The 72,089-nt window shown below is 38.3% G+C and overlaps 2 protein-coding genes across 2 annotated transcripts; one reads left to right on the forward strand and one right to left on the reverse strand.

The window, feature by feature from the left end:
* Window positions 1–46,706: 46,706 nt before the first annotated feature.
* Window positions 46,707–56,408, reverse strand: LOC128735017 (ras-related protein Rab-3). The gene is made up of 5 exons (XM_053829474.1): window positions 56,313–56,408; window positions 56,033–56,251; window positions 55,842–55,960; window positions 47,726–47,897; window positions 46,707–47,666 (listed from the first exon to the last, which is right to left on the reverse strand). Exons 2-5 carry the CDS (start codon window positions 56,249–56,251, stop codon window positions 47,520–47,522), a joined length of 657 nt encoding a protein of 218 aa, XP_053685449.1. The 5' UTR covers window positions 56,313–56,408; the 3' UTR covers window positions 46,707–47,519.
* A 4,234-nt stretch (window positions 56,409–60,642) lies between these two features.
* Window positions 60,643–68,854, forward strand: LOC128734416 (juvenile hormone acid O-methyltransferase). Its single transcript, XM_053828614.1, has 3 exons — window positions 60,643–61,016; window positions 68,323–68,603; window positions 68,673–68,854. Exons 1-3 carry the CDS (start codon window positions 60,643–60,645, stop codon window positions 68,852–68,854), a joined length of 837 nt encoding a protein of 278 aa, XP_053684589.1.
* Window positions 68,855–72,089: the final 3,235 nt, after the last annotated feature.

Here is a 72,089-nt window from a genome sequence, read left to right on the forward strand (position 1 = left end):
GGAGTGCCTATCAAACGACAACAACGTGTCGGCTCCCGACCTGGAATTCGTCAGTTGAAGAGTAATATAACCGTCGGAAAGGATCGACTCCCGGCATACCTTTACAAAAATGGCCAAGAACCGCTAGCAACGGCACTTTGTTGGATAATTTCTAGGATTCGGAAGGAAGAGAAACTATCGGGGGAGTGGATGGAAGGTGTAGTCCGTCCCATCTACAAACAGCGCGATCGGCTAGATTGCTATAATTATCGCGACATTACGCGCGCTGGTCAACGCCTACAAGGTGCTCTCCCAGATTTTGTTGCGTCGTCTATCTCCAATAGCAAGAAAATTCATAGGGCAGTATCAGGCGGATTTTATGGGGGACCGTGCTACTACGGATTAAATTTTTACTCTCTGGCATGTCCACCAGAAATATCGGGAGTACAACGTACCCACGGATCATCACCCATTTTCGTGGATTTCAGAGCAGCTTCCCGAGCAGGAGCCAATACCTGATCCATACCTAATTAATATCGAATTCAGCTATTATATCTAAATTTGATATTCATTAGTTATCGCATTTTTACAAAGAATAACTTATGAATATCTCGATGAGATATGATACCTCAATATGCTATTAATAAGTTATTTTACATTTGTACTATACCAAATGAATTACTCAATCAGTTATCAAGCAACAAAGAATGACTTGTAAATGCCTCATTGAGGTAAATACCTCAATTGACGTACCGTGTAGCAAAAACATTTGATATTATACAGATGTTGCAATAACAACACCAGTTATTATTTAAGTATTTGTAGAACATTTTTAGCTATTATTTTAGCTATTTTACCTCTTATGTCAAGCTCGTCAATACCAAATTCAGACATGCATTTATTCACCTAAAAATATCTGGACCAGGTATGCTTCAGTAATTTTCTCCTGCTCGGGATACGATGTAGTTGAATGCGAACTGCTATGGCAGATAATGCACTAGTACGGTTTTCCGGACAAATTGACGCGACTGCTCAAAGCTACTATGGAGTGAGTGATGTGCTTTGTTTGCATTTCGGGGGCACTCTCGAGTCCTTTCGAATCGCGCAGAGGGTTGCGGCAAAGGAATGGACTTTCCTGTTTATTCAATATTGTTATTGAAGGTGTACTCCGGCGAGCGAACGATCTTTAGCTAGAGTAGCCAACTCCTGGCTTTCGCATACGACCCCGACATCATTACAGGAGGCAATCTACGCCATACTAAAAACGGAGGATAGGAGGGTAGGGTAACAAATCAACGCGTCGTAAACCAAATATATGATAGGAGAAGGCTCCAGAGAAAGACACGTTTGCCACCTACGGATAGTGACTATTGCGATGAACTGGAAGTGGTTGATGAATTTGTATATTTGGGAACTCAGGTCACCGCCGACAATAATACGAATAAGGAGATACAACGACGAATTTAAATTGGAAATCGAGCCTACTTTCCCTCCGCAAGACGCTCCGATCGAGGTGTGTGTGTGTGTGTGTGTGTGTGTGTGTGTGTGTGTGTGTGTGTGTGTGTGTGTGTGTGTGTGTGTGTGTGTGTGTGTGTGTGTGTGTGTGTGTGTGTGTGTGTGTGTGTGTGTGTGTGTGTGTGTGTGTGTGTGTGTGTGTGTGTGTGTGTGTGTGTGTGTGTGTGTGTGTGTGTGTGTGTGTGTGTGTGTGTGTGTGTGTGTGTGTGTGTGTGTGTGTGTGTGTGTGTGTGCGTGTGTGTGTGTGTGTGTGTGTGTGTGTGTGTGTGTGTGTGTGTGTGTGTGTGTGTGTGTGTGTGCAACTCATTTTTATCGCCTGTTACTCGAAGGTGGCTGAACCGATTTGACCGCTTTTACTTTTGTTTCAAAGATTTTCGTCTCTATTCTACATACCGATCGGAGCCGGCTCCGATCAGAAATTGCGTTTCGATCGGAATTTAACGTATGCTATAACACACGTCGATCGGAACATTTCTGATCGGAACGGGCCCGATCGGAATGTAGAAGTGAGGCGATTATTGCCTAGTATATCACTATTGAATTGCTTTGCGGTCCGACGTTTCATTTAAGTTATAAGCAAAAATGTGAAAACTACGTACCAATTTTAACGGTCTTAGTACCAAACGAAAGCTCTTGCTATTGCTAAACTTTTTAACAAGTTTTATTAAAAACGGACAAGCTGTTTAAAAGTTAGCCCTAAAAACCTGTTTTGACTAGGTACAAATGATCGCCTGTTTCTCAGAGGTGGCTAAACCGATTTATGCGCTGTTAGTCTCATTTGAAAGGTAATATAGATATAGATAGCCTAATATATAACTATTGATTTGTTTTTGATTGGACGTATAATTCAAAAGTTGTGAGCAATCGTATGCAACATATTAAAATTTACAATAATCTTCAACGATTTCATCTTAGATAATTTATCTAGTTTAAATTAGTTTGGTATCAAATTAGAGGTTTTAATGCTGCAAATATATCTGCAAAATTCCAGAAGAATTGGTTTTGCCGGTCAAAAGCTATTAACCCTTGAACACTCGCGCCAACCTTTGTAACACGGTTACTCGCGCGCACAATAGCCCAAAACCCAAAAAAAAAACGTGCGCACTGGAGTTTTGACTGGGAAAACTTGGTTTTAAGTTTATCGAATCTTTTGAAGAGTTTCTTGAAATTGAAAACTCTATCGTCTGGTAGAATTTAAATTTTGATTAATCTCCCTGAAAGTGAAATAAAATAATTATTTTTCTTCAGTTTTAATATAATTCATTGATGTGTTCTGCAAAGTTTAAGAGCATATTATTACAAGAAATTTTGCTGAAGACAATAACCTTCTATCTCTTCAGTGAAGATAAATCTTATTTATTTAATAAGAACTTGTAAAATCAGTCTTTATATTGTGTGTGTGTAGTGTTATTGTTGTATGACTTTTTCATGTTGTACAAATAGCAAAAATACACAACTTTGCTGAATATAGTATACCTCTATGTTTGCTTGTTTAGGAACTGTAGAACTTTGATTATAAAAAAACTTTAATTTTGACCCCGAATTACTCGACTATCGACAGACGGATACATTTAAAACATTTTACATTTGCTGATAGTTTTCCTGCATACAGACAACATACAGAGACAACAGCGTGAGTAACCCAGGGTTAATAAAAATTGATGAATTTGAGTCAAGAAAACTTTATTGAATCAAATAGAATGGCATTACAGGAAATCATGCATAGTTCAAAAACTTATAAACTAGACCTTTACTACGCAAAGTATATGTTAAAGAATAATATTTCCTCTTATAATTTACTTTTACTTGCACTTACTCACATTAGTAACAACTTACTTATACTTACTCAGCAATTTCATGAAAAAGGGTCTATCAAAATTTATAAGTGTTCTATTTTGTTCAAATTTTGTAAACTTATTCAATTTCCAAAAAAACTTAAGTAAGCAAACGCACTACGCAACGTTTACGACCGTATAACAAAGGTTCCTTTCATCACTCGGTGGATTAAATCAGGCTTTATTCTCCGTGATGGAATAGACCAACTGTAGGTGGTTTCTATAGTAAACGAAGGAAGAGGCACAATTTGTGTCTGAAAAGAAATCAACCTGCCAAGTGTTGGTAGAGTTCGTAATACGTCGCACGCTTAATAAGGGGGTTGTGAAGTCTTTTGTCCAGCACCTCTGTGGTTTAAAGGATCATTACCACCGGCGAGCCACATGTCCTGGTGGGAGGAGTGGGTTCGTATCCGGTTGTAATGCTCCGATTGCAGTTTGGTTCGATCCATGGAATCCCTCAGTTTGGATAAAAGATTGTGGTACACAACTTCTTAAGCATTGCTTCATATGACCTTCCCTTACCCCCTCATCTTCCGCTCTTTCCTCTTCACGCCTGGTCTCAATCTGTTAGATTCCCCGCTAGCGGGGTAAAAGTGCGAATCGGCACTTGATCAGAAGAAAAAAGAATTTATTTTGCATAACACTATTTTTCCAGATGATTTATAGTTGAATATGAAGACATTGAGTTACTGTATGACTATGAAATATATTTTGTTGTTGTCGTTCTTTACATCTCACGAAAATTGATGACAACTTCAAACATCGCACTTATGCTCCGCGGAATTTTACATCATACCCAATAGCCAACAATAATGTATGTTTTATAGCCACAATAAGCAGAACGACGTCTAAACTATTCTTCATTACTCAAAAATATGGTTTAAATCGATTTCAAATAGGTGTCTCAGTATGCAATACTCATTGTCTCATTCTTTCCACCTATTGACTAACAATGAGACAAAACTACATCTTCACATTTGTGGTTGTAACTAATTTAGCTTATAACCAAAACGATTGAAACTTTTCTCGATAGGTCGCGCATCGATAGTTTGCAATCAATAGTTTTCGTTTTTTGGGTTGACGCGTTAAAATATTTCCTATTGATTAAAAACCGATCGGGAAACCGCTAAGTTATTTGCACTCGAAACCTGAGAGAGATTCGCGCCAGCTGTTTTCGTTGGTCAGAATTCACAATACACATAAGTATTTGCTAGTGTTTTGTTTGAAAAACACACATTTAAATGTGTGAATTAATTTTGTTTTTTACAATTGTAAATTAACTAATTTCATTTTTTTGCAAACGCTGAAATACCCGTGAACCGACTAGTACCAAAATGTAAATGTAAATGTGTTACAAAATGTACACTTTACACGTTCAATGAGGAATTCACGCACAAGTTTGATTTATAGCCCGAAAATGAAAGCAACCGCAATAGGCAGAAGAAGAACAGCCAAAGCATACGAAAAAGAGGCCGTCTTCGTGACTCTCACTTAGCTCAAAATCTATCATTTTTAGTGAGGCTCGAAAAGAAATCTGAAAAAATATAAGGTTCCAACCAAACATGATTTTTATTGAGAAAGTGACTATGCGTCCCCATTACTTTGTATGTTATGGGGTTATCTTATTACTTACTGTTGTAATGAAGTTGCGACAGTATGGAGAGTCTCCATTTGAGACAATAACTAGGTGCCCTTTATTCTTTGAATTCAATACACTGAAGCACGTGTATTGAATTCAAAGAATAAAGGGCACCTAGTCATTAGGCCGTATGAATAGAAGAGTTAGAGCAAATGCTTCCATACGATTTAAACGGGAAAAGCAAAGTAAACTGTTTTATTCATACGGCCTATTGTCTCCAATGGAGACTCTTAAACACAATTGCAGTGACAAGGATAACTTTACATAGCTAAGTGGCCATAGTTAGTAATATTTAAAACATTGATTGAAACATCTGTAGGTTCAACCCGTGTATTTTTCGAAGTGAGCGGCTGAGAAGGAAAGGTACGGAGGACTATAGGTTGAGAAACTTCGATTATTTTTTGATGAAAGTGTATAGCGCCTTAAATCTTACTCTAAACAATAATCCTAAGCCTTCGCTTATATTTAGGTCGATTTCTAAAAATCTAGATGCCTATCATAGACCCGAGTGTTTCATTAAAAATGGTAAAAAAATGTTGAAAACATTTTCGATTTTTTGTATTTGTTCAGCATTCAGAGATGCTCGAAGCTGATCTATAATTGTCAGCTCAGATAATGCATCCGCAAAGTTGCTCTGTATTACTCCTACTTTAGTCTGTACAGTAATCCTCAACTAGTTCCAGGAGCAGACAGACACTACTTTCCGGCGGCAACTGGATTCCGTGTTCTATATCACAACACTTCATATTATATTCGAGCTGATCAACGAATTCTAGGACTCTCTTGTGCTGGTGTTCGTCGATTTTGAAAAAGCGTTTGACTGACTCAACTACGAAAACATCTGGGGCACGCTTAGGCTTAGAGGAGATTCAGATAAACTAATCCACCTCATCGAAGCTCAGTACGAGTCGTTTTCGTACAAGGTGTTGCACAATGACGTCTTGTCCGACCTTATCTAGGTTGCCGCTGGTGTGAGACGCAGCCCAAGTAACAATTTCAATTTAAAGGTACACTTGAAGTGGTTTTCAGCATTTGCGCCTTAAAACCGATAATAAAACTTTTAATTCTACAAAACTCCGATAAAACGGCCATTAAACTCCATATCTAAGGTCCATAAGGTCCTCTCCAGCCATAAGGTCCTCTTAAAACTTATAATTTTTATCGATGTATATTTATAGTGACTACCAAGATTCGTTTGAGACTGAAGTAAATGCACCACAAGTGTTGACGATTTTATGGTTTTCTTCTTAAAGAACATTTGCAAGACATCATACATTTTTCGCAGATTTAGCTTTATTGAAATTGAAAATAAAAAAATTAAAGCTGCGGCTTTGTTGCACACAAACGAGAAATTTTTCATGCCACGCTCAGTTTGTTTGAATAATTTGATTAATAAAAACAATCAGATAATTTCACGAAGAAGCTGGGCTGGAAGCTGTCAAATTTTTAACAAACCGTGGTAAAAAGCCGTTTCTATGTTCAAACATTTATTTAAAAAGTTAGATCACTTATGATATTGGAGTACACCATATTCATAAACGCCTATCTGCAATTGATTTCCATTTCAAAAGTAGTCAAAACAGCCTTTTTCGCAATTTTTTCAATGGTTTTGTCTGAACTCAGCAGAAAGTGCGTATTAAACTAATATTTCTTGCACAAGACAAAGAACATTTTTCCAAGAGGACGATAAGTTCATCTATACTTATTGTATTCTTGAAGAAGACAAGTTGTGCTTGTATAAGAATTGTTTGAATTACTTAAAGTAACCAAGTGTTTTATCATTCTAGTATAAACAAACAAAACGTCAACGATGTAACAAATTGTTTGTGCTGTAGATTCAAATATTTCGAAAAAATGCAAAAAACTCTAGAAGTAACCTGCGCCGCCGGAAAGCACAATCGAACCAAATTTATTTAATTACATACAAAGCTACCATTGATGCATCATCACCTGCACCGAATAATGCACGAGCCACCGGCACCGTCCTTCCTCAGCATAGTTGGTCCTGTATATTTTTATTGTTTTGTAATTTCTTTGATTGTACACATGAAAGAGTTTTCAAAATATTGGCCAGATTTATGCTAAACTTTCGTTCAAAAGATACATATTTTTTCAATTTTCTCCAGGTTCAGACTAGGTCTGTGCGAGATTTCGAATAATTTCGTGCAGTTCCGAGATTTCGCGAAATTCTAGTTTCGCGAAATCTTAAAAATATTTCGTTGAATTTCGTCAAATTTCATCCGAAATTTCGTGAAATCGAATTTGAAATTTCGTCATTTGCGAGATTTCGCGAAATTTCGAACCGAATTCTAGATAATGGAATTATAACAGTTTGCAAGATTTCTCAAGCAACTTACCAAAAGGTCCAATATAATCACGAGAGATCCTTTTCGCCTCTGCTCTCTTTAGCTTATTACGGAGAAACAAATGCACTTGAATGCATCTGCATTACATCAATCGGTTGCTGGCATCATTAGCTAACTAATCCTTAAGAAATCTTGCGTTGAAATGCGTTTATGTCGTGATAATCAGAAAAGAGAGACGTTGAAGAGAATCTCTCAATCTCTCAGACTGCACCTTTGATAAGTTGCGCGAGATTTGTTTTAAGGGGGCATAGTACTTTTTACACCATATTTTTTGCCTAATTTCAAATATTTTATTATATGGTACCGACTTTCAAAACCTGGTTTCGAGAAAAACGACGTTGAACTTTTTATTCGCCGTGTAATCGCTCCAGACATGCGCGGTACAAATAGCAGTAACTTTGTCAATTTTTGGAATTCATTGAAATGACTTGAAACACATATGATCAAAATGTTAATCTTTGGAAATAATCAATAAAAAAATTTCGATTTTTTTAAGTTGAAAAAGTACTATGCCCCCTTAATTGTGTGCATCGTATTTATGTTTGTATTCTCTTCACAGTCACCAAAGCTCTGTAACCTGAATTACACATGAAATATAAACACAAAAATAGGGCCCTGCTATGTAAGTCATGCCGAGCAACTCGACTCGACTCAGTTACTATCGAGTGTCGAGCATGAGGAGAACGGGTAGCATAGTGGCTCAATGTAATCGCTGGTCATTTGCTGATGGTTGAGTCACTTTGTAGCGGTTGACTGAGCTGAGTTGCGTAACAAAATTGTATCGAATGTGACTTACATAATACCAAAAGTAGACCAGTCGAGACAAAATCGGAGACGAAAGGTGGTTCTATGGGAATTGGATACAAAAGAAATCGTCAACCCTGACTCTCTGACTTGAACTAACATTCGAATTTCAAAAAGGAAATAGGGTGATTCATTTATTTTGAACAGGCATCAATAGGCGTTATGGACATTTTCATTTTAAAGTCAAACTTTTGTATAAAAAAATACTTCAGCTACAAAAAGCAAGTTTAGTTAACATATACATCCGCCTATAATGGCGAATGGGGGTTTGACAGAAAAGTTGGGTTCGAATCCGATTATAATTGGCTCCCATTATAGCTTGGTTCAATCCGTGGATCTCCCAGTTTGGTAAAATGAACGAGTTTCGAACCTATAAGTGTTGCTTTAATGCTAGGGTGACCACACGTCCTGATTTACCAGGACATGTCCTGTTTTCACGAGCGGTGTCCTGGTGTCCTGGTTTACAGCGGAAAATCCTGATTTTTAAATTGAAATCCTGCTTTATTAAAGACATTGAAGTACAAATGTTTTTAAAGTCATGCTTTGTCAGTTTCTCTAGAAACATAGGTTATTTTATCTTCGATGCCTGATTTTACATTCTCAGTTTCGTTTTGGGATCACCTGACCAACGGGTATTGAGCCTAATCTGTCTAATTCTCATCGATGGTCGATTTTTTTCAAATATCATCAATATGGGTTCCCTACGGGATGCAGATACACCCTGAATCATTACCTAGTACCAGTAACTGTGCGCTCAAACCTACGATGGAATACAAAGTGCTCCCAGATTTTGTTGCGGCGTCTTTCTACAATAGCAAGAAATTTCGGAGGGCAGTTTCACGCGAGCTTTACGAGAGGCCGTGCTGCTACGGGTCAAATTTTCTCACTCAGACAATTCCTCCCGAGTTGTCGGGAGAATAACATACTCACGGGTTATACTGACGTGGATTCCAAGGCAGCATACGATACAGTTAAACTTGAAGAGCTATGGCAGTTAGTGCATAAGAACGGTTATCCAGACCAACAACTTTTCACTCTACAAGACTTGTGTACTACACACTACTACTACAATGTGTAGCCTTGCTTGTGGAAGACAGACGTGTATTTGTACGAAAGGTGTTGCGGACTATTTTTGGCGGAGTACAAGCAGAAAGCAGAGAATGGCGCAGGCATATGAGCCATGTCGCAAAAATGCACCAGCGGCACTAGAAAAAGAGGGGCCTTAATTTAATTTAATTTGTTTATTGAATACATGACGTAAGACAAGTCTTTTTTTGTGTCATTAACGGATAAAACTATTTTCTAATTCTATGCATTTTAATATTTCTAGCAACTAGACACTTCTTACGTATCTACAAACTTTCAAAATAACTTTTTGCAGCTTTTTTATACATTGCTTCCGAGACTATTCGTTTTAATTCAGTAGGTTGCGCATTCCAAAAAACCACACCTCTCACGAAGAAAGTGTCTCCATATAATGTAGTTTGATGTGTGGGAACCATAAAATTCCGCGCTCGAGGTCCTTGTAGAGCTGTAAGTTTGTCGTAGAGGTATGATGGACCCTGTCGTTGGACTATCCTATGTAGATAGAGGCACGCCCTCAGCTCTTAAAATCTGCGAAAGGTGCATCCGAGTAGGTTCTTCTGAAGATGACGAACTGACGTGTAACGATTCAGGTTATGTACATAGCTTGATACCTAAATTTTTCGCATGATCGGTGAATTCGATTTCTGGTGCTTCGAGCAAAACTGACATTTCCGTTGAGTCTGCTGACGTTGATATGCTGACGTGTTCCAAACAGCATGGCTTTTGTCTTCATATGGTTTATATTGAGCGAGTTTCTAGTTGCCCACCCAGAGACGCGTTGTAGATCATCATTTAGTTGAGCAACAGCTGTGGAGGAATCGGGATGGATGCAGTACAGTTGGACATCATCAGCAAACATTTGAGTACGACAATGTCTAAGCACTCCCGGAAGATCGTCAATGTACAGGGAAAAAAGTAAAGGACCAAGAACGGATCCTTGAGGGACGCCAGAAGTAACCACTACAGATCCAGACATAGCTCCATTACAGTACACAGCTTGCTTCCTACCAGTTGAATACGATTGAAGTAGGCAAACAGCTGACGGTTCAAAGAAAAATCGAGCTCGAAGCTTATCGCACAGAGGATGATGAGAGATTGTGTCAAACGCCTTACTAAAATCTATCAGTAGAAGAACAGCCTTATCTTTCTTGTCCACCGCAACAGCAATATCGTCATATACCCTTAGCAATGCAGTTTGAACTCCTTGGCCTTGTCGGAATCCAGCTTGATACTCGGAAATAAGTTGCGCAGCAGATAGAAAGGAGTTAATTTGCATTTTTAACAGCTTTTCAAAAACTTTCGACAAAACACATAGTAGACTAATCGGACGAAGATTATCGATAGCATTAAGGTGTTTCTTCTTGCGTAGCGGGATGATCTTTGCGCATTTCCAAGCGTCAGGAAAAGCAGATGTTTCGATTATTTTGTTGTATAGATAGACGATTTGGTTGATTACGAGTGGAAAGATGATTTTCAAAAATTTCTTCGAGAAGTGATCCATACCAGCAGCATTTGACTTAACGTCGTAAAAAGCATTTACCACTTCATGTGTACTTATGGGGTGGAACCGGAATCCTTCTTCGAACCAAACATGCGAATGTACATGACTATTTTCTTCGTCACTAGTAAAATGGCTTGCGAAATTAGCATTTACTAAATCAGGATCGAATGGGCACTCTTCACCATATACCGACTTCCCAACTCCAAGATGCTTCAGTTTCCTCCAAAGATTGGATGGCGACACATCGGAAGCAAGATTCGTACTAAGATGCTCAATTTTTGCTCTACGAATAAGCGCGTTTGCTCTATTCCTTAATTGCTTGTAAACGTCCTTTTTCCGATTTTTCCATTCCACGGGTGCTGCTTTCCAGTCTGTATATGCCATATCCCTTTCCACTGTAGCTTTCTGGATTTCATCATTAAACCAAGAATTATAAACCTTGCGATGACGTAATGCAGGAATCATGGACAGATATTAATCTTTCGTTAAAGAAATCCATTAGTTGATTGATGTCGATCAACGAGTAGAAGGTGGACCAAGGAATATCGTGCATACTTCGACAGAGCTCAGTTGCATTGAAGTTAACATAGTCACGGTATGTATTCCCACTGAGCCGATCATTCGAAAAAACATCGACATCAAGTGAGCAAAATATTAAGTCATGTTTTGACAGGCCTGGAACTTCAACTTGATGGAAGGCAGTACAAATCTCCGGGCGATTCATGATCAGCAAATCCAGATGTGAACAACCGTTATCGTAGAAATAAGTTGGTTCAGTCCCTACGATGTCCAGCGAATATGATGTTGTGAATTCTTTCAATCGATCTCTCCTCGTACTCCTGCACAACCAATCAGTGTTGAAATCTCCAACAAATATGCACTGTTCGTGGGATGAAAGAAACGCAGTTAGCTCACTCGCCAAGAAACCAGACACGTCATTTTCAGGTGGATTGAATAGCGTTGCCAGGAACACTACTGTATTATTTATATTGAGCTCCACAGCTAGACATTCCGTTTTGAAGAGTGAACTATCATTAATCGCCGATGTATAAACCATTTCATGAGGAATATTTTCACGGATGTAGATTATGATACCACCACATCTTTTGTACACACGGTCGTTACGTACAATGCGATAGCCTAGTATTGAGATTGCTCGATCAGGAATCGAATCACCAAGCCATGTTTCAGTAAAACAGGCTACAGAAATCTTGGAGTTAACGAGTAGAAGCTTAATTTCTTCGAATTTACAGAACCGCCGCGCGCACAGACTCTGAACATTAGCATGACATAGGTTCAACTTGTCTTCATTGAGAATAGTATTCATCACGATTCTAGGGATGGTGTGTTGTGAGAGTGTGGAATTCGTTTATGTTGACATCATGTTTTATATGGGAAGCAATGTATATAAATAAGCTGCTTAATACTAAAATTAATTCTAAATTGACATACTTTGATACAATTTTCTAATTCACAAAAACAAATCATTATACTGAACAATAACAACAACAAAAAACATACATTACACCGATGATAGTTGTTCAATAGATGTTACTGGAATTGCAGGCCCACCAGCGGAAATTTTCACTTGCACCCTACCCAGTTTCGTCGAAACCGCAGCTAGCTTATTTCTTCTACGTAGTTCCAACGCGGCACGCTTAATTTCCCTCGCTTTCACGGTGAGATTTTCGTTAATATATATGCGACGATCCGAAGATATTCCAATGTGATTTAACATCAGATCGCGCTTCGCCAGATACAGTGCATAAAACTCGTCTCTCAAACATGCCGTAGTAAACTGCATCAGAGTAAAGCATTTGTCACCATCCGAAAGTCTACCAGAACGTAAACGTTTGCAGTGAACATGAGAAAGCTTCTCCTTGTCGAAACCAATCGCTTTGGCTATACCACGCAGATAAGTCTGCAAATTTTCATTGGTAAGATATGGGATTCCAACGGCAATTAACTCCGATCTTTTTTCGAAACGGCGAACATCTTCGGCAACACTATCGATTCGATTTTTAGCAGAATTTACAGACTGTGCAAAAATTTCATGCTCACTATCACAGGTTGTTTTCATCGTATTAATGTCCTGCTTGATGATATCGATCTGCTGCTGAAATTCCTCTTGAATAACATCCAGTTTCGCATTCAGCTCAGCCTTGAACGAATCAATTTTCAAATTGGTTTCATCAAACCGCCTAAGCAGCATCTCAACAGCACTGTCGAGGGTGTAAACAGAAGCAGCCACTGGGCTCGTATCAGCTCTCTGGCGCTTAGTTTTGCGATCGTCACACATTGTACGTTTGCCGACCATATAGACACCACCACAGCAGATCACAGCAGAACAATAGCCTCACGCCGTCAAAGGCAAATCTTCAGCAGTCGAACTTTTAGTACGATAGAAAATCAACTATTTCAGGTGCGCAATCTGGGATAACACGGCACGGTATCTCGAAGGGCATTAACTGTAAATTGCCTGAGATTTGAAGTCGGCGGAATAAATTTTGTATGCTTTTTTGGTTGTTATACGAGCAGCTTATTCTTCGCCAATGTTTACCTTCGGCATAGTTGCCAGAACTTACGTGCTGCGTAGCTCGACCAGATTGCAGATGACTTGCGAATGTCGAGATGCTCAACGAATTGGCGACAAATAGGCCAGGACGAGTACAATGGAGAAAAGCTCTTGATATAGCATGAGCAACCCCGGGTCCGTATGGTATGGCTTATTCGTTTCTGGTCTCCTATATGATGTTTTCTGGGGCTTGCCAGGATATTTGGGGGCTTTTCCTCTGTTTTTCGGTACCATTTCGACGGTAGTTAGGTTTAGCTTGCTCACTGAAACTCACTATAGCATTTATACAAGAAAGCATTTGACTCCACAATAGAGTGTAATTTGGATATCTGTATGGTTGGAGTGGTACATCATCACGATCATATTTGCCTAGCATTATAAGAATTGTACCTCTAAACACAAGGAGCGGAAGGTTACGTGGGTCGATTTATCGAATCTAAATCTTCATAGGCCGACGGCGATGAGTTGGGGTAGTCGACTAATTTGTCCACCTTGGCTCACTGGTAACGGCAGACAATGATACTAGTCGTGAGATTCGGAGACGTATTTGTAGAGAATACGAATGGCATGGTAGGATGTAAATAAATTTATGTATTCGAGGTAGTACAGTACTCATGAGATACATAATTTATAAGCCGCTTAGTCATGGACGTGAACATAATATAATGACGTCTCTTTTAAAATATTGATACTCTCTAAATGCTAACTGATGAGTTAGACATTGTGTTTGGCAACCAGGTCTAATTGTTTTGCGTATGCGCAACATTTCCCGTAAGGTCGGAAAAATGTGACAGGTCATTCGGCATTCTATCTCTATGTGCTAATTTCGAGTACGAAAGTCGTGTTTAGATTTCGGATACGACAGTATTAACAGCGGAAGTCGTGCTTGCTATGGGCTTCATAAGCAATTACGGTCGAGCAGACCGCCCTTGTACAAAGTGTACCCTGTGCAAGACGCTTACTAGACCGGTTGTTCTCTACAAGCATGAAACATGGACAATGCTCGAGGAGGACCTGCGAGTTCTCTGTAACCGTCGGCGTGGTATCTGCCCAAGATTTAGGTGACTGTCGCGGGTGCAAAATATTTTATGAATGTCCGGCAATAAATTGCCAAGGGAGTGGTTGGAACACCCTATCCAGCTTTTTACGAGCCATAATGGCGGACGTGTTCGTAATATTTGAACAGCATTTTTGGCAGTTCCCTAGTACATCGCACGTTTTCTTTCCGCGCGTTCACGGTAAAACTAAAGGAATGCACGGAAAGAGCACGTGCGATGTATTAGGGAAATGTCAAAAATGCTGTTCAAATATTACGAACACGTCCGCCATTATGGCTCGTAAAAAGCTGGATTGCGAACAGCTTTCCCCGATGACGTGTACGCAGCCACACGTCAACGGCTTCCACCCACCCACCACCAGGGGGCAGAAAATGGAGCAAAGCTAACATGGATTGCGGGTGGCGATAAAGAGTCAAGAAAACGATAAGCGAGAGACAGTGGAGGTTTTAGCGTGAAAAGGTCATAGGTCGTTGGACAAAAGATAGCTTGAGCCTTTGCCCTGTCCGAAGTCAAACAGTACGCTACTGAAAAACGAAATATAGTCGCACAACTGAGACAGTGAAGACAAAACTAAAATAAAAGTTTGAGCTGAGTGTATGAAGCTACGTATCAGAAATTCTTAGTGAAAGACCACTACAAATATACAAAGTTTTAAAGGTAGACAAAAAAGACGTGCGAAAAGAAGCCCAGGTATGGCTATCAGAGAATTCTCACGGCATATTCCCGACCATGACCGCTCCAAAACTCGACGCTAAACAAATCATCTCGCTCTTAGGGCCCCTAGTTTTCTGCGTTTACCTGACGGTTACCAACGTGACCAGAAACTGTACGTGAGTTGTACCGAATTTAGTCCTCACATCCGCCGTTACCACCACATCCGTCAATTCTGAAGCTGTAGGAGCGTCCCTGCCAACGACGCCATCTCAGTTACGCCGCGTCATCGCCAACGCGCTTATTCAGAGCCCCAAGTGCGCCCGAAGCCGGAACGCCGGGAGTAAGCCATCAAGCTTCGTGCCAAAAGTCATCGACCAGACCGCAAACGGATCCCGGTCAGCATCTCCGCCGGAAGTGAAACTCCTAGATATCAAACGGTAGGAGTTACCGAGGGAAACCCGTTAATTAAGGGAACAGTTTAAGCAGAAGGTTTTCAGGGGTTTTCTTGACAGCAAGTCGCGAACGTTTGCAGTCTCTGAGGTTTGTTTTAGGGGGTGTCGTAAGTGCTGGGTAGTTACGACCCCGTCAGTTACAACTCGGAGTTTTCGGTATACGAAAACTAAGAACGATCTTCGGCGGCGTACAGGAAAATGGAATATGGAGATGGAGGATCAACCATTGATGAATGATGAACCATCAATCAAACGATGAACATGCACAGCTCTATGGCGAACCCAGTATTTCAAAAGGTGGCTAAAGCTGGACGGATACGATGGGCAGGACATGTTGCAAGAATGCCGGACAACTACCCTGCAAAGATGGTGTTTGCCTCAAATCCAGTAGGAAGAAGACGACCAGGAGTGCAGCGAGCAAGATGGTTAGACCTGGTGGAGCGAGATCTGGCGGAGAGTACTCGGTGTCCGAGGAATTGGAGAGCAGTAGCCCACAGCCGAGTTAACTGGCGAAACGTTATTCAACAGGCGTTGTCATAGGATGGCAAAATATTTAAGTAGGTAAGTAAATCTTCATCGGCATGTTTGAGCAGAAAATGTCCTGATTTTTAGTTGGACCGATATGGTCACCCTATTTAATGCCCCTCCCCGGATCTAATTTTAGCTCTTTCCCCAGTCACGATTTGTCTCGTTCTGGAAATACTATAAAACATATATGTTTCATTACTTTCTTCTACTGTTTCCTTCGACTCTTAGAAAGAATATTGTTATAAAAAATAGGTTTTTTAGCAATCGATAAACTTGGAAAGCAGACTGAGTTAAGACCTGAGGAAGGAGTTAAATCGGGTCTTTATCAAGGATGCTAGAATGTCACACTACGGTTCCATTCAGTTATCAGCATCTGTGGCTGATTTATAACGCAGAGTATTAAAGTTACTCAAAAGTTGCTGAGAGAGATTTCAGCATGTTTACCGGTCTTATGACAGGACATTATCCGAACAAATATGTATCATCTTCAAAATCTTTGTTTTGCACAAGATGATGTCTTTCGCTTCTGCAATACGAAACCTCGGAACACCTGCTCTGCAATTGCAGAGCACTAATAAGACGCAGACTGCAGTATCTCAAAAAGAGCACATTAGAGCCTAGAGAGGTCTGGTTTGTGTCGTAGATCAGGGTGACTAGGTTTATAAATAAAGACGTTCCTGTTTGGCACCTTTCCCGCACCAGCTTCCAGTCTATCACTTCCTCAATAAAAATATATAGAAATTACGTTCAATTTCGCGAAATTTCGACAAAATTAAAATATAATTTCATTTCGTTTCGAGAGTTAGAAATTGGTCATAATTTCGTTTCGACTAATTTCGCCTAATCGAAATTGAGCTTGAATTTCGTTTCGTTTCGTCTCGACACCGAAAAAGTCAATCTCGCACAGCCTTAGTTCAGACACCCATTTTGATAGATTGGTTGTTTTCGCTAGAATGCTCTTTCTTAAGAACATGATTTCTCTTTCAAGGATATCCGGTTTTAAGAGAGTTTTATGGCAGTATTGTTAAGATAAAACTATCTTATAGCAGAATGTCTTAAATTTTTACCAGAACTATTATTAAGTTTTAAGGAACGTCGTTTTTCAGCAGAAATCAAGTATCCTTTAAAACCGCTTATAAGATGAATTTCACTTATTGATAATGCAGTTTTATGGGTGTTTCTTCAAGTCTACTTCAGTCATACTTCAAAAATATTAATCAAATAAGATAAAATTCACTTGAGGAAAAACATTATAAAACCTGATAGACTTTGCAATGCTCTGATAAAACTACTATAAGAATTGAATGAGACCAATTCGCTATTGGATTGTTACTTGGGAGCCCTGTCTCACCATTGTAGTTATGGATGAGATACTATGGAGCTATTGACAGTAGACCAATTCGAGGATTATCGAGAGTGGACTCCTCTAACGATGAAGCAGCTAAATGACGTTAACTTATCCGACGACATTGTCTTACAGACAATGACAATGTCTTACTGAACAGTGACTATCCCGCCAATTTTACAATAGCGGGATAACGGGTTGAACAAGTGGACGCTTTTCAATATCTCGGTAGCCAAACGGATCAGTAAGACCAGAGGTACCTGCGAAACATCTTGTGCTCAAATCAGATCACTCTTCTTACGAAAGTCCGAATTTTCGACAACGGAAAAATTGCAGGTACGTATTTAGTAATCGCTGCCTGCAATATATCATTCGTGCTTGGTGGCCTGGCAACTGGATATTCAAAGAGGAACTCCATCGTTGAGGTTGAAGTCATCAAACGACCGGTTGCAAACGAAATTCTAGAACGTAGGTGAAGTGGATTGGTCCCACCTTGAGAAGCGGAGCAATCGAGCAGCACTTGAGTAGAATTCGCTAGGACAACGAACAAGAGGTAGACCCAGAGGCTCATGGCGACGCAGCTTAACAAGCGATTATTTAAAATCAATTGTATGTGGGCTACAACACTGAGCATCGACAAGCATGACCGAGCAACGACTGAGAGAAACACGCAGACCCACGTGCTCTCACGTTGGTAACAACATATCCAACAACAATCAAGGTATTTGAAGAAATGAAATGAAAACAATCTACCTATAAAAGAATAAATTTTGTATTTATTTTTTTTTCAGATAACGCAGCTACGTAAACAAAATTAAAAACAAAAATAAAATTAGTATTAAAATTGAACATTAGTAAGGTACACTGGGGCAAATGCGTAGTTTGGGTTTATTCCACGTATTTTCTATAACTATGATTATTTCAAAATTCTTTCAGCACAGAAACTCTTTAGTGTTATCACTTCGAAGGATTAATTACGAAAAAGGCCTATCAATTTACATGGAATGAATCTGGAGGAGAACTTTAAAAATGATGGCGATAGGTCCCACTTGCCCCATTTACCGGGGCAAGTGGGGCCTATATTCAAGTTTAATTAAAAAGCATAAAATAATGATAAATTGTGTAAGTTAATATACAGCAATGTTAAAGCATTGCAAGAAGCAATCAAAACAATATTTGTACGAAGGTTTCATTCAAAAAATAGCGTAACAAAATCAGATCACAACGGGCGACTTTATAATTTACATCAAACACAGATCGTGAGCAATTACGCTGTAAAGCATTATTGCAATGAAATGTAGTTGAATATGTCGTTGTATCCAATTCTTGCGAGACGTAATTTAGGATTAACCATTAACCAACCAACTCGAAAATACGATTATGATCTGTTTGTTCTACCATGCCCAATTTGGTAGAGCTACTTATAAGAAATAGTTACGCTATAATAACCAACACTTTATTGCTTCAATTCCAGTTGCAGATTTGCCTAATTATATCAAATTTGCCTTTCCAAATTCAATTAACATCGTTTAGGTGTAACAAAATGTGACCAAACTGTTTGTTTCTTCACAAGCTGTGCATATGGGCTTCTTTTTTGGGGCGCCTTGGTTTAGTCCTTTTCGGTTTTATTTTAAAGCTTTACGGGTATAAATATTATGTAATTGAACTGAAAATGTTCGGTAGTTCATCTAAAAAATGTATTAAGACAGGAAGTTTTGTGCTGAAATATTTTATTTTTAATAGGTCCCACTTGACCCGGGTGCTTTGAAATTCCTACCTTATTTCGACCCTTTTTTTAATGCCGTTTGTTAAATTAAACAACTAGTTTTCGGGTGTAATTTGTTAATACACTCATTATGTTTACCTACTGTTAGAAAAACATGTACTTTTACGTAAAGCCTGTGGCCAAAATATCATTTATAGAACCCAGCAAACCACAAATCGTATAATAATATGTGAAAATCATCTTAAATATCGCTAAACAAACTCGAAATCGTACATAAAGCTTAATAAAGCGTACCCTAGTTTACATTTATTCGTACAAAATGATAGTAACTGATTCACATACGATTTTTGTCACAGAATTGTATAGCATTATGGAACTAATCATGTTGAGTCGGATTTCATCGTAAACAAATACTTATGAATGTAAATTGTTTTCATATAATTTACAGTACGTATATGGCCTCCAAAACAGTACGCATATGCTGGTTTCGTACATCGAATGCGATTTTTCTAGATATATATCGGTACATATATCATATTTGCTACTTTGATATACGTACGAAAATGTTTGCTGGGAAAGGTGCGTCAAACTTATAAAGCAAATTGAAAATAACGTTCAAATTTAAAGTCCAATTTGGATGTTTGGAATGCCTGTTATAAATAATCTATAATTTTAATACAAGCGTCTGAGTTGTATCTTTCATTTCTAGAAAGGTTCGGTTGGAGAAAATGAGGTTGAAGAGAGTTATGAGCTCCGTTCCCACTTACCCCGTATTCCCACTTGCCCCGGGGCAAGTGAAATATTTTAAATATTTTAACAAAACATATTCCGAAAAAAACGCACCAGTTCTATTAATCATTAAATGTTATATTAAGACACAAAACATTTGCTATTTGGCTTTACGTACACTACTGATGTTTTGCGCGGATTGAACAGTAACTTCTGGAATAACGTTCCAGGAAATTTACCAAATTGAATACCTTTGGAAAACGTTACTACCTTTGCTGGGGCTGAATAAGGTTGATTGCTTTTTCTGGCCGATTTTGGAGTGCAATTTAAAAAAAGAAGAGTTCAAGCGAGAATGGATTTTGGCTGCTAAATGAGAGGGGAAACAGCTGGTGCAAAGGCTGGTTGGTCGTCTTCGGGAAAGTTTGAGCGGGCACCCAGATAACACAAGATCGTAATAGTTCACATTAAATCGTTTTCATGTCAATTTAACATTGGAATTGCATAATGACTAGAGTATGTCAAAACAAAGTGAACAATAAGTTGTTTTGCAGTCGTGCGTATCCTCATATACAACTCATGACTGTGAATTATGAAGCAGTATAGATGATTGCAATATTTAGTTATATCTTAATCATATATTCAGGAGTATAAAGTTGCGTGTTATAAAAACCACTGTATAAAATGCAAGATAGAATTAAAAATAATCGTCAAAATTTACGCACGTGTGTTGGCTCTGACCTCTGACCTGAAATATAACTTTTTCGTTCAGATATGATGTCCTATTTCTCAGTTGCAATCGAGATATACAAACCAAATGGTTTACTCGGTAAAGGCCTAGGCTTCGTAGATGACTTCAACATTATTACTAGAATTAAAAAAAGATTAAAAGCAGAGCCTAGGAGGATTGGACTAAAAACCAATGCGTCGAGATAATGTTTGCACAGACTGTGATTATTGACGGCGATGAACTTGAATTTCTTGATGAGTTCATGTACTTAAGATTCCTAGTCACCTCCGACAATAACATGAGTAGGTAGATTCAAAGACGCATTCAAGCAGTAAGTTGCTTCTACTTTGACATTCGCAAGACTTTTCGATCAAGAAGTATTCGATGCCGCACGAAACGCAAATCAGACCGGTAATTCTCTATGGACCTGAAACTGGAACTGTGTTTATTACTAAAGATATACAGGCACCTGCCGTATTTGAACAAAAGGTGTTACGGACTATATTCGACGAAGTACAAACGTAAAGTGGTGTGCGTCAGTTAAGTGGATTTCAGAGATTCCAACTGTACACCTGGCGAAAGTTGGAAGGACGCGTTGCAAGAATGCTGGATGACTCTGCAGCGCAATCTGTTCTCTTCAAGGACCCACCGGTGGCAAGAAACTGAGTTACGCGTGTCGAGACCAGTGATGGAAAAATCGCCTCTAGCGACCAAGAACATAGGAACGATCAGGTTCAGATTTATTGACATACCTACTTGTCGTGTTCTGTACAGATTAAGACAATCCTTATATCAGATCATTTTCATTGCTGTACATATCATGATCTGTGCATGTGGCGATAAGTCACAGATGTGATCGAAGTCACAGATTTTCCATCACTGGTCGAGACGCTCAATGTATTGGCAACGAGCAGCCTAGGACTGAGTGAAATGGAGACAAATTCCTGATGTAGCACGACCCACCCCGGCTATTTCATTTAATGACGTAGACATGAATGCCACAGTGCACTTGATTCATTGTAGAATCAAATTCTTATAGACGACAAAAGATAAATTGATTTTTTTATGCTTAAGGGGTTATATACAGTTAGAATTTTCGAAAAATCGATTTTCTGTTTATATAATTTTCGTAGTGCACATATATTTAAGTATGCACACAGAAAATTTCACACCAATCCGGCAGATATTAATGAAGTTAAACGCATATTTGTAACGACGTGTCAGAGCGCTTGCAGAAGAAACGTGAAACGTGAAGGTTTTTCCTCACCGATTAATATTTATTATTTTATGGACAATTTAAGAGCAAAATTTACCTCCAAAATCGATTTTTTATGTTTAACAAGCCGCAATTTCGTCAAAAATGATTATATTGCTAAATCCTTCGATCAATCTATAGATAATATATTTTATCACCGATTCCTTTTTGGTTTTTCGATTTTCGATGATTCAGTCCAAAGATATCGTGCTCACCGCAAGATGCCTTATTTTAGAAAAGTTCCAGGAGATTAACTATAGCATCTATTTAAATAACTTTTTTCAAAAACAAAATATGTTAAAATACAGCCAGAAGCTACTGTAAGATGTATACAAATTTTTACTTTAATCAGTTAAAGGGGTTTCTCTAGAAAAATTCTAGTAAAATCCACTTTTTTAAGCCTCCTAACTGTATATAACTCCTTAACAGTCTGAACAGATGATGCACAAAATAACACACGTCACTCTGCAGCTCTGCACTGTGTAACGTTGATGTCGCCCTTAATGACCAATAAGAACGATCATTTCAAATTTCTAATTAAGCGCAGATTCAAACAACGATCGTTGCACAAGAACTCCATTTCAATACGTTGCCGCTCCTATTAAAAAATAAACAAGTAAATTTACAGCCCATGTATTGTTAACCTTCTGTCTGTACAAAAAATCAGAGGGGTTGTGTACAAGACACGACCGCATATATAGGTGACGCAGGACTACGTAAGTCTCTTTGTAGTGATAGTGGCATGTATTCATGCTTGTAATCATTCGATTCATCATGTACACATGATATATGCAACATATATACATGCTACATGCGTTGTATGTAACATTTATGAAAGTAGTAACATTGCATACGTTCAATTCTCAAAAGATATTGCATTTGAAAACAATTTAACAAAATCAAGAACACCAACTATTGCTTTCCTGCTACCTTACTGAAATTAAAGATTGTTTTTATTATCCATGGTTTCCCACGTTGAAGGGATTTTACCAATTCAATCCTATTTTATCAACAGCACATCTTTTCACTATAGTTACTATATATATAGTTCGGCGGATAGAAAACCGGGCGAATTGGCATCTCTGATTTATGAAATTAAATTTGAAATTATGGTGAAATGTGCAGGTTTTTACGAAAAATAATCACTGGCGGGTGTTGAAAATGACTAGTTCTATGAAAATAAAGTGTATTTTTTTAACATTACTCCTGCATTTTGGATTTTGAAAAGCTTTTGGCTCCGCAGGGCACATACCCTCCAGGGATGCCACATATAATTCTGTGCTTTTTGTTGGAAAAATCTGACAATCTGTACGGCGAGGAAAAATATCTGTGCACAAATCTGTCCAATGCAAAACAATGGGAGTGAAAGAGATAGAGAGCCATTTTGCTGACTATTTCCGTCTCTTTCACTTTCATGTAAAAGCTCGAAAATCTGTTTAATCTGTGTAATTTGGCGAAGATCTGTATTCTATGCATACAAATTCTGTACAGGCGATTTCTTTCAAATATCTGTTAAACACAGAATAATCTGTGCATGTGGCAACCCTGATTATAACCGAACAGTACAGCTGTAGCACATTTTTCCAACACAGATATCAAGTTCGCCGAGGTTTAATCTTCTCGCAGTAAAGAATTTGCGATCTGTTGGAACGAGAAACTTGTGCCCAGGCATGGGTAAAACACCGAACCGAGCTTACACGTGGGCACCATTGCTCAAAACCACTCAACAAACTTAATTTCGTTTTGCACGCCGTTCCCGTACATGCAAACAAACACGGAGTGTAAGAAGCATTACACCGGTGGCGTTAGGTTTAAAAAATGTTCAGTCTGTTTTCAATTACACACGGTTTCCGAGTGTTACCGATATCGGAATCCACCGTAGGCGAGTACTTTCAAGCTTGCAAAAACACGCATGGAGGCGCTTCATACTTATTCCAATTGGCCGTGTGAGTGAAAGAAATAGAAAAGTAAAAAGACACGAGTTCACGCTGGTCGTCCAGCATATATCCGAGAAACTTTTACGAAGTAGAAATACACGCCATCCCGAGTGTTTCCGAAGTGTTAAAACCCGGTGTGCAAAAAACAACACTGAAAAGGCTAGCGGTTGCTTTTTCACAGCGTACGGGTTGTTTTATCAGGCACGGCAACTGCGTACCGTCTCAAATAAACTTCGTGGTAGTTTTCAAATGCGGCACGCAGTTTGGTTCAGTTTTTAGACATGCCTGCTTGTGCCATTTTTTCTGGCACACTTCCCTAACACAGACATCAAATAGGACTAGGTTTAATAGCGTTCGTAAGAAATCTGTTGCCACGAGGGGGCTTGTTACTCTCTCTGGCATACTTCCCAAGCAAGGACATCAAAATGGTCTAGGTTGAATCGTGGTGTTAAGAAATCTTGTTGAAGTGAGGGAGCTCTGCCACTTGTTTTGGCTTACTTCCCAAACACAGATATCAAATTGGTATAGGTTTAGATCATCGTAAAGAATCTTCCAACCAATCACGAAGCGAGAATTCTGGTAAAATATAGGTTCATTATTTTCAATTTTTCAATAGTTCAACATCAAGAATCCATACTTTTCTTCATTTGGGTCAATTCTTAGAAGATTTTCCGATCGATTGGTGTAAGAATATTGAATATCGATCGGAAAACCGCTGAGCTATTAGCGCTCAAAACCTTTCATTTTTCGTGACGCTCGCATTTTTCGATTTTTTGGAATGACACCCTATCTCAAAACTTGCCGTAAGACGTAGTCCTACGTCAAAAAAACTTTCGTTGTCTGTACATAGGGTCAACTTTAAATCAACTTTAACGAGAACAAGAACGATTTATACGAGTAGAACTCAAAAATTTGAGTGAGCAGATCCTGTAAAATGTCACTCGTAATTTTGCAGATGTCGTGTACGAGTATATTTTTGTAAAAGGAAGCATCATTCTAGGTGGCAAGAATTTCGGGATATAAACGTCACAAATCTGAGAAAATCTTACCAAGTCACCGTTCAAAATGTTATCATTTAGTCCATTAAATTATTGGCCCCAATCAACAGACAACGTAAGTTTTTCAATAAAATTGTTGTAAAACGTAAGTTTTCGAATTTCTTTTATCAAATAACTTCTATAATAAAATATCTCCGGTAGACACACCTACTCGCGATAAAAGTAAAATCATTTTTTAAAAAATAAAAAGGTATAGCTTCTCAAAGTGGCCTGGGATCAAATTGACCACAAGGTACAGACATAGGGTTTATATATTGCTTTTTATCGGATGCTGTTGGTGTATTAAGTGATATATATGATCATTATCATTTCTTCGGGAAAAGTAAACGCTTTATGTGAAAAATGAAATATTGGATGAACTGAAAATTTTAGTATCAGGCTAAAAATATTTACTAAGTAAGGTGGGAATCGAACCAATAACTGCCAGTTCGAGTGCCACTTTCACCAAGTTAATATTTTTAGCCTAATACCTACATATCGATTTTTTTTGTTCAACCAATTTTTCATTTTTTACATTTGCCATTTGCACTTTCCAAATAAAGCAAATAGATTGATCAGTTGCCTACCTATAAGCAAAAATAATCTCTTTTTACTGTCATTGAAAATTTGTGTTGCTACGCCTGTTAATTTGCAGTGGTTGTGATGTTTTAAATCACAGAGGAATTACTAATCAATTTTGCTTTGCTAATGACTGGGTGTAATTTTCAGCCTTAGCCAAATTAGTTCATTCAATATTAAGTGACTTAAGCATGTATGAATTTTCAAGCCCCGTAATATATTTTCTTTATGCGTTACCAATGGTAGATCTTCCAGCAAACGCTAAATTATGAGGGAAGCACTAGCTCAAAGCACATAATGAGCACTCTTGTATGGGGAAAACCATAGCTTTTTTCGTCCTCCTAGTTTCAAGTGTGAAATGAGAATTTAAAGAAGGGATAATATAAAACCACACACAGACACGAATAATGGTATACATATAAGTATATATCGCTTACTCAACAGCGATATTGTAAAGAAACTAAAGAACCGAGTACAGAAAACATCTAGATCAACGACAAAATATCAACATTTCGTTTACATTATTGGGAATCATACAAACAATAAATGACAGTTTTTATAACAGTAGTTTAAAAAAACTTGGGGCTCTTCCCTAATTTTCTGCTTTTTCCCTTTTACGTCTTGTCCCACTCTGTTGGGATACTATAAACACTTTTGTTTTATTACTGTTTTCTACCGTTCTCTCCGTCAATTGAAAAAAACTACCGCAATAAAAAGAAATTAAATACCTGATTTCATTAGAATTATCACCTAGGCAAAACCACGGGGTTGGTCTAAAAAATGCGAGTTATTCCCTCAATACATTAGTTGTGGTATGACTAATGTTTCTTTAGATTCAATTAATTGGATCAATTGATAACTTTTGATTGAAAAGACACTGATTCACATTTTCACTGGTTTTAGGACGTTGAATATATTGTAGAAATGGTCCAGCCACACAATCAAAAATATCGGGATTGTGTTCTAGACCAAGCCCAAATTCAATAGATGTCCTTTTTATTCTATTGCATTCTATTATTCTAATTCTATTGCAATTATAACACGAATTCTCCAGTGTTCCCTGGTAAATACTAAAAATGAATGGTCCTACATCAACAATGCGGTCGTGTCTTAAACCATATTCTCCGGTATATTATATTTGAATGATTAATTTTTTTAGTAGTATCTTTGACCTATAAGATAATGCTTCAAAAAAAGTCAATCGTGTAAAATTAATGTCGGCTCTATGGTAGAGCATGCAAGTAGATATTAAACGAATCTATATATCGCAAAATTTATAGGGACGAATAACATTTGTACACCTTTTTCGCATGCGCGACAAATCTCTCATTTCAGCATACAGGAGAATTTGTGGGAAACAGCGGATGAGAAAAGTCAGTGCATCGTACTTCAAATACTCTGGGTATGTTACTCGTTACGATGTAAATGTCGTGCAAAGGCGTTTTGGGAATAAATATTTCGCGGAAAAAAGCAATTGATTAATACGGAATCTAAAATATAGAAACCAGACGACACACTGTCTTGCAAAATTATAGAAACTGTTTAATAAAATTAATTTTTTCTTGATAACGCAAATGGGGTTAGGTGTGGAACGTAAGCTTTCAGGTAAAAGTCTACCACACCTTACAACAAGTAGAATAGTGTTTCCTACCACCCACACAAAGTATTTGACCATGCGATATTTTCCGAGAATTCCATATGAGACATCATAGGACTAACTAAAAACTATAAGGAAACTGATCAGAGGTTTGGTGAATTTGGCTATTTTTATTTCATAAGAAATTATAGAACACGTAACTTTCGAATGTACACTGCATAAGCTTATGATGTCTTCTAGTGACACTGCTCCTTGAATTTGACATTAAACATATAGTTGAAAAAAAAAAAAAAAAAAAAAAAAATCTTTTACTACTTATTCTCTTGCCCTTTTTACATTTATAGGGTGGATCTGCACATGCGAATGATGAACAATTTTGCATTTCTATTACTTATTGCATTGGGTATTTTCTATTAATTTTCTTATTTCATCGGTGAAGTTCGTTTTCGACAAGAAACGTAAGCATTTATGGCAAATCTGCATGCACCTACCTCTCTTGCCATTACGACATGCCTCAAATGAACAATTTCGGGGGCAACTGCCTGAGCCCCCTTGCTGCATTAAAAACGTTCAGTAAATACGACATTTACTGCACCATCTAAGGGAGGCACAGTTAATTTTAATACTTGAACTGCTACTTTTCGCTTCGTTCAAACTTTAATCACAACTTTACAACATTGAAAACACCCTCCATGTCGGTCGTCGTTCAGTCAGGATGGCCTTTTTTCTTTTCTTCACGAACTCCTACGTATCACACTTCATCCGACGTAACTGCCATCTCCTGTATTTCACTTCCTCTCTTTCTTTCCTTCTTTCTTTCACGCGCTTCGAAAGACGATCGATTAAATCCGTTTCGAATATTTGATTCCCTCGCAGTCTACTGGTGTGCGGCTGCTTTTCGATGTTCTCAAACTCTCACGGTGGCGGTCACTTTTCCCTTTTCGGCGCAATCGCAGTACAGCGCAATTCCCACTTTTTACAGTGAAAAGTATTTTCTTTGGAAAATTTTATAGCACCTTCTATTCTAACCCAACAACAAAATCACGGTTTTCCGGGTTCGATCAGGGAAACTACGATTTACAAACTAGCACAACCAAATCCACACCCCGAGCGCTTTCTTTATCGATAACTTTCAGGATCCTTGGCGCTTCAAATCAACCAACAGAGTGTAGTAAATCGGTCTCCACTGATCGATCACAGGTCTTTGATAAACAGGAGTAAAGGTAGGGCAAATAGACTTCAAGCTGAGAAAAATTATCTGAAAGTTCGAAATTTTGACCGAAAGAGAGAGGACTCGAATGTTAGAAAATTTCTAAGGATAAATAGGATAACCCTTGCAGCAAAAGAGTCTCACATACAGTGGTCTGTTTCAGAATGTCACACTTTTGTTTTTTTTTTTCATTTGATTATAGCCGTTTTAAGAGCTTGGGTTATTCGTGACTTCTGCGGAGTTGGGATTTGAACTCGGTCGGATCCTCGACTTTAGAGGTGTGAATGCTAACCTCTACGTCGGGATTGACCCAAAGTTTCATATCGCTTTTAGTTAATCAGTTGTTCTTACCGAGAAAATGCTGTAATTTTGCTCCAAAACTGATCTTAGTTAACACACAAAGAATAGACTTTCAAGCTCGAATACCTAGCTTGTGCAAATTTTTTTAAATAGAATTTTTTAAATTATCATCGAGTTTTGATTTTCAAAATCAAACGAATTTATCAAATCCGTTTATATCTAACCGTTTTACAATGTGTGGCAGTTTTAAAATGATTCTATAATCTTAACAAGGTTTTTTCGTCCGTCCGACGTTACACATGGAGCTGGAAGTGACAAGCAGCACGCATGTGTATAGGCACTCACTCACTTTAGCAGCCGAGATCCGGGGTGGCTCTTGCCGTATCAAGAATTCCTCTCCACTGGGGTTCTTGATGAGAACGGATTTCACTGCACAGTCGTCCGGCATCCTTACGACGTGGCCGCCCACCGTAGTCTCCCAACTTTCGCCAGGTAGACGATGGGAATCTCTCCAAGCAATGCCGGTAGCTCTTGATTCATACGCTTCCACCACTATCCGCTTTCCGTTTGTACTCCGCCTAAAACAGTCAGCAACACCTTTCGTTCAAATACGGCTAGTGCGCGTATGCCCTCCGTAAGCAAAGTTACTGTCTCAAGTCCCTAGAGGACTACCGGTCTGATTAGCGTTGTTATACATCGTCAGCTTAGTGCGGCGACGCATGCTCCCAGATCAAAGCATCTTTCGGAGGGAAAAGTAGGCCCGATTCCAATTTGAATGCGTCGTTGGATCTCCTTACTCGTATTATTGTCGGCGGTGACCAGAGATCCGAAATATACCAACTAATCAACCACTTCCAGTTCATCACCACCAATAGTCACTGTCCGTGGGAGGCAAACATCTTCCTACCATATATTTGGTTTTCGACGCATAGATTTGTAACCCTATCCCGCTAGCCTCCGTTTTTAGTCAGGCGTAGATTGCCTCCGCACAGTGGGACAGATTAAAAAGAAGACGGACATCGATATTTGTGACGAAACTATTAAAGATATCACCTTAATGTCTTCTGCAAAGTTTCTTCACTTTATAAGAACTTTTTTAAAGTATTGAAAAATTTGGGATTAAGGGGATAACACAACAGACAGAAAAAATAACTTTTTAGTTTCAAGATTAACGTCTTCAATTGGTAAGAAACATTTATAGATAATATTATTTTGAGCAACTGCACTGAAGAAAGAAAGTGGCTATCTCTTAAGGGAAAAAGGTTACGGAGCGAAACTTGCGGGTACCCCCTTAATGTAGCTTTTTTCACATAGCTCTTTTATTTTAACTCCTATAAACATGAAATGTTCTGCAAAGTTATAGACAATGATAATTTGCACATTTTGGAGAATGTGTAGAAACTCTACAATAGCCGGTTTTCAATTTGTTTAAATTTTTTGCTTTTTTTATTGCAAACTTGCTGCGATCCTATCGCAGCATCTCCCGGTCGAGATTCGAACAGGCGATTATTAGTAGATATTATTTACTTTGACTCTGTAGCAAGTAACATCGAAAAAAGGTACGCTCGAGCTAATAACTTTTTTCCACGATTCCTATGTCTCCAACGCTGTATCTAAATATTTTTTTAAAAAATCAAATGCATTTCAAAATTCAAATAAAGCATATAAACAACTTACAAAAATGTTGAGGTTGATTAATGTGTTCTAAATGATCTTTTCTCTAGAAATAAAAATGACGGAATAATCTTTTTACAATTCTCATGAATTCTTGGTTTTGAAAGATGATAACTCTCAAATGCATGGTACGAATGTTGTTATCTTGTTTCTAAAATTTCAAGAATTCTGTTGTAAACAAACTTTTGATATTGTTCGTTCAAAACAAATTTCATATGTTGCTCTAGGGATTTAGGTCAACAGGCGGTCTTTTGCATTGGAGGGTTAAATCTTCAAAACTGAAAAACTTAAATGCAGTTTACTCATATGGCCCATGAGATCCCACTGTCTTTTATAAAAATTCTTATACATAAAGAGTGGATGTTGCAAAAACATTATAGGTCAGCTGCTACATTGTGCTACTGCACAAGAAACACCCGCTTAAATTTTGCACTAAAAAACGCAAAAAATTTAAACAACTTGAAAACCGACAATTGTAGAGTTTCCACAAATTCTACAAAAATTTGCAAATTAGCACTATCTATAACTTTGCAGAACATTTCATGTTTATAAGAGTTTAAATAAAAGACCTTTGTAAAAAAAACAATATTAAGGGGGTACCTGCAAGTTTCGCTCCGTAACTTTTTTCCCTTAAGAGATAATTTCTTTCTTCCTTTCTTGAAGTTGCTTAAAATAATATTACCTACAAGTATTTCTTACCAATTGAAGACGTTAAGCTTGCAACTAAAAAGTTATTTTTTCTGTTTGTTGTGTTATCCCCTTAATCCCAAATTTTCTAATACTATCAAAAAGCTCTCACAAATCGAAGAAACATTGCAGAAGACAGTAAGGTGATATCTTTAGTAGTTTCGTCACAAATACCGATGTCCGTCTTCTTTTGAATCCGTCCCACTGTGCGCCGTCCCTTGGTTTCTAGTAATGATGTCGATGTTATCTGCGAAGGCTAGGAGTTGGCTACTCTTGTTGAAGATCGTTCATCTCGTTTCGACACCCGCTCGCTGCATCACACTTTCAATAACGATATGGAATAACATACAGGACTGTCCATTCCCTTGCCGCAACCCTCTGCGGGATTCAAAAGGATTCGAAAGTGTCTGCGAAACGCGCAAGTAGCACATCACCCGCTCCAGAGTAGCTTCGATCAGCCGCGTCAGTTTGTCCGGAAAACCGTTCTCGTGCATTATCTGCCATAGCTGTTCCCGTTCAACTGTATCGCATGTATGCAAAAAAAACTTAATATTAACACAATGAATACAATGATTAAAAGGAATGCAGTTGTCCCCTTATATATAAACTAAGCCTATTTTTAATGGTAGTTGGTGGCATAGTAATTTCCACTACATGCTGTAGATCATTGAAAGCTCTCATAAAACGGCACGTTGATTCATGAAAAAATAATTCCTATTTCTATGAGGCGGGTTGAAAACACGTCTGGTACGGAGCACGACCTGACTTTGATTAAAGTGCAACCGTGCGGTAAGTGTTTGACTTTCGGTTCGTCCAGATAAAATGTTTGCGAAGAACACTGTATCAGCTATTCTATGCCTGCAGTCAATCGTGTCCATGTTGACTAGAGAACAGAGATCTTGATACGGCGGCAGTTGGTCTCCATTCCATCTCAAATTCCGCAAGGCAAAACGTACAAACTTTTTTTGAATGCTCTCAATTCGTTGTATATAAGTTACGTATTGAGGGCGCCACACAACGCGCACAAAGTCAAGCTTACTCCATACAAGTCCAGCGTATACAGCCAATATTGCATGTGGGTCCTTTAGTCTCGCCCGAATTGCCTCACGAGAGAGAATAATTTAAAGCAGTCCTTAATAACATTGTCTATATGATTTGTAAAAGAAACTGAGCTGTCGAAAACAATTCCTAGGTCGCGAACAATTTCTCTGCGGGGCAAGACAATTCCGTTGTGAGACTATTGAAACTCAATTTTTCATATTTTCCGAGAAAAGGTCATTACCGAACATTTGCCTGGATTGATATTTAAGCCGCTATTTGAGCAAAACGTTCCAAAGTTATCCATGTCAAATTGAAGTTTGAGACAGTCAGCGTCAGTCTTGATTGGTAGGAATATTTTTACATCGTCAGCATATATTAAAATTATAGCATTGGACAATATAGTTGGAAGTTTATTCATCACCAGCACAAACAACAATGGACCCAGATGGCTACCTAGCGGCACACCCGAATTAACAACAAAGGAATCCAAAACATTTTCCTTAACTTTCACATATTGAACTCTGTGTAGCAAATAACTTTCTAGCCAATTGTAGACTCCGCCGTAATGCCGCGGTTAATTACCGCAGCAATCTAGCCCGTCGTCCTTTTTGTAGATGGGACAAACTACACCTTCCATCCTCCGGTAGTTGCTCTTCCTTCCAAATCCTAGAAATTATCCAATGAAGGGCCATTGTTAGCGGTTCTTGGCCATTTTTGTAGAGCTCTGCCGGAAGTCGGTTCTTTCCGGCGGCTCTATTATTCTTCCCTTCGAGACCCGGGAGCCGGCACGCTGTTGTCGTTTGCAGGTATTCCGAGGTTAACTTCCATTGCGTCTCCTGCTGCTATATCGCCGTTGAGGTGCTCATCGAAATACTGCCTCCACCACCTCGCGCTCGTTTGTGATTAGATCCATTCCGTCGTCCCTACATATGTCACATTTAGGTGTGTAGCCCTTACGAGTTTGGTTCACTTTTTCGTAAAACTTGCGCATGTCATTAGCCCGGAATAGTTGTTCCAGCTCCTCACGATCTCTGTCCTCCTTCTGGGGCTTTTCCTCCTCAGGATCGTGGTCAAATTATTCCGCGCTCGTCGATGCTTGGCCAAATTCTCTCTCGTGGACATGCTTAGATTGTTTTTCCAAGCTCTTTTTTTCCTCTCTATCGCTTGTTGACATTCCCCATCAAACCAATCATTTCGTGCACTCGAGGTTTCTAGTCCTAGCACCGCGGTTGCAGACTCGTTGACGGCCGTGCGTATTATACTCCATCCGTTTTCGAGAGTCGAAGCATCTAGCTCCACAGAGGAAGGCAGAGCCTCATCCAGTACGCGCGCGTAGTTTTCGGCAACTAGCGGTTTTTTTAGCTGCCGAATGTTTAACTGAGGAGGGCGGCTTTGTCGCGAGGTATAAACCGTCGATAGTTTTGAGCGCACGTGTACTGGTACTAGGTAATGGTCCAAGTCGATATCCGCACCCCGTAGGGAGCGTACGTTGGTGATGTTCGAGAAAAACCGGCCCATGATGAGAATATGGTCGATTTGGTTCGAAGTTCGTGGGTCAGGTGATCTCCAGGTGGCTTTGTGGGGAAAGAAAGTGCTTCTGCCAAGCCTCTGGAAGCTGCAAAGTTGATGCATCGCTGGCCGTTATCGTTTGTGTTGGTGTGCAGGTCGATCACCGGTCTACACATGGCTTTCCTGCCGACCTGGGAGTTTATATCCCCAATGACGATCTTGATCTCCCGTCGTAAGCAGCTGTCGTACGATGCCTCCAGATGCGCATTGACGCTTGCTTTTCGTCGCCGGGTCTACCTTCGTGTGGACAATGCACGTTTATGGTGGTGTAGTTGAAGGAACAGCCTTTTATCCTCAACACGCACATCTTTTTATAGATCGCTGTCCAGTTCATCATGCGAACCTGCATTTTGCCCAAAACTAGAAAGCCCGTTCCCAGTTCGTTGGTCGCTCCACCGCTCTGGAAAAATTGGGCTTTGCCGCCACACATTCTCGCCTTTGCGACAGATCTCCTGCAGTGCAACGATGCCAAACTTTCGGGGTTCTAACTGATCGAGCAGCACCCTGTCGCCACCAATGAAATTTAGCGATCTGAAGCTCCAGGTACCAAGTTTCCATTACATTTCCTTATATCGTCGCTGTAGTCCATACCGAAAGTTCCGAGTAAGATTTTCTTGATTCTTTTTAGCTTTTTAGGTTCAGGTAGATAGCTGTACCAAGGCCTACGCTACCGAGTCTCGTGATGGGGCTGCCATCTTGCAGTGTCAAGACACACTGTGCCTCATTCCCTGTTGGTATATGACCTTAGTTTCCACCGGGGTTGGTTACACGATCTCCGCTAAGGTTGCTCGTATTCCGGCTGGTACTACGAGGAGGTAGGGGTAGGAGTTGCTGGATAAGAGGCTAAGGACCACTATGGGGTCTGTTTTACGCATTATCCAACCATTTACCAACCAATGTGTATACCCGATCAGGAGGGCATAACAAGATAACATCAAATTTATAACACATTCTGATATTTATAACACATTGTGTTACAAATCGGAAATAAACTGATCAGGAAGTGAAAACAAAAGTTTCAAGTTTGTAACAGATTCTGATAGTTATAACTCATTGAGTTATATAGGAGAATTAGGGCTTTGGCCACTACTAAAAATGTTACATATCATCACTGGTGTGCCCGGGACACACAATGAGGAACGTGCCATACCTTTTCTATAAAATTTAAGGCAAATTTTATGTGAAAAATGTTACATATCATCACTGGTGTGCCCGGGACACACAATGAGGAACGTGCCATACCTTTTCTATAAAATTTAAGGCAAATTTTATGTGTAATTTAAAATCTGATTTCAAGCCAAATTTTACATGCAATACCAGCCTAACTTCAAGTAAAATTTCAAGTACTATTTCTAGTCAAATTTCATGTTTATTTTGAATTCAATTTGAATTCTAAATTTAATTCGAATTTAATGTCCAATTTCAAGTTTAAATTTTGGTCCAATATCAAATCCAATACCATGTCCATTTGACATACAATTTCAAATGAAATTCAAAGTAAAATTTCGTGTCTAATTTCAAGTGCAATTGCAAATTGCAATCTAAGTCCTATTCAGTTGTTCAGTTTTCAGTGTTCAGTTTCAGTGCATCAGAAATAACGAAATAACGATTACATGTAGCGAATTCTTATATCTATCAATTTTGCATTAAGAAAATTTTGTCGTCAATTCTAGACTTTTTTTGTTTGTTTGGATAACAATTTTTTTAAGCATCCGACAACAGCAAGTGTATAAAATGAAAACATAAACTATTGCAGTTAGAAATATACTCGATGCAAAATGCCGCTCCTGTTAAGCCATCTTTTATGTATTTTCTGCACTTTATTAGGTTCTAACAAGCGTTTTCTCCAATCCTTTACTAACAAAACCTCGTATAATTGAGAAATATTTTCTTCCACGCATCATTAAAATAATTAGGTTCATAATTGTTTTTAATCTTTACTGTGGTTAGTTCCTACCAAAATCAGCAATAACATTTATAGAATCAAAACCTGAAACATAAAACTCATTTAAAAACAAAGTTTGATTGGCCAGGTTCACTTCAATTTATTTTCTGGTATATTTGAAAGCACTTCGAACAACACTGTCAGAACGGTGCAACACTGATAAAACGGATTCGATTTCTTTTTCTTGATCACGGTCTCGTACCAAAAGAGATCTATTTATAGACAGCTCGAACAGCAAAAACTGACAAGTGACAGAATAAGCTATCGGTCAAATCATATGAGCATTTAAACTACCTACATTCAAGAGTAGTTCTGGTACAGTGGTTAAGACGATGGCATCGTGTGCGGTATGTTGTGAGTTTCAATTCCGACTGAAAGGGTGCGGTTTTTGAAATTGAAAGAATGTGTGAAAATCTTTTTTTGTTGCTATTTGTAAATGTTCACGATAAATAATTGTACTATTTTTGACAATAGGTCGGGAAAATGTCGATATAGCAGACAGAGGTAAAGAAGTTTTTGTTTTATCAAATTTATAACACAATTTGTTAGAAATATGGTAACAAATTTTGATATAATTTTGTTCAAAACATAACAAACTTTGTTATATTTTTGCTATCACTGCTAAGCAGTTTTGTTAGAATTTGAGTTATTTTAACCACTTGCAGTAGCTAAATTATAACAGCCGTTGTTAGCAAAAAATCGGTCGAAAAATAACAGGATCAGTTATAATTTTGTTATGCCCTCCTGATCGGGTAGGCAATTTGTATATATTTTCTTGCAAGAATTGATTTTAGAGTGGTTTCTTCAAACAAATCATTAAATGTCGCAACCAGCACGAGATAGATAGTTACTAAACGCAGCAAATTTGCTTATTTTAGTGTGTTGTACAATTTTTGAGAAAACGCTATTTTTCTGGACGCGTTTAAAAACAAAAATTTGTGTCACACTATTAGGCGGATTTAGGGTCATCTTAAAAGTGTAAGAAAATGTGCTATATTTTATTAAGTAACTGCTCCAAAGAAACACTCGTTAAAAAATTACACATTTTTTCTATATTATTCTGTTTTTGAGGTTCAGTCCCATTAAAGGTATGGTCATTTAAGTTTTCTTGAAAAATTCCATCAATCATTTTGAAATATCTTATGACCAGTAGAACCAATTCTTATTAAATTTGGCAGATACATTTGCAGTGTTAAGACCTCTCATTTAATACCCAAATAATTTTAAAATAATTTTAAAATAATTCTAAAATAATTATTGTAAATTTTAACGGGTAAATTTCGTTGCTCATAACTTTCAAACTAAAGGTCCAATCAAAAACCAGTTCAATAGTGACTATCTGTCAATATTACCTTTCAAATGAGATTAATGGCACATAAATCGGTTTGGCCATCTCTGAGAAACAGGCGATAATTTTTACCTTGTCAAAACACGTTTTTAAGCATAACTTTTAAAGTACATGATTGTTTTCAATAAAGCTCCCTAAAAATTTTTGTGATAGCAAGAGCTTTCGTTTGGTATTAAGATCATTGAAATCGGTTGTGTGGTTCCGGAAAAAAATCGTGTCACGTAGTTTTCGTATTTTTGTTTATAACTTTTAATCGAAACATCGTACTATAAAATAATTCAGTAGTGATATACTAGGCAATAATACCTTTCAAATGAGACTAATAGCGCGGTTCAGCCATCTCCGAGAAACAGATGATAGTACAAGAGCTGCACACATACGCACACGCACACGCACAGGCACACTCACACGCACACGTACACACACACATACACATTGCTCAGTTCGTCGAGCTCTATCGATTGGTATATATTACTCGGCCCTCCGGGCCTCGGATCACCTTCGTGTTTTTCGACCTTTCTAAACCTTTGTTATTAACTTTGTTATCTATACCTATAAAAATGGATTTCGTCTGTCTGTCTGTCTGTCTGTCTGTCTGTCTGTCTGTCTGTCTGTCTGTCTGTCTGTCTGTCTGTCTGTCTGTCTGTCTGTCTGTCTGTCTGTCTGTCTGTCTGTCTGTCTGTCTGTCTGTCTGTCTGTCTGTCTGTCTGTCTGTCTGTCTGTCTGTCTGTCTGTCTGTCTGTCTGTCTGTCTGTCTGTCTGTCTGTCTGTCTGTCTGTCTGTCTGTCTGTCTGTCTGTCTGTCTGTCTGTCTGTCTGTCTGTCTGTCTGTCTGTCTGTCTGTCTGTCTGTCTGTCTGTCTGTCTGTCTGTCTGTCTGTCTGTCTGTCTGTCTGTCTGTCTGTCTGTCTGTCTGTCTGTCTGTCTGTCTGTCTGTCTGTCTGTCTGTCTGTCTGTCTGTCTGTCTGTCTGTCTGTCTGTCTGTCTGTCTGTCTGTCTGTCTGTCTGTCTGTCTGTCTGTCTGTCTGTCTGTCTGTCTGTCTGTCTGTCTGTCTGTCTGTCTGTCTGTCTGTCTGTCTGTCTGTCTGTCTGTCTGTCTGTCTGTCTGTCTGTCTGTCTGTCTGTCTGTCTGTCTGTCTGTCTGTCTGTCTGTCTGTCTGTCTGTCTGTCTGTCTGTCTGTCTGTCTGTCTGTCTGTCTGTCTGTCTGTCTGTCTGTCTGTCTGTCTGTCTGTCTGTCTGTCTGTCTGTCTGTCTGTCTGTCTGTCTGTCTGTCTGTCTGTCTGTCTGTCTGTCTGTCTGTCTGTCTGTCTGTCTGTCTGTCTGTCTGTCTGTCTGTCTGTCTGTCTGTCTGTCTGTCTGTCTGTCTGTCTGTCTGTCTGTCTGTCTGTCTGTCTGTCTGTCTGTCTGTCTGTCTGTCTGTCTGTCTGTCTGTCTGTCTGTCTGTCTGTCTGTCTGTCTGTCTGTCTGTCTGTCTGTCTGTCTGTCTGTCTGTCTGTCTGTCTGTCTGTCTGTCTGTCTGTCTGTCTGTCTGTCTGTCTGTCTGTCTGTCTGTCTGTCTGTCTGTCTGTCTGTCTGTCTGTCTGTCTGTCTGTCTGTCTGTCTGTCTGTCTGTCTGTCTGTCTGTCTGTCTGTCTGTCTGTCTGTCTGTCTGTCTGTCTGTCTGTCTGTCTGTCTGTCTGTCTGTCTGTCTGTCTGTCTGTCTGTCTGTCTGTCTGTCTGTCTGTCTGTCTGTCTGTCTGTCTGTCTGTCTGTCTGTCTGTCTGTCTGTCTGTCTGTCTGTCTGTCTGTCTGTCTGTCTGTCTGTCTGTCTGTCTGTCTGTCTGTCTGTCTGTCTGTCTGTCTGTCTGTCTGTCTGTCTGTCTGTCTGTCTGTCTGTCTGTCTGTCTGTCTGTCTGTCTGTCTGTCTGTCTGTCTGTCTGTCTGTCTGTCTGTCTGTCTGTCTGTCTGTCTGTCTGTCTGTCTGTCTGTCTGTCTGTCTGTCTGTCTGTCTGTCTGTCTGTCTGTCTGTCTGTCTGTCTGTCTGTCTGTCTGTCTGTCTGTCTGTCTGTCTGTCTGTCTGTCTGTCTGTCTGTCTGTCTGTCTGTCTGTCTGTCTGTCTGTCTGTCTGTCTGTCTGTCTGTCTGTCTGTCTGTCTGTCTGTCTGTCTGTCTGTCTGTCTGTCTGTCTGTCTGTCTGTCTGTCTGTCTGTCTGTCTGTCTGTCTGTCTGTCTGTCTGTCTGTCTGTCTGTCTGTCTGTCTGTCTGTCTGTCTGTCTGTCTGTCTGTCTGTCTGTCTGTCTGTCTGTCTGTCTGTCTGTCTGTCTGTCTGTCTGTCTGTCTGTCTGTCTGTCTGTCTGTCTGTCTGTCTGTCTGTCTGTCTGTCTGTCTGTCTGTCTGTCTGTCTGTCTGTCTGTCTGTCTGTCTGTCTGTCTGTCTGTCTGTCTGTCTGTCTGTCTGTCTGTCTGTCTGTCTGTCTGTCTGTCTGTCTGTCTGTCTGTCTGTCTGTCTGTCTGTCTGTCTGTCTGTCTGTCTGTCTGTCTGTCTGTCTGTCTGTCTGTCTGTCTGTCTGTCTGTCTGTCTGTCTGTCTGTCTGTCTGTCTGTCTGTCTGTCTGTCTGTCTGTCTGTCTGTCTGTCTGTCTGTCTGTCTGTCTGTCTGTCTGTCTGTCTGTCTGTCTGTCTGTCTGTCTGTCTGTCTGTCTGTCTGTCTGTCTGTCTGTCTGTCTGTCTGTCTGTCTGTCTGTCTGTCTGTCTGTCTGTCTGTCTGTCTGTCTGTCTGTCTGTCTGTCTGTCTGTCTGTCTGTCTGTCTGTCTGTCTGTCTGTCTGTCTGTCTGTCTGTCTGTCTGTCTGTCTGTCTGTCTGTCTGTCTGTCTGTCTGTCTGTCTGTCTGTCTGTCTGTCTGTCTGTCTGTCTGTCTGTCTGTCTGTCTGTCTGTCTGTCTGTCTGTCTGTCTGTCTGTCTGTCTGTCTGTCTGTCTGTCTGTCTGTCTGTCTGTCTGTCTGTCTGTCTGTCTGTCTGTCTGTCTGTCTGTCTGTCTGTCTGTCTGTCTGTCTGTCTGTCTGTCTGTCTGTCTGTCTGTCTGTCTGTCTGTCTGTCTGTCTGTCTGTCTGTCTGTCTGTCTGTCTGTCTGTCTGTCTGTCTGTCTGTCTGTCTGTCTGTCTGTCTGTCTGTCTGTCTGTCTGTCTGTCTGTCTGTCTGTCTGTCTGTCTGTCTGTCTGTCTGTCTGTCTGTCTGTCTGTCTGTCTGTCTGTCTGTCTGTCTGTCTGTCTGTCTGTCTGTCTGTCTGTCTGTCTGTCTGTCTGTCTGTCTGTCTGTCTGTCTGTCTGTCTGTCTGTCTGTCTGTCTGTCTGTCCGAACTTTAAGAGGGGGGGCTTCCATATAAATGAAATACAAATTTCTTCATAACTCGAGAACTAATCAAACAAATGGAACCAAATTTGGCATGTGAAGGTTGTTGGAGGCAAGGTTTTTTTCTATGATGAATTAGGACCCCTATTCGAGAAATTTTAGACTCTTTCATAAAACATATGTCTTGTTATTGACGTTATTGACCACCAGAAACTATCAATAGTAACATTAGATGATTCAGGGCGAGACGGACACAGGCCGAGAGTGTTGCCGGCCAGGGGCGGACTGGGAGCCAAAGGGCCCACCGGGCCTTTGAGATTAGGGGCCCCGTGCAACTTGACTCGACTCAGGCACGTCGAGTGTCGAATATCGGGAGAACGGACAGCATAGCGGCTCGATGCTCGAAACAAAACAAACTCAGTCGTTATTAGGACCGAGTTATCAGCTTTTAGCGTGTGCGTCATATTAGCGGTTCACGGTACTTTAGTTTGGACGCATTTTTCTTCAACCCAATCTTCGCTACTTTGAGTTTTAGTTTTTGCAGCCACCACCACAGATGTTGTTCTATCGACAATATCCATTTCATTGGCAAAGCAGACGAACTAACTAGATTTGCTGACGATTGTGCCTGTGTGTTGCTCCTTTCATAACATCCTGTAACGACATGTTGTACAGCCCACCTGAGGGACCATCACGTTAATAAAGTCCACTGCGAGGTTAGAATGGCCATGATTTTACGGTCGATGGTAACATACGCAACTTTGAAATCAATGAAATAATTGTGCGTAGAATTCTGTATTCATGAACTTCTTGGAGGATCTGCCGCAGCGTGAATATTTGATTCTTTATTGACCGTGCTTCAGCGAACCCGGAAGAGAACTTTCCACATTCTGATAAGTGCCACTGCGCATTTTTGCCGGCAATGCAACGTTTTCCTCATCTATCACCCATTCATATTTCAAATAAGCGTATCAAATCAAATTAAGTATCAAAGTACCAAATAAGCGGATTTTATAAATGATAGGATGTCAACAGTTCAATATAGATAAGTAGCTTACTGCGTCTTCACATCAGAACAAAACAGTTCATAGTGCAGGCGATTCCCCTTGCCGAGTTATAGCTATCCTTGGGATTAAACTCTTGGATTCTCCTATAAGAATTCTGCTTCTATAAGTAAGGTATTCTGTGCGAATCCTCTGCAGAATTTCTTCTCACGATTCCAATGTGAGGAATGCCCGATACTCTGCGCGAATCTTTTTGGTTCGTCCTGATAGAGCTGCGGAAAAAAGAACCCACCGTCTAAAAATGTCAGTACGAAGAGCACGTGCTCGTCAGTCCAGAGGAGAGGTTCGCCAGCAACAACACACGGAGTTTCTACAAAGCGGTCAGGTGCAAGAATTTTGCCATGCCTGTGATGTGCAATGATAGTGCTGGCAACCTGCTTACTGACAAAACGACGGTAGCAGCCAGGTGGAAGAGTATTTCCAGACGCTGTTGAATAGAGAAGTAAACAGGAAGATCAGCAGGTACAGGATAAGAATTTTGAGCGACGGCCAAACTGTGGAGCCATTAACACAGGAGGAGGTCAAAAAAGCAATCAGTGAGCTGAAAAACGGTAAGGTTGCTGTAAAGGATGGTATCCTGGCTGTACTTCTAAAAACGAGGAGCGAGCAGCTGTACGAAACAATTCGCCACCTCATTGTCAGGAATAGAATATGGGACGAAAATAAATATCGGAGGAGTGGTTGATTGGCCTCATTTCCCATAATTTTAAAAACGGACATCGACTTGAGAGTACAAACTATCGAGACATTACGTTGCTCAATTTTGCCTATAAGGTGCTCTCCCTATCGTGTGTGGCTGAGTCCGTTAGCTGAGTTCTTCGTCGGCGAGTTTCAAGCTGGTTTTCATGAGGGTCGCTTCACGATGGATCAGGTATTTACCCTGCGTCTAGTAACTGACGAGTTCCGGGAATACAACTTGCAGATTCATCATATTTTTATGGATTTCAAGGCGGCATACGATTCAGTAAAACGAAATGAGCTGTGACAGTTAACGCTAGGACATGGTTTTCCCACAGAACTAGTTACGTTGATTCGTGTGACGCTGGATGAGTAAAAATTATAAGTCAGAATAGCAGATGAGACCTCACGTGCTTCTTGATTTTGCGGATGACGTCGATATTACCGAAATCAAAAGTACAGCAGCGAAAGAAGCCTTTAGGTCATTTATTGAGAAATTGGGACTTACCATTAACACCGCCAAAACGAAGTACATGGCGTGGAAATCCAAATGGTGTTGGTGTCGAAGAGGAACTGAATATATTTTGATATGCTCGTGATATGTGACAACGATGTAAGTCGCAAAATAAAACGACTAATTGCAGCTGCGAATTGGCCTTTACGGAGGCATTACATTTTGTAGCTGAAGTCCTGTAGCTTGCAAATTCGCATAAACTGATGCTCTAGAGAACACTAATCCTCTCGGTGGCCCTTTACGGACATGAATCATGGACGCTAAAAGAAGCTGATCGACGAATGCTTGGGGTTTTAGCGTAAAGTTTAGCAAAATCCAAAATGGCGTGTAGCGCAGATGCATGAACCACGAGCTGTATTAAGAATGTAAATATGCTGTTATAATGAAGATAGTACAGTGTGACAGTCTGCGCTGGGATTGTCACGTGTCTAGAATGCCCGACGAAAGAGTAACCAAAATTATTTTAATCATAGAATCAAGAAGAGACCGTAGACTTCAGAGAAGACATCGCCACTGAAGTAAACTAAGTATGGAGCTCAGTGGCGACTCGTCCGCATGTTCAACCTGTTCATAGGACAGGCAACAAAATTCAACCCGACAAAATTTTTTTTCATCACTAGTTCATGATTTCGTTTGAACCGACGCACATGCAATACGAATAATTCGGTAAATTATTAGTTTAGTTTACGAAGCTGCTGAGCAAACCGTTCAACACGACGTTTGAACGTTGCTTTGATCTCAATGCACAAGCATATACCAACACATTATTCCTGGTGTTGATTCTGGGTACGAAGGAGATAAAAAGAGAATGTGAAACAGCTTTTACTCGAAGGCGCGGGCGCATTATTGTCTCATTACTCGTTCATCTTCAGCATTGAACAACTTACTACCCCATTTTCCTATGGCCTGCGCTTTGATTCCATTTTATCGAGTTACGAAGCTAATGAGCAAAACGTTCAATATGACGCTTGAACGTTGCTTTAGATTAGAGATTAGCACCAGGACAATGTATTGGTACGAAGGGGATGGCATGCATTATTCGCAAAATTTTCTCATTAACTCGTTCATCTTTAGCATTGAACAACTTACGCATATTGCTTGTGGTGCGTGTGGTGGTTATTCTTGAATTTGGTTCAATAGGTAAATTGAACGGAAAGTCTTAGGTTCGTAGTTAAAATTCAGAGACGGGTTTGCTGGTAAAGTAAACCGCCGTATTCCATTGTTATTTAAATAATAGGGGTATTCCCGTAGCGCTTGTTATGTTGCGTATACGGAGTATTGCGTATTTATACTGCCGCTACTCTGCCGCTTCCATAGAAACCGGAACTGCTATGCGAATTGCGGCAGCATATACACGAAATACACCGTTTACGCAACATAGCAAGCGCTACGTGCATACACCTAATGTTTGTTTTATGAATAAAATATAGAATTTCGATAATAAAAAAAGCTGCGTATTAATTTGTATTTTTCGCTGGTTGAACAGGTAAGCTAAACCACCACGAGTCGCCACTGATGGAGCTTAACCCGACATTTCGATATTTATAAGTAGTCAAATAACTGCGGATGAAATACTCAGAATTGAAGCTAGTAATATTTTCTGAGCTTGGACCCCAACAGCTCAACTTAAATGGTTTCATGAATCACGGGGCCCCAGCAATTGAACATTCGTGAGTCGTAGAAAAAGTTCAATTGAAAGAGAAATTTTGGTTTAAAGTTCGGGTCCACAACAGTCCCATTTGAAGCTGAATTTTCAATCATCAAATCGGTTCATTTCATGAATTATGGGGCCTCAGCGATCGAACATTCGTGAGTCATAGAAAAAGTTTAATTGAAAGAGAAACTTTGGTTTAAAGTTTGGGGCTCCAACAGTTCCATTTGAAGCTGAATTTTCAATCATCAAATCGGTTGATTCGAACATTCGTGAGTCATAGAATCGAACATTCGTGAGTCATAGAAAAAGTTTAATTGAAAGAGAAACTTTGGTTTAAAGTTCGGGGCCCCAATAGTCCCATTTGATCATGGGGCCCCAACGATCGAACATTCGTGAGTCATAGAAAAAGTTTAATTGAAAGAGAAACTTTGGTTTAAAGTTCGGGGCCCCAACAGTTCCATTTGAAGCTGAGTTTTCAATCATCAAATCGGTTGATTTCATAAATCATGGGGCCCCAGCAATTGAACATTCGTGAGTCGTAGAAAGAGTTTAACTGAAATAAAAATTTTGGAAAATCTCATTTTGTGTAACGACGAAATTTTTACTGGGGCCCACCGGGCATTTGCCCGGTTGCCCGGTGGGCCAGTCCGCCCCTGTTGCCGGCGACCTGCCGTCGGAAGTGCCGGCCACTGCGGGGAGCAGCCCCCGTAGAGATCACCTCTATCTTGGTTTATTTATTTTCCTAGATCCACTGACCTCTATTACTTTCCTTCAGTTGGGTCACCCCTGCGAAATGGTACTTTCTACGAAAAAATTTGCCGTGAAATGGTACATCCCGCGTCAGATTTTCTGCGAAACTCTTTATTCCGCGTTATGGTCAACCGAGAATTGGTGTCCAGCAAAATGGTATTCGGCGAAATGGTTTGTAATGATGGCGAATTTTTCAATGCTAGCCGCTTTATTTTATTAGGCAATCAGGCAATGGGGGGAGTTGTTTTCTATTTTACTGTAAGGAAAATTTGTATATTAAAACACCCATGAACTCCTCAGAAACTTGCAAAACTCGAGATTGTGATAAAGGTCATCCGAGATTCAGGATTTATGAACAACACAGTTTAATTTGTGGCAATACGAAGTTTGTCGGGTCAGTTAGTATCAAATAAAATTGATTTTTCTCCAAAGGTAAATCTGAAATGCAGCCATTCTTTGGTTTTTAGCCGCAAACCGATTTTCAGATCCTATACAGTTTGTTTGCTTGCTTATTTCATTTTCTAATGGAGTGAAATCAACAGAAAATAAATTTTTGGAAATATAATTTTAGATTTGAGGACAAAAAGAGCTAATATCATTACAAGTTGAAGAACTGAAACTAAGAATGTTTGTTCAAAATCCTAGAAAACATGTAAGTTCTTGATAAAAATAATCGTTTATAGCTATGTTTACATTTGCTCCTGTTTTTGTCATCGAAATTACGGTACAACGAAACTATTTCACTGATTTTTATTATATTACTCTGCTTATTATTATGTATATATAGTTTAATTATTACAACAATAATGGTAATTACTATAATTTTGTTTTTTTTTTTGTTTTACGTTTACATGTTAATTGTTATCATTGATTGGATAAGTCATGGACAAATTAGCAATTAGATACAATGCGGATTTCAATACTGTCATCCGGTTTCGGATAAGATAAACTTAATGTTTTATTTTTATCTGTTTGTACAAAATATAAGTTAAAGTTATCTATTAGTTTTGCACATTGAATTTCCGCAGACTGTAGATTGCGCGTAAAACCGATAGGTGTCAATGTTTAGTGAGCAACAATTACAATGAATTGTTGTGCTACAAATGAGCTCTCTTTTGCAATTTTGACAATACTTTCAACAGGTAGTACTCGCTTCTGTTCAAATTGAGAGATTTTTTCGATGAAGAACTCTGCACGAATTGAAATTTATTTATACTTGTTAATCCTCGTTCTGTTATATACGGACATCAATTGTTAAAAAATAGTATGGAAACCAATCGAATACTAGGGCAACAATCACATCAGAGATCGCTTAGATGCTGACTGGTTACTTTCACGATAAGCTAAATTTATCAATATTTCGAAAAACATCTCCCCGCAACTGTAGGCACATGCAGATGTTTTTGTGTTAAAGTTTTTTTTATGATTTATATCCTCCATCGAACATGAAATACGGATTAGCATGGACTCCTATTCTAATAATGTTTGCTTACTTAAATGCTGAAACAATATTGTGTAGTGGATTTTCCACTTCCACTTATTTTGGGGAGATAATAATTCCACAACTACCAACGTGTATATTTGTATCTTTGGTAAGTTAATCGATGTCATTTTCGGCTAGTTTTTTTAAGTGTACTGGGATTGGGATTTAAATGACCAAAAGCTTCACTGGATAATAAATGGGAAAGAATTTAATTAGAAATAAATTGAATTTGCGTCTGAGTCACATCTGGAATTCGTCCGTTGACAATGAAGATTTTTACTAGTTTTAATTATGACTCTTGGTAAAATGTTGTAGACTGTAAGATATTTTCTATGATGATAAATCGCACTTTGACTTATTCGACAATTTAAAGAATGTTTTATTTTGTTTATTTGGAATCGTCTCTCAATCTAATTGCCAATTGACTGCATTGTTAGATCTAGAAATAAACAGCTACCAGGTATGCCTTGTTTCGAGAATACTGAATTGTTTTGCGTTCAACGATCTCAACTGTTGAGTTCCGGCAAGTTCAAAGGTTTATATTTAACTAATTCTTTGGACAAATGCGAGTCTCTGTTTACTTGTTACAAATTCACATTTCCAACTGTCTATGTGCTGATTGTGTAATGTTCTGGTTTCGGCGTAGATATTTTAATATAAATACTATTTTTATTTCATTTCAATAGAACCCAATATGCCTATGATAGTTTGTCAGAACAGTTCGGCCTTCCATTATGTTTATTGTCTACTCTAGAACAACATTCCATTCGTATTGTGTCAGTAAATAAGTGCTTTCTCTACAACAAAACTATGGTTCTCTTTTATTTCCTTAATACATTCAGAAAAACTGTTTTCAGACAGCTGCGATTGATGCTTCATGCTTTGGTGAACAAAACCTAACATTAAAATCTATCAGTAATGGCATTGTGCAGAAGCAGCGCATAATCGATATGCTCAGAATGCAAATAAAGATCAAACGTATTCGAAATAACACCAATCTAGCATTGTATGCCTTACGATATGAATAATTCTTCTAACCAGGCGTCAGCCCAGTTGTAGCTGGTATCGTCCTTACAAACCATGCATATAGGCTGGGTTCGATCTCCAACGCCAGGATGTCACGAATGACACGTTATGTTGTATGTAGTGACGATAATCAAAATGTTTTTTTTTTAATTTTCCAATCTAGAATTCGTTCCAATTTTCAGTGTACCACACACATACTTACGTTTTGTTGAAATTTCTAACGACAAATATAGGTGTGTTTGGGGGTATCCTACTGTAATAAATGTGCAATCGTGTGTTTTCTTCATTCGTTTCGGTGATTTGCTGCTGAAAGCCACAATTTGTCGTTTTAGCAGTTGCAGTTGGCGTTTGGTGGGCCCTGTGGTTGGTCCGTTAATCGTTGCCCCTTTGGGCCACCCGCAACTAGAGCTGGATCTGAGTCTAAGCTCTCCGACATCTTGTCACAAATTATGTCTACAAGCCTTTCAAAAACATTCTATTCGAATGTAAGAGTTTCAGTTTACTGTTAGCAATGTAAAATCATATTGAAAGTACCTTAACGTTGATGTTTTCCTTTGCGGATGTTTCGAAAAACTCCACTCCCAGCTGATCCGCTAGTTGTTTGCCACGTTCAAAGGATATTACTCGTTCATCCTCCATGTCGCATTTGTTACCTACTAGAATTACCTGCGCGTTATCCCAGGAGTAGGTTTTTATCTGTGTGACCCTAAGATACGAAGTAAAATTGAAAAAAAAACCTTTGTAATACAATTGCTTATCAACCGCTTATTTCTTGAATACACTGGAGCTGCATTTAACGCGGGGATACTTTCTATATGTACACTGTATTCTGCACTGAGCTTTTGAAACTTTGATATAAAAAAACAAAGTCCAGTTGCTATTTTTCTTCGCTGTGGGGCTAATGACACAATCCAATTGACTGTTACACCGAGCGAGGCCCAGTTCAGACTAAGCTGCGAGCCCTTTTTTGTATGCCAGAGAGCATTGGGTCAAAAGGCCACTCCGATGGTCGTAATGATCGTCCTTTGGTGCAGGCTCCGATTATTCAACCCAGTTTGCGCACTGCTCATACCCATTGTTGGAGTTCACCTAGATAGTTTTAATCCCGTGCACCAATTCGGTACTAAACATGGTTAATAAAACTAATGACCTTTTGCGATTTGGGCTCAATACTTGGTGTGAAACCTCACAGGTATGATGCTGGCCTAAAAAGCCAGTCATCGTATGTTCGAATCTAGGCTAGAAAAGATTGTTAGAATCAATAGGATCGTAGCAACTTGCCCTACAATTGTCCTGTACTGTAATAGCTACCTGCGAAGTCTGTCGTATAAAAATAGAAGGTCAAGTTTCGTTAACGGAATGTAGCACCTGCTCGAAAGCATTGCTTGAATCTAGCTCATTGAGTGTGATTGATTCCGTTTTAAAAGGGAGTCGTGATAATTGAAATAAAGGACGTGTAATCGAAAGCTTCCTCATTTGATCGATTTCTCAATGAACCTCACTACATAGTGCAGTGTGGTTTTTGAGATTTACTGTGTTAGTATGTATGTCGATAGCCATCCGACGGAGAGTTCAATAAAAAGTCATTGCGGATATAGTTATCTGTAATTTTCACCATCAACTTAAGAAGTGTTGATGTTAGATTTATTGATCTGAAAGTCTAATCTCTTTTTTATCTCCCTTAAATATGATCACCACCTATTTTTTGCGCCGAAAAAGTTGATGAGTTCGGGCAATATAACGTCGTCTATTTTCTGTAATAAAATGGATCTAATACCATCTGGACCTGGAGATTTCATTGGTCCAAAAGTGCTAAGTGCTCATTTGATCGAAGCGAAGCTTGCGTGAACAATCGACGTGCAAGCAGAGCTGAGTCGTATGTAACGACCCATTCCAAAACAGCGAGACCTAATTTCATTAATTTTTCTTAAAACTTTTACACTCTGCGTTTAAATAAAAAAGAAAAGGAAACATGGAAATCATGTAAATATTTCCGAACAGCAAATTGTGCTTGCAAGGTTGGGAATTGTTCACTAGAATTTTTAATATTTTTCACTAGTCATCACTAAGCGCGAGACTCCGTGCGACCGCACGAGTTTGCCGGGCTAAACGTCGGCTCTGCTAACAGTCTCTCCCAATCGAGACTCTAACATACGTGAGGACTAGTTTGTTAGACCAGTATCATACCTCGAGAGGAACTACCTCAGGATCAACTTAAAGAATAAAACCCTATTTAATCCACCTAGTGGTGAAAGGAACCTTTGTTATACGGTCTTATGTACGTTGGTTTACATAAAATATTTGAAAATTGGATAAGTTTAAAATTTTTTAACAAAATAGGAGCGATGGTTCTACAATTGATGAAGGGACGGTAGCGGAAAGAAATGAAAATTTTTGGCGAAGGAGGGAATGAGCGGAAAGGAAAGCAGGGGGGGATATTGGTAGCTACGCTTGACAAGTACTCATTTTGACTCCTACCTTTTGTCCAATGCAGGAAGGTGCATGAGTCGAACCAGGCTATAATCTGAGATTATAACCGGATTCGAATCCACAACACCCGCCAGGGCATCCGAATCCGAATCCGGGTATAATTCGCTCATAACTTTCCTTTCAAAAGAAATTTTGGAATTCTAAATACATCGTTGCAAAGGTCTAAGAATAAGAACCGCAGAAAATCTACGATATACGTATTGAAATTCTATATAGAGACATGAAAAGAATGAATTCCGTGAACAACGGCTCATATAGGTACAAATACCCTATTTTTAATTGCATTTTTGCGAAATTTTGGCGATCTTGTAAAATAATATTGCGATATAAAGGCGATTGTCTTTTCCGAAGTGTACAACTACAATGAAAAAAAACAACAAAAATCTAGGTTTTTATCGCATTAATTTTGCTTTATTTCATCACTTCACATTTAACGTGACTGACAGTCCCTAGCGATGATTGCGCTTCTGTGCTTAAAATTATGGAGGCCCAACCATGACTAATCAAGTGGCCCGACCTTTACAAATAGCGCATTTCTAGAATTTCACCTTAGCCTTCCCAAACACCTTACTGGAGGGGATTTTTCTATAGTCTTCATGTGCAGCACAACACACTTCATACATTTTCAAAGTTAATCTCGATAATTGCATTTCATGAATCATTTGTTGAAGAAAAGTTCATTGCGCCTCGAAAACTTTTTTTGTGAGATTTAGTCACTGAATTCAGTACGGGTGTTTTGAATACACGATTGGAACTCACAATATTGTGAAAAGTTAGCTATCACAGTAAGAAGTTTTACAATGGTTGTATCAAATACCGTGACCGCTCCTAATTCTGCGCATTTTTCTTTATATAAGTATTTTTTAACATTGTGCATAACTATGATCATTGCGTTATTTTTTTTATAAATGTCTGTTGAATATTACGCCATTATTCACAAACGGGGCATAATATTTGAGAGCGAAATAATTTTACGCGAAACTGAAAGTATTTTATATGGCAGAAAAGATCTTTGTTAGCACCAACGCTAAGATCTAAAAAATTAACAAATTTATGAAATTCTTTGCAATGATCAAATTACCCAAGATAATTAGAAAGAATGATTAGTTTTGGTCATATTTTAGACAAAAAGAGTAATTGCATGCATTGCTTTCCTTAGAAAAATGCGTTGCAATAATGCGCAGATTTATGCACAGATTTTTTATTCGTGTTCCAAATTCTGCGCAGTAATGTATCCTACGAAGAAATCGCAAAAGAATACGCAACCTCACCCAAATGGCTATGGTATAGAGGCAGGAAAATTCAAGTAGAATCTTTAACTTGCATTGATTGGAATCCTGTGCTGTGTCTCGGGGTCCGAACCTACGAGCGATAATTAATGAAACCATGTCTTCTATTTTTTTTGATGTCCAACCTCATTTCTAAGGAAAACAATACACGCAATCACTCTTTTTGTCTTAAACATGACTAAAACTAATTATTCTTTCTAATTATGCTGGGTAATTTGATCATTGCAAAGAATTTCGATCATAAATTTGTTAATTTTCTGGAATGACAATCTTAGCGTTGGTGCTAACGACAATGTTTTCTGCGATATAAAATACTTTCAGTTTCACGTAAGATTATTTCGCACTCAAATATTATGACCCATTTGCGAATAATGACGTAATATTCAACAGACATTTATAAAAAAAATAACGCAATGATCATAGTTATGCACAATGTTAAAAAATACTTATGTAAAGAAAAATGCGCAGAATTAGGAGCTGCGCAGAATTAGGGGCGGTCACGGTATATGAAAACACAATTTTTAGTATTACTCTAAAGTGTAATGTTCAGTATGCAGAAAACCCGAATCAATTTGCTCTTCACGTTATCGAGAATAAACTATTCAAAATGAGGCACTCAAAATGATAACAACATTCCTTTGCCACCCGGACAGCACAAGAAGGCCGGATCATGGATTTAATTATGGTAATGGCTAATGCCGGATTTTTTGGTGTGCTTTCAGCGTATAAAGACATAAACAACATGGCAGGAGTATTTATTTTCACTTTTTGGGTGCGCAGAATTAGGAGCAAACATGCGCAGAGTTAGGAACTTGGGCAAGAAAGTGCGCAGAATTAGGCACCGTGGATAAGTTTACTAAACGAAAAATATACTCAATTGTGGGTCGACTTATAATTCTTATGGGTTCGATTTATAATTATAGACCGTAGCACTACACGTTGCCGCTATCCACGCTGTTAATTTAAATCTAGAATACTTAGAATAGCGGAAGAATCATAAAAATGTCTTAACTGCGCAGAATATGGTACGTTCACGGTATATCATGAGTTACTAAAACTGTAAAATTGTGATGGCCCGACCATAACAGTGGCCCGACGATAACGACAATACCCTACTATGGGAGGTAAACTAGTCCAATTAATAACACCTCGAACGAACTGTTAAGTTGCCCCCTCCTGTTAAGTTGCCCCCCTGTTAAGTTGCCCTTCCCTGTTAAGTTGCCCCCTGTTAAGTTGCCCCCCTGTTAAGCTGCCCCCCTGTTAAGTCGCCCCCTGTTAAGTTGCCCCCCCTCCCTGGTAAGTTGCCCCCCTGTTAAGTTGCCCTTCCCTGTTAAGTTGGCCCCCCTGCTAAGTGCCCCCCTTGTTAGGTTGCCTCCCCTGTTAAGTAGCCCCCGTTAAGTAGCCCCCCTGTTAAGCTGCCCCCCGCTAAGTTGCCCCCCTGTTAAGCTGCCCCCCTGTTAAGTTGCCCTCTGTTAGGTTGCTTCCCCTGTTAAGTTCCCTCCTGTTAAGTTCCCCCCTGTTAAGTCCCCCCTCCTGCTAAGTTGCCCCCCTGCTAAGTTGTCCCCCCTGTTAAATTGCCCCCCCCTGGTCAGTTGCCCCCCCTGTTAAGTTGTCGCTCCTGTTAAGTCGCCCCCCCCTGTTAAGTTGCCCCCTGCTTTTAAGTTGCCCCCCCTTGTTAAACTGCCACCCCCTGTTAAGTTGCCCCCCTGTTAACAGGAGGGGTCCTGTTAGGTTGCCCCCCTGTTAGGTTGCCCCCTTGTTAGATTACCCCCCCTGTTAAGCTGCCCGCCCCCCTTGTTAGGTTGCCTCCCCTGTTAAGTTGCCCCCCTGTTAAGTTGCCCCCCTGTTGAGTTGCCCCCTCCCCCCGTTAAGTTGCCCCCCCTGTTAAGCTGCCCCCTCTGTTAAGCTGCCCTCGTTGTTAAGTTGCCCCCCTGTTAAGCTGCCTCCCCTGTTAAGTTGCCCCCTCCTGTTAAGTTACCCCCCTTCCCTGTTAAGTTGCCCCCCCTGTTAAGCTGCCCTCTGTTAGGTTGCCCCCCTGTTAAGTTTCCCCCCCCCTGTTAAATTGCCCCACCTGTTAAGTTGCCCCCCCCCTCTGAAACCCAGGCCCCGCATTGCTTAAACTTAACCAAGTTGATGTCCTGAAAGTAATGGTTATTTGTATACGGACAGACCTGAATGAATACAGGCCGGACTCGATTATCCGGGGATTCGATTAACCGGGGATTCGTTTATCCGGGGATTCGATTATCCGGGTTTTTAGACTCGATTATCCGGGTGAAAAAAAATTTTTTTCAATGATTTATTTTAAACTTTAATGTTATAGTTTTCATGCTACATGATGATTCCAACTTGACAAGTATTGATTCGCCTCCCTAAAGCTACAAAATTCCTTTCTTATATCCCTTTTATCGGCGAACAAACCAAAAATAAATCCAGAAATGATGGAATCAATTTTTTTACTTAAAAATCATCATCATCATCATCATCATCATTATCATCATCATCATCGTAATCATTAGTAAAAAAAATTGCATAAAAGGAATTTTTTGACTTTAGGGGAGATCAATAGTAAAAAAAACATTTATAATACCTAAATATTGAAAAACATAACATAAAAAAAATAATATTGTACTAAAAAAAATCATCGGTGGAAAAAATCGAAAGAAAGGAATTTTCTGACTTTTGGGAAGATAGATCAATAATAAATAAAACATTTCTGATATCTAAAAGTTAAAAAACTTGACATACCAAAAAAAATTTGTACCAAAAATAATGATTCGATTATCCGGGTGATTCGATTATCCGGGCTGAAAATAAAAATGATTACCCGGATAATCGAGTCCGGGCTGTATATGAATATATGGTACTACCAACTGCCTTAGCAGAACATCCGTTCATAGCAATGAGCCTATCATGTCAAAAAGAGTTGAAGATATTCAACTTCCCATGCTTCCCAACTCTTGTATGAAGGGCCAAAAGGGAATTGGTCGATAAGCAACATCACTTACACGTACCAGGGATTTAGAGAATCTCCTTCCAAACATTTCAAACATTTTTTATGCTTAAAACAAAAGATGCTCACGAAAATTTATCATTGCGTTCTGACAGACGTCAAGAATGAAATGAAGTTCCAGAAATCAATGACGCGAAAGATCAATGATTGCTCATTAAAGTTAGATCGAAAATGATAATTTTTCATTTTTAAAAAGTATAGCCATTATTGTGATGAAAATAACGTTTTGGGGAGAATTTAATTACTTCATTATAATTTGATGCATAATACGTATGGCAGGCAGGGCTGTCTTGCACTCAGTGTACCTATTTTGCTTCTCTAACTGGTCGGTATTAAGTCAGACCGAACTATGGGACAAAACTCTGATTTCAAGAAAACTCGTTCAAAGTTTGCTGCTCTTTATGGTTTCTAGCTATCAATCGTTCGAAATCATCTCATAACTCTGCCTGTTTGCAACATTTATGTCATCTGGTTAGAGTTAAATGTAGCTTAGAAAATTCTAGATCAATTGACTCATTTTTTTTAAATTTTGCGACTTGGTTCGGTCTGATGTAACACCAACCAACTGTAATACATCAACCAAGCAAAATTCGAAAATGTTATGTATGGGGCATTTATAGACTTAATTATTGTCTATAAGATAGCTGAAATAATTATTTTGTAACGCACTCGACGCGAGATTGAGAGTGTGGGTTCAAGTCCCACCTGGACAGTCAATTTTTTTTACAGTACGCATTTATTTTCCCCAGTTTTTCTAATGTTCGTTCTTCACAAAAACACAAAATAATCTGACCTGTATAAGTCGACATCAAAATGACAAAAAGTTGAGAAATACAGTGGACTCTCAGAAAAGTTAATTTTTCGGAAAAGTTAAGTGAATATTAACTGTTATACAACGCTCTAAAATATTATTTTTTGCTTTAACTTTTCTGAGAGTTCGAATTTATTTGAGTGTTTTCCTTCTACGTTTATTTTTCATTTTTTCGGTTCATTGTGCCTTTCCACAGTTTCATAAAATTCTCGTCATAGCAGGGATTAAATGAAACTCTTATATCAGACAGCTACCATAGTTTGATTTTTGATAACCTCCTTAAAGGATCAAACTCAGTTTGAATTTATATGTAAAAGAAGGAACATATGGTAACAGAAAATACGAAAACATTATCAACTACTATTCTTTCGCAGTCAGGCTAGTCAGTTGACTCAATTTTAATTCATTTTACAGTACCGTCTCAGCTAAGCAAAATTTTAAAAAGTTGTTAATAGAACTTTTGTAGAACTCATTATTACCAACGTGGTGGCTGCATTCTAACACCATAAATACAAAAATACAGCAAAACTTTTTCAACAATATTGTAGATAATAACTAGTTCTAAAAATGTCCCATATACTGTTTTTTAGAATTTTGTTTGCCTGAGACGGTACTGTTAAATAAATCAAAAATGAGTCAAAGTGGCGTACCCTGTCTGTTCGTAATAAACTAGTATAATAAACTATTTTAAACTTACTAAAAGATTTTGTTGAAAAATTATGTTGCATAAGTACTTCCGTTACAACCACCACATACTTCAAATAGGGTATGCTATATACTACAATTTATTTGAGTTGTATTTATTATTTTTAATGACTTTTAAAACCAGAACAGTTAACATTTCGGAAAAGTTAGTCGACCCAATCCTATTTCGATTAACTTTTCTGAGAATATACTGTACTATGTAAAAACCCGCGTTAATTGATAAATCATTGTAAAATTGAATGTTATTTCCCAAAGCGTCGTAAAAGAAACCGCGTTAAGATAAGGTTCACCATCGTATTAGGCCTAATTCTATCTATACAAAAACGTTAAAAAAATGCTTACCAATCTTGAACAGAGTTGAAACTTTCTTCATTTGTAATATCGTACATCAGAATAAAACCCATTGCACCTCGATAATATGCTGTGGTGATTGTGCGATACCTCTCTTGACCGGCTGTATCCTATACAATAGACCAATTACAATGAAGTGGTTTACAGAAATACACAAACACTAATATGCTTTTCCATCTTACCCAAATTTGTAGTTTTACTCGCTTATCGTGACGAAAGACGGTTTTCACCTTAAAATCAATTCCAACCGTCGACACAAATGCAGACGTAAACGAATCATCGGCGTATCGGAATAAGAAGCTAGTTTTTCCTACGCTGGAATTACCTATGATGAGCAACTTGAACATGTAGTCGAAGTTCTGATCGGATGCATCTTTTTGCCATTTAGTATCTGCAGTCATCTGAAAATGCGAAACAGTAAAAAGTAATTCTCTTAATCAGGAGACTTAAAATGGAACTAACATTGCGACTGAAAAAGAAATGCAGTGAAGGTAAATTGTTTTGCTTCGAGCTATATGTCGCAGTCTGTGAGGGTATACAATTACTATTTCTGCCTCCAATAGTGCAATAGTTACGGCAGGTTTGAAGTTACTTTTAAGAATGAGGCTATAATATGTGGCAAAACAGTAAGCATGTATGTACGTTTGTGAGTAGGCGTTATCAACGTGTTTTCATTTACGCTTGCAGTAAACGGAGTTTCCACTTGAAATATCACTTCAGTATTACAAGTCAAAGTTAATACATCTGAAATTGCTATTTGATTCGCTCATAGATTTATTTTATTCTTGGTTGTACAATCCAGCGAATAAGTTTTGCGAAAAGGCTAGTGAATATTTAATAATATAAGCCAGCTTTTTTTTTTTTTTTGATGTTCCTGTTCGTGATATCTTAGCGAGTTTAGACCTTCCATATATGTCCCTTATATATATCTTCCTCAAAACTATACGTATTCCTATTTAGTATTTTCTTTTTATCTTTTTAGAAATTTTTCATGCAACTTCATATCCTATATAAGGATTAACTCACGAAAAAAGAAGAGCTTGAAGAATCCATTCAACAAAACTAATATATTATTCGAAAATTGTTTTAGTTTCATAAGTTTGAATTATTTTTATATTATTTGATTTATTGTATATACCTATTTCATATTGAAAAGATGAGAGGTTTTATGCCTACGGGAGAAGATATATATTGAAATTATCACTCCCGCGGGCTTTTCCCTACTCCAAATATTTGGCTCCGCACTTGAGCCGTATCAATAAACTAGATTGAATAAAAAAAAAAAAAAAAAAGCCAGCTTTTTATATAGAAAGATACAATTTTCACATAGAGGTTTGAACAATTGGGCTCCGTTTTGGTGTTTGCCCTTAACTTTGGTTAAAAAGGAATTTGGAGAAGTTGCCAGAGCAGACAATGGCCATGCTGTTCAGAGCTTAAAGATTCTTTCACATATCGAAGGCTTCTGAAAATCAGAGTGTGTACTATTAATTATTGATATTAACAATTTATTATCGATGAATATGACAAAGCGAGTTCAAAAAGAGCATTGTGAGGAAAATTATTGCAACTTATTGCAATTACAATTTTAAAAAATAAAGACGTTTTACTAAATGATAAAATTATGAATTTCGCAGATTTTTTTCTTATATTACACCTTACAATAAAAATTTTTCAGGGGTTTTGAAGGAATTTGAAATTTGATGCTAATGGCGAATCTGTTATCACTTACCACAAAAATACCGACCGATTACGTTGAAAACTTCGAACTTTAGTTTGCAATTGGATTTAAAATCAAAGATGAAATTGTACTAGAAATTTGACTTTGAACTGGACTAGGATTTAGATTTTAAGTTGAATTTGAAATCGGGCTTGATATAAAACATTAAATAAGATTTGAATTCGAATTAATTTGGGTTGTAGCTCTACTTCATATTAAACAGGAAATTGGACTTACCTTCCCAGTTGGCTTCGAGATATGACGCTGGCCTAATAAGCCAGTCGTCGTATGTTCGAATCTCGACTGGAAGAGGCTGTTAGAGTCAATAGGATCGCAGCAACTGGCCCCGCAATTGTCCTGCACTCTAACAGCTGGCTGCGAAGTCTGTCGTGTAAAAACAGAAGGTCAAGTTTCGATAACGGAATGTAGGGCCTAGGCTTTGCTTTGCTATTGGACTTAAAATTGGATTTGAAAATATACTTAAATTTAGAGTTAATAGCATTAAAAGTTTAACTTGGAATTAGATATGAAATCGGACTTCAAAAAAATTTAAAGTCTTTATTTGCAATTGGATTTGAAATTTTGTTTGAAATTGGAATTGTATTAGACTTGAAAAATTAGATTTGAAATTAAAGTTGAAATTTGGCTTGAAATTAGATATGAAATTAAGTTCGAAATTGAATTTAGGATTGTAATTGAAATAAACTTGGAATAAGAGTTTAATGAGGCTTGAAATTGAATCTAAAATTGGAATTATAATAGACTTCAACTTGGGTTTTTTTTGTTTCATTATAGTCACTTTAACTGCTTCGGTCATTCGTGACTTCCGCGGGGTTGGGATCTGAACCCGGGTCCTCGGCGTGAGAGGCGTGAATGCTAACCACTACGCCGGGATCTACCCCTTCAACTTGGGCATAAAATCGGACATTAATGTATACTTGAGTTTATGATAATTTTAACTTGCAGTTTCAGTTCAAATCGCATTTGCACACCCATTTTTTCCCATTCCGTCTTTTCCTTTTCTGTACCGTTTCCTTGGTCTTACTTTTATTTCGTTTTTTCGCTTTATCTTCCTATTTTATTGTTCCGTTCTATGTTTCGTGTCCCATGTTTTTTTATTTTCAGTTCGTTATTTCCAGGTTTCGTATTTTTGTGCCTCTTTTTATCTCCTTAGCCTTCTTCTTCTGTTCCAATTTTTTTCTCTTCAATGCCCCGTTTTTCGTCCGTCTTGTCACGTTTATTCTGCTTTCGACTCCTTTTATTTGCTTTCCTCTACAATGTTCCTTCTTTGTCTCACATCCTTTTCTCTTTCGCATTACCTTTTTCTTTAGTCCTTTTGTTTAGTTTTTCCTGTTTTCTGTTTTAAATCCCGTTTGACCTCTCTTTATTGTTTTCCTCGTTTACTCTATCCGTTATCTTTTTTATCTATCGTTATTCTCACTTTCCCTTCTGGTTTCTTTTGTTTTTGTTGTCTCGCTAACCTTCTCTTTCTCCCTTATATTTTTCTTTTTCCATCCGCTGTTCACTTCTTCTCTTTTTCTGTTCCATTTTTATCCTTTTCCTGAGTTTTCAGGAATAGGAAATGGATAAAAAAAAAATCCTCGTTTCTATGTCCGTTTTTACTCGCTTTTCCTCGTTTTCACTTCCGTTTTTTACTTTCTTTTCCTCGTTTTCATGTCCGGTTTTACTTTTTTCCCGTCTCGTGTTTTGTTTGCTGTCCCGTTTTTCTCTTTTTCTGCTTAGTTTATCTTCATTTTCTTTCTCGTTTTGCATCTTTTTTGTCCAGTCTCCTTGGTTTTCTCTTTTTCCCTCTCGTGTTCTACATTTCCATTTCTCTTGTTATGTCCCGTTTTTGCTTCCACTTTGCCACGTTTTTTGCCTCATATTTCTTTTTTTTATTCCAGTTTTTATTCATTTCTCACTTGCATTTTTTCGTTTTTTGTCCCGTTTGTCCAGTTTTTGTCACGTTTTCCTTCGTGCTTTTTTCGTTTTTTCTTCTTTTGTCTCACTTTTCCAGCAGGAGCAGAAGAGCAGTAAAAGACAGACTACCTCTAAGTCCATCGGAAATCCATCTCTGAATATGCTCGAATAAGAAACTGTTTCCAATGCGTTGTTTGTTTCATAAGATAAGTATTTCTGAATTGGGTAAATTTTCAGGAATACCGAGTTTTTCTACCATAATTCAGGAACAAAAAAAATTAAACACATGAAAATTTCATCATTGAAAAATTAGAAATTGACAAACAAGAAAAAACTGTTTCCAAAAAATTTCCATGTGCAGCAAAAATGTTTGTTGGGTAGGAATTGAAATTGGATTTAAATTACACTTAAAATAGTATTTGAATAGGACTTGAAACTACACTTAAAATTGGATTTAAAATCGACGTTAAAATTAGGCATAAATTTAAAATTGAATTTGAACTTGAAATTAAGCTTAAATAAGGGCCAAAACTAAACTTGTAGCTTAATTCATGCCTTATAAGCTTTTAACTTAGATAAATTAGCTAACCTATCATAGTAAATGGAAAAAAATTATTGAAGTTTGCGGCAAAATTACCAAACCGCTACCCGCAGGGAGATATCTAGAAATTGATAAAATCTCTCGACTAAAACTTGTACGTCAGTCAAAAAAAAAACTTCTAATAATAAATGTTACTGATTATAGCACTACAGCATGTTTTCATCAGCTAACGCCAGCTATCAGTGCTCTTACCTTGGGAAGTGAGTAGCAACGGTACGACAGTCTTTTAGAATGACAATGCCGAAAGCGCATTTTTAAGATTATCTCTTCCCGTGGCCCGACGTATTCTGGCAAAAGTCATTTGAATAACTTTGAAAACGTTAAAGATCGAATTATCGGTCGCACGTATCCAACACGCGGCACCGCTTTGGAGAGCCTAAGCCACGAAAGCAGATGCACGCGGTGTCCAAAAAATTCCCTATAAAAAGCAAGTTGCTGAAGAGTGTCTTAGGTCAGAAACTTAAGATCATTCTGGTTTAGCGCATCGCTTGACTAATCTCTAGGCGTTTTCTATTAGTGAAAGTGACTTACAAAAGAATTCGTGAAAGTGGAAAATGAATAAACCAAATCTTTATCAGCGAGCTAACGGTTTGCAGCGGCGTGATGCTGAGGAAATCTTAAATGAATACGGCCAGCGGTTGCGGTGGACGGGAGACGCTAAAGAATCGCTTCTTGATATCGGTTGTGGAAGTGGGGACGTTCTGATTGATTTTGTGTTGCCTTTGATGTCACGTGCCGATGGGCGCATTCTCGGAACTGACATATCAGAGCAAATGGTTCGATTTGCGAGGAAAGCTCATGCTTGTAGGAAAAATGTTTTGTTTGATTCATTAGATATCGGAGGTGAGATTGATCACTTTTTGGATAAATGGGGACAATTTGACCATATAACCTCGTTCTACTGTTTGCATTGGGTGAGATATCAGAAGTGAGTTCTACTTTTATTCTTTATGCTTACAACTGTATATTCAAAATACTTAGGGTCAAAATGATAGGTAATAAAATGGTACAAATAAGAAGCGAACCAGCCGCAGGAGAAAAATGGCACAATTTTCAGATAAAGTTGAGCAAACTATTAAAATTTGGCAGTAATATCGTTTATTTAATAATTCTGGCGATGATATTGCGTTATTCCTTCTTTTAGATTTTCTATATAAAATTTCAAAACTTTAAACTAACATGCTTTCTGTTTTTTTCTCTGCAATTTATTGTAATGGCGGCTGTTTTCATTTTCATGGTGGTGGTGCGTTTTTTTATCATGAAACATTTTATTTCAAAATTTCATTGACAGAATATTTCTACTGCGTTTTTTTGTAAAAAATTAATTGCCAATTATTTTTTCATTTTGGAATAAATTTCAAAAATATTGTGACGTAATAATCCATTTCGGTTCCAAGACGTTGTTTCCAATTTTTTACCTTGGTCTTAAAAATTTAATGACCTACCAGAAATCGTCCAAGGGGGCTTTTCAAAATTATCTTCCAGATTGCAAAAAGGGTAGTAGAATTTTAAGAAATTTTACCCAAAACTACCGCTAGCTTAACAACGAAAACAATATATGAAAAATTCCAGATCGTCAATTTTCCCAGCAGTCTTCTATCATTTTCATAGTTTTGCATAGTTTTATTATGTACTATATTGTGTAAGTATTCTGTTAATGTTTTGTGGAATGTGAAAATTTATCTAACGTCCAAAAAGTTTGTGTATAAATAGTCCTTACAGAGCTAAAGTGTATTATACAAGAATCCCTCAAATAAGGCGATGGGTGGTGCTGTACGCCCACAGCAATTTCTCAGTTGTTTATTAATCGATAGAGTTGATTTTTGGTACATTGTTAGTACCTATTATAAGCAGGTACTAGTAATACACCAAAAATCAACTTTATTGGTTTATGGACAATAGAGAAATTTACTTTCGCTTAGTTTCGTGCGAGCAAAGACGAAGTTGCTGATTCGTATACAAAATATTTAAGTAGTTATAAAATTTACTCATACTTACATAAATAAATTTACTCATGCCGTAATTGCTTTCATGACATTTGTTTCCAGATTAATTGGTGTAATTAAGCTTGTTTGAGTCTACGTAGCTTGTTAGTTTTTGAACGACATTATTCATAACATTTTGCAGATCTGTTGTGTAATTAGCGTTCTGAAGAGGCGGTGGGCATCAGATTCTTTGACTTCTGCCAGTTAGCAGCATTAATATTGAGCTCACATCACAAAAAATTTCAACTAAAAACCAACCAACTAATACCAGAGTACCTATCTCGACAAAAGTATAAGTTTTACGTAAATGTAAAGGAGAAAAAGCTGTACTCGAGCTCGACAATATATTACACACAAGTCAATATATTTGAAATTATCAAAAAAGTTGTATAGAGGAAAGTCCTCTATGGCCGGACTCTAGGATTTCTCAAAAACAAAGCTTTATAAAAATATTCGGAAAGCATGTTACATAGTACATAGTACATAGTAAATTGCAAGATTTCACGGTGTCCCAATTATGGCACCTTTGTTTCAAAAGGTAAACAAATAAGAACTGTCGAACGTTTTAGCCAATAAAACAAAGAGAATCGAGTAAATTGCATAATATGCAATTGCAAATATTTTTAATAAATAAAAGATGTTATATTGCTGAACTTTGGCTTGATAAAGTTGTTTACTGAAACAGTTTAAATTTGGCATTAAAATACAAGATTTTGATGAAAAACTTAATTTTTTTAAACCGTGTCGTGTCCTCTGTGGCTGGGTACTAACCAGCACACTCAATAAAAAATTTAAGTGAATTGAACGTTATTCAACTTTTATACAGCAAACCTGCAAGGACTGGACTCACAAGATTTGTGCTGGAGTTTTAAATTGTTTTAGGATCTTTTTCTTCTACAGGTATACCTCGATAGTACGTACCCTCGTTAATACGTACCCTCGATAGTACGTACCCTCCATAATACGTACATTTTGCCTCGATAGTACGTATCCTCGATAATACGTACATTTTGCCTCGATAGTACGTACATTTTCCAGCAACACTTTATTCGTTTCATTCCAAACTTCACAAAGGGCAAAATCAATGATTTCAAAAAATTAAAAATCAACTGCTATATTAAATCAATACCACTAAAATATATATTTATTCAAAAGTGTACGCAAATTTGCAAATTTCATGCATTATTAAGCATTATACAACAACGCTTCAAAGCCAAAAATTGTGATTCGATAGTACGTACATTTCGGTAATACGTACGCTAAACGAAGCAGAGGTGTACGTACTATCGAGGTATACCTGTATTGATGCAGATTTTATTAGATCAGTTTATCATGTCCGAGCATAGAGAACAGCTTTCGATTTGAGCTAATTTGTACACAAAATATTATCTGCTATCAAAATTATTATTGCTGCGCAAATTTTGTTACTTTGTATTTTTTTGCTTATAATATTGTTTTTCTCAACATTAAAGTAATAGATGTAATAAATCCGGTATTTTTTGAGTTTTTTTGAGAACCTAAAGTGTCCGAGCATAGAGGACTTCCCCCTAAACGGATAAAGGAATAATGTGTATGTGCAGGGTTGCCACATGCACAGATTATTCTGTGTTTAATAGATATTTGAAAGAAATCGCCTGTACAGAATCTGTATGCACAGAATACAGATTTTCGCCAATTACACAGATTGAACAGATTTTTGAGCTTTTACAATAAGAGTGAAAGAGACGCATATAGCCCGCAAAATGACTCTTCGTCTCTTTCACTCTCATTGTTTTGCATTGGGCAGATTTTGGCACAGATATTTTTCCTCGCTGTGTAGATGGCCAGATTTTTCCAACAAAAACACAGAATTATATATGGCCTCCCTGTGTATGTGACCTTTGTTTTAGATCGTCTCCACTCTCCAATCATGGTTAAAAATGGTTAAAAAATCAGAATTGCACTTTTAATACCTAGAAACAGCGTACCCCTCGTTCGCCGAGGAACCAGAAAGTTAAAAAAAACTACAAGGTATACAGCCCTAAGGGTTGTACAAAAGGGTGACGTAGGACTATATCAGATCATTAGATTAAAGACTAATGTAAACTGCATTTCTGGCATATTTATGTTTATAAAAGAATCTGTGAGTACCATTGTTTAAGTGAATGTTTAGAAGAGAAGAGTGAAATATTCAGATTCATTTCTTCATTGAATGCAATGGTGGTTTTGAAAATACATGGAAGGGGGTTCATAAGTATAACGCCTGCAACCATTGAGACATAGAGATTTCTTTTAAAAATCACTTGTGTGCATCATAAAGGTTGAAATAGTAACAGCCCACAGATTATTGTATTAAATATGATTATGCGTAGCTTGACATGTTTCAATAATCTTATTTTTAATCGCTTGTGGCCTTTAAAAGGGCCATTGGTTACAAATAACATTAAAGCCAAAGCACGTTCATCGCAATGTCCTTCTCTTTTAACATGTATGGCAACAGGCACGTAAGTTAGCGGCTTCGATACACTGTCTCTTGCTCCGAGAAGGTTTTACTAGTTTACTTTCACTGTTTATTGCTTGTTGCATAGTAGAAAATATGGCACAAACGCAAAAATTTCTGTTTTATTTGTATGAGAGTCCTTATCTTCCTACCACAGAGGTGAGGAGTCTCAAACCATCATTAAATAAATTTATGCCCCGAAAAAACACCCACATGCCGAATTTGGTTCCATTTGCTTGATTAGTTTTCTAGTTATGAGAAAATTTGTATTTTATTTGTATAGCAGCCCCCCTCTTAGAAGGGAAAGGGGTTTCAATACACAATAGAAAAAATTCTCACCTCCAAAACCCCTCACATGCCAAATCTGGTTCCTTTCGCTTGATTAGTTCTCGAGTTATGAGAAAATTTGTATTTTATTTATATAGGAGCCTCTCTCCTAAAGAGGGCGGGGTATCAATTCACAATAGAAAAAAATCTTACCTTCTGAAACCCCCACATGCCAAATTTGGCACTATTTGCTTGATTAGTTCTAGAGTTATGAGGAAATTTGTATTTCATTTGTATGGGAGCCCCCCCCCCTCTTAGAAGGGAAAAGGGTCTCAGTACATCATAGAAAAAATTCCAGCATTCTCAAATACTCACCTGCTAAATTTAGTTCCATATGCTTGATCAGTTCACGAGTTTTGAGGAAATTTGTATTTCATTTGTGCAGAAGCCCCCCCCCCTTCTTACGCCCTCCATTGTTGGTCATTTTATCTATCCAACGACACATAAATTGTTCAGTTTCGTTCAGTAGTTTAGTAGTTATTACCATTTGAAATCTTTCATTCAAACGTTACACTTCTATTTTCGTTTTCACAAAGTGCTACCCAGTCCCAGTATAGTAAAAAAACGTAGTCCTACGTCAAAAGTTGAATTTTTAGCAATCCTTGAGATCTATATGATGTGATATTCCCTAAATTTGCAATGAAACAACTTACAAATGGCATGGTTTTGCAAAGAAGAAGAACAGGGCATTCAAATGGAGTAAAATCTTTCTTTGGAGGCCATTTTGGATTTGGTCACCATATTGGAATTTATCAAAACATCGCCGTTTTCGCCCCACCCACCAATTTTCATTTTCATTGGAATGCTGAGAAAAATGCCATATGAGCTAGTCCATCTCATCGAAGTTTAGTACGAGGTGTTCTCATGCAAGGTTTTGCACAGCGGCGTCTTGTCAGATCGTATAAGGGTTACTGCTGGCGTGAGACAGGGTTGCATTTTATCACCGCTTCTGTTTCTCATCTTTATGGATGAGATATTAGTTGGAGCAATTGACCGCAAACCAAATCGAGGATTGCCGTGGAACTCCATCGTCGATGTCATCAACGGCCGATAGCAACAGAAATTCGTGAACGTAGATCGGACACACCCTGAGGAAAAGAACGAATGAGATCTACAGAGAAGCACTAGACTACAATCCGACCCAATCCAAGATGGCCGCTATTTTTTCACTTAATTTAAAAGTCTTATGCTTCTTCTTTACAAAACAGTGTCGTTTGTTATTTATGTACACCTGATTTTATCAATGTTTCTTGTAGCATTTTTTCTCAGCTTTCCAATGGTGGTCTTAAAACGAAAATCAGTTGGGGGCTCATGGTGAAAACGATGATTTGTTGATTAAATCCAATTAGACCAAGGAGACCGCTAAAATTTTTGACATCCTGTTCTTCTTCTAGTGCAATGCAGAAGTAAGCAGTGTAAGCAGTTTGAAGCAGTGTGCTTAGGGAGAGTGAAGTGGTCAACTTCCTAAGGTTAACCTTGGCCCGGCTAACAACACATTGTGGATAATGAGCGGACCCTTCTCCCCACCTATTCGGGGCATTCTGCATTGGGAGGGCTTACTTAACGATTGACTCATGTGATGTAGTTTTTGGAAGGAGATTCTTTAATACTCCTGGTACGTGCAAGTGATGTTGTTTGCCGACCGATTCCATTTTGGCCCCGCATACAGGAGCTGGTAAATGTAACCAATCGTTATGTTTGTACAATTCTCCTTGTCAAAATAGGCCCATTGCTATGAACAGTTTTTCTGCTAAGATAGGTGGTAGTCCTCATACATACATACATACATTTGACGTCCTGTTCTTCTTCTTTACAGAATCATGTCATTTTTTAATCGTTTCATTGTAAATTTAGGGAATATCACATCATGTAGATCTCGAGGTTTGTTAAAAATTCAACGACTCTTTCGGGCCCCTTGGCAAATGAGAAGTCCACTGTTTCTAGGTATTAAAAGTCTAATTCTTATTTTTTACCCATTTTCAACCAATCAAGTGCAAAGGATCCAGTATTTGAAAACTTCATGTTACTCAAAACATTAGTCAATAACAATACTACCAAAAACTATCTTCAGTAACACTAGATGATTCAGTGCGAGACGGCAGGCCGTGAGTGTTGTAAAATCATGAATGAATGAACGGCCATATCAGTCAACATAACATCATGAATAATTATTCATGATCTTGTGTTGTGTTGTACCGCAAGACGTTCATGATACCATGATTATTATTCAAGGTGTATTTTCATAAAACATAAGCTAAAATCCCGAAATCATGAGTCATTGTGCTCATTTTTGAGATTGAATTTTTATCCGTGTATTACTTTTCTTCGGTTGGATCCGAGCGAGCGACAGCGAGTAAGGAGGGGATTATACCTGCGAAATGATACTTTTCACCAAACCGTGAAATGGTATTTTCTGCGAAACACTGTATTTCGCGTTATGGTCAAACGAGAATTTGTTTTCCACGAAATTCAGCAGCTACTATTATCAGTAAAAGCAACTTTAAATGGAGGCGCTTGGTATATTAATATGACTAAACTAAAGCGTTTGAAAAAGCGGATGGTTGAAACTCAAGTGATTGGCCGTCACATTTATTAACGATTGATTTTCAAGAATACATTTTTTACTATAAACAAGCATATTTATTGTGTAAAAAATGTGATCGATTGCTGCAACTGTTCTTCGAATTTGTTTTAAAATGAACAAGTCGTAAGCGTCGAAAACCTGGCCATTTCTCGTAGCAATCTTATTTGTATATTTTTTATTTACATTCTTAGTTTCTCGAAAGACGTACAGTGATATAATCTTGAATTCGTACACCAACATGCAGATTTTATCTATCTACATTTGAAAGTTTAACAGAAGTTTTAGGGACATGTTATTTAGGTAAAATCATAGTGTCAAATGTTAATATTAAGGTATGATACCCGGTTTTGGAAAAATGGGTTTTATTTATCTGAAAAAAATTGTAAATTAGCGCATGAAAAAATGCACGCAATTTCATATTCGTACAGGATTGGAATTAACACACATCTGCGAAATCAAAACTGTTAAATCGAATCATGTACGAATATGAAATTGCGTGCATTTTTTTATGCGCTAATTTATAATTTTTTGTTAGATAAATAAAAACCATTTTTCTAAAACCGGATATCATACCATAATATTAACATTAGACACTATGATTTTACCTAAATGACATGTCCCCAAAACTACTGTTAAACTTTCAAATATAGAAAGACAAAAACTGCATGTTGGTGTACGAATTCGCGATTGTATCACTGTATCTAGTCCTACGTAAGAAAAAAGCGCGTCATTGCATAAGCTTGGTTAATAATTTTGCTCCACACAAAGATTTGTTCCTCTGTAGTATCAATGTGTTTAGATCAAGTACGAATATCATTCACTATCACCAAATTTTCGCGTTTTTCTTAAATGTTTACAGTATGGCTTTCTCCAACATCTATAACTTACTGAAAACTGGCGGCGACTGCTTGTTGGCGTTTTTGGCACGGAACCCTATATTTGACATCTACGATCAGCTTTCGCGATATCCCAAATGGGCTGAATACTTGAAGGATGTCGATAAATATACATCTCCCTACCAGTACTGCGAAAATCCTGCTGGAGAAATTGAAGAAATTCTTTCGTCCGTCGGATTTACTGAGTACCAAATTCAGATAATGGATAAACTTTATGTGTACGAAGGAGTCGACAGCTTGAAAAGTGAATATCGGCCGTTGCATAAGGATTTCTGTACAGATGTATTTTTAATTATTGTTATACGTTTTACAGAAGCTGTTCAGGCTGTTAATCCATTCAGCGAGCGAATGACATTAGATTTACAGGAGGATTTTCTGAATGACTATGTCGGTGTTGTTAACAGGATGTCTTTGAGTAAAGATTACTGTAAGGATGGTAATGATCGTAAAATTTTCACACCATACAAATTGGTGGTGGTCTACGCTGTTAAGTGAAATCGATATTGCTTTGTATTAGAATATTTAACTAAATAAATTGAATCGCTGATTAATAAAATAAATCTTTTACATTATATTGCAATATTACAACGATTTTGAATATCGCCAATCGCTAGTTGCAAATTAACTGTTGATATTTTCTTTTTGAATTTGGAATGAATTAGGACTATAAAGGATCCTATCTGTTACTATAAGTTGCTGTCTAAATTTCATGAGTAATATTTTGAGGATCCCCATTGCTTAAAATCACTGTATTGCGCCCTAGTTCGCCCGTTATTGGAGAATTGTAGTTTTATGTGGTTCCCTAAACAGCTAACCTGGAACATACGGATTGAACCCGTGCAAAGTAGATTCATCCGACTTACTTTACGACATCTTCCATGGAACCATCCGGATAACTTGCACCCTTCTGCAGCTAGATGCTGTTCACTGGAACTTGACACATTATAACGTAGATGCAAAAGATAACAGGCTTCCCAACGCTATTAACCATGCTCAATTTCCGGGCATCACAACGACCTCAACGGGATTATGGCAAACGCAGTTTCACCGGACTGCATTCGGTTACGACGAGCCAATCACAAAATGCATTAGAACTTTTTCGAAGGTGGAGGAACTGTTCAATTTCGGTGAACCAACGCACTTGTTTGCGCACAATCTACGTAGTTATTTAACGTAGTTTTATTTAACTTAAGTTTTATTCATGTAGACAAATTCAAGGTCAGATGAATTATTCCAAATAAACGTAAATGTGTAAATATCCGTTCTACCTTGGAAATAATATATACAGTGGTAGATTACAGTGTGACTTGTTTAAATACACTCGAAAATCAGTAATTGTTAATTCAGTTAATTTAATTAATTCAGTTAAGCAGTTTACGATTGGCGTAATTTCCGCGATTATCGAGCAAATTATGTCGGTTAATAAATAAGCGAATCAACGGTATCCAAAACTGAACATGAATATTAAAACCCGAATTAATCCACCTAGCGGTGTGATCTAGCCTTTCTACAACAACAATTATTTTTCAATTTCTGAAGAAAATCTATAATTATCTGAAGTTTTTGGAGCGTCTTAGTAGAATACGAAACCTGGAATTAAATAAAAAGAAAACTAATCCTGTTTAATTCTACTATGTACATTTATTCTTGACAGATACGAATTTCACTTACGACTTGCAGGCGAAAACAGGCACTGAGGAAGCCTGCAAGTCGTAGGCGAAATACGTATCTGTCAAGAATAAATATACATAGTAGAATTAAATAGGATTAGTTTTCTTTTTATTTAATTCCAGATCTATAATTAAGTCGACTATATTTTTAAATATCATTTATCAAACTCCTTGCTTAACGGTAAAGTTCGTGCAATGATTACATTTTCTTTTTCTAGGTGCGTAAATATTCATAAGCGTCATTTAATCTAGTTTATAACACCTTTTTTATTTTTAAAATATTTACGTGGTTTATAGAAACATACGCAAACACAAAGTTAATTTTTGCAGACTTACATGAATAAATGTAGAAAATTAGAAATTATGGAAACTAAATGGTAGTGCAAAATCAGCACCATAAATATGTTTGAGGACAGTAAAAAATGATCATTTTTCCACCGCCAGTCGTTTTTGATAACATGAGTGGTCCTATATGTGCTAAATATGTTTGAAATTTATATAAATTGATACCATCAACTCATTTGCACTTTCAATCCTAAAAGACACTATATATGCTTAAATTTTTACAGATAAAATTTAAATCTTCAAAATTACTCATGATTTCAGGATTTTTGCGTATGTTTTATAAGAAACACCATGAATAAAAATTATGATATCACGATCTTCTTGTGGTACAACACAACACAAGATCATGAATTTCATGATTCATGATTTTGTGCTGCCTGATATGACAGTTCAATCATGATTTCACAGCAATTCACAATTTTTGATTTCATAACTTTATTCATTGTATAATAAAATAGAACTTTTCCGAATACAACGCCACTTGATGAAAACCTTATGAAACTTTGTTCACTGATTGAAAGATCTTGGTCTACTGGCCAACCTTACTGAAAACAGTAACTTTGTTTATTGCCATAGTCTCGAGGTATACCGAGAAAAAGTTATCGTTTCACAGGCGTTATATAAAATACAACAGCGCGAGTAAATGTGGATTGAACCAACTGCTTTTCTTCGTATGTTCGACCGATTGTGGATAATAGCAACTGGAGAAAATGGCGACTGAAATGTTTCATCACTTTTCCTGTATTTCAATGCAAATTGCAATATTGTCAATTGTGCACACATACATGATACATATACATATACATATACATATACATATACATAGATTGGTTGGTAAACGGCTGGATAATGCGGAATATAGACCCCATAGTGGTCGTTAGCCTCTTATCCAGTCACTCCGATCCCGACCTCCTCGTGGTACCAGCCGGAATACGAGCAACCTTAGCGGAGATCGGGTAACCAACCCCGGTGGAAACTAAGGTCGTATACTAACCGGGAAGGAGGTAGTGAGTCTCGGCACTATAAGATGGCAGCCCCATCACGAGACTCGGTAGTGTTGCCCCAGTACGGCTACACACCTAAACAACACAAACTAACAACATTCAAGCATATACGGAGCGGAATATTCGGCATCGACCTAGGCGACGGAATAAGGACGACGAATGGAGACTCGGGACTTGGAACTGCAGATCGCTAAATTTCGCAGGTTGCGAGCGGGTGCTGATTGAACAGCTGGAACCCCGCAAACTCGGCATCGTAGCTCTGCAGGAAATCTGTCGCAAAGGAGAGAAGGTATGGAAGATCCGTGGCGGAAAGGCCCAGTTTTACCAGAGCGGTGGCGCTACCAACGAACTGGGGACGGGCTTTGTAGTGCTGGGCGGAATGCAGGATCGCGTGATTGATTGGAAGGCGATCAACGAGAGAATGTGTGTATTGAGGATAAAGGGCCGTTTCTTCAATTATAGCATCATTAACGTGCACTGCCCGCACGAAGGTAGACCCGACGATGAGAAAGAAGCGTTCTACGCGAGGCTGGAGGCAACGTACGACAGCTGCTCGTCACGGGACATCAAGATCGTCATCGGGGATATGAACGCCCAGGTCGGTAGGGAAGAAATGTATAGACCGGTGGTAGGACCCCATAGCCTGCACACCGACACAAACGATAACGGCCAACGATGTATAAACTTCGCAGCTTCCCGAGGCCTGGTGAT

Source organism: Sabethes cyaneus, chromosome 2 (assembly GCF_943734655.1).
Source record: "Sabethes cyaneus chromosome 2, idSabCyanKW18_F2, whole genome shotgun sequence".
Taxonomy (NCBI): Eukaryota; Metazoa; Arthropoda; class Insecta; order Diptera; family Culicidae; genus Sabethes; species Sabethes cyaneus.

Excerpts from the sequence above, each read along its gene's own strand:
- LOC128735017 (XM_053829474.1), bottom strand. The coding sequence starts at position 56,251 with ATGACTGCAGATACTAAATGGCAAAAAGATGCATCCGATCAGAACTTC. Across the intron at positions 55,961-56,032 it reads GAGTAAAACTACAAATTTGG|GATACAGCCGGTCAAGAGAG; the intron begins GTAAGATGGAAA and ends TCTATTGTATAG. Across the intron at positions 47,898-55,841 it reads TTCAACTCTGTTCAAGATTG|GGTCACACAGATAAAAACCT; the intron begins GTAAGCATTTTT and ends TTCGTATCTTAG.
- LOC128734416 (XM_053828614.1), top strand. The coding sequence starts at position 60,643 with ATGAATAAACCAAATCTTTATCAGCGAGCTAACGGTTTGCAGCGGCGT. Across the intron at positions 61,017-68,322 it reads CATTGGGTGAGATATCAGAA|TATGGCTTTCTCCAACATCT; the intron begins GTGAGTTCTACT and ends AAATGTTTACAG. Across the intron at positions 68,604-68,672 it reads AGGAGTCGACAGCTTGAAAA|AAGCTGTTCAGGCTGTTAAT; the intron begins GTGAATATCGGC and ends TACGTTTTACAG.